We start from the raw sequence: 72,089 nt of genomic DNA on the forward strand, positions 1-72,089 counted from the left end.
ATCAGTTAATGGGAAGAGCTTTTTTTTGTCCATCTTATCCAAATCTGTCATAATCTTGCACACCTCTATCAAACCCCACATCCCTGGAACCATTCTGGTAAATCTCCTCTGAACTCACTCAAGAAGCCTCACATCTTTCCAAATACATGGCGATCAGAACTGGACTAGTTGTGACCTAACGAAGATTCAACATAACCTCACAGCTTTTAAACTCAATACCTTGATTTATGAAGCACAAAATCCCATATGCTTTGCTAATTGCTTTCTCAAATTGTTCTGTCACTTTCAAAGATCTGTGGACATGAATCCTCATGGCCCTCTGTTCCCGCATGCTCTTTAGAAATCTGCCGCTAAGTGTGGATTGCCTCTCCCCATCCTTTCTTTCGAGATGCATCATCTGATGCATCAAAGTCCATCAATCACTTGTCTGTCCATTCTTGTTCCTCTGTCTTTGTCCTGTTCAGTCAATTTGTATCATCCTCACTCTTCACCATTCTTTCAGGTTTGGTATCTGAAATTTTACTCCAGATTCCAATATCTAGCAAAGCAACAAAGCAGTGGTTCCCGTCCTTTGGGAACACTATCACATATCATCCTCCAGTCTGAAAAAAAACAACCATTTACCACAACTTACTGTTTTCTGTCCGAAAGTCAATTTCGAATCGAAGCTGACCCTGACTCTTCCTCTTCATGAGCTTCAGTTTCGTGAACCAGCCTTTTATGTGAAACTTTGTCAAATGCTTTTTGAAAATGCATGTAGACAATATCCATTCTGTTCCTTTCATCAACTTTCTCTGTTCCTTCATCCAAAAATTCAATTAGATTTGTCAAGCAAGATCTGCCTTTTACAAATCCATCCTAGCTCGTCTTAAGAACTGAAACGTCTCCAAGTGCCTGTTACTTTCTTTCCCCCTTGATTATGGTTTCCTCACTTCATGAGAGGCAAAATTGACTTTGTAGGTTACTACCCACAATACAACTTGAAATTCCATCGGCTTTAATGGATGTCAATGAACTCTCGGTGACACCATATCCTTTTCCCAGATTCTCTGACTCCAATGTACCTTCTCAGAGGATACCAACTTGTACACCAGAGCTTCTGAAATGTTCTTCTTTGCTTGAGTCCTCTTGACTAAGGTAGATAATTAACAGAATTTTCCGGCCCTGCTGCGGTATGTTTTCCGGCGGCGGAGATAGCTCGCCATTGGCCACTGGCAGGATCTTCCGGTTCTGCCAATGTCGACAGCGTTTTGCATTGTTTGCCCGTCGAAGTGGGAGGGGTGGGGGGGGGGGTGGGGGGGTGGGGGGGGGTGGGGGGGTGGGGAGGTTGGAGGGGGTTGCCTTTGGTGAATCTGAAAGGTCCCACAGGCAGGATGAGCTGGAAAATCCCACCCAGAGTCTTTGAATGAGCTCATTCTATTTTCAATGGTTCTACCTTCCCCCTTTGCCCTCACTTTTCACCCTTGCTTTTTTATCTTCCGATTCAGCGGTCATGGGCATTTGGCCTCTGATCTTCGGGCAAGCGTTCACCAAGGCGGCCTTCACGACACACGACAATGCAGAGTCGCTGAGCAGAGACTGATAGCCAAGTTCCGCACACACGAGGACAGCCTCAACCGGGATCTTGGGTTCATGTCACACTATCTGTAGCCCCCACGACTTGCCTGGGCTTGCAAAATCTCACTAACTGTCCTGGCTGGAGACAATACACATCTCTTTAACCTGTGCTTAACCCTCTCTCCACTCACATTATCTGTACCTTTGAGACTTGATTAGCTGTAAAGACTCACATTCCAACCATTATTTTGTAAATTGAGTTTGTGTCTTTATATGCCCTGTTTGTGAACAGAACTCCCACTCACCTGATGAAGGGGCAGCGCTCCGAAAGCTTGTGCCTTGTGCTACCAAATAAACCTGTTGGACTTTAACCTGGTGTTGTGAGACTTCTTACTGTATCTTCCGATTGGCCAGCAGCTGTTTGAAACCTGCATTCTGGAGGGAATATCCCTCCATTTCACCATGTTTCATTCTTCCAGCGCACCTCCTCCTGCTCTCATCCTGTGTCATCTTCCCATGCAAACACAGGAGCTGCAATATTTGCATATTCGCATTCCCCAACATCACACTCCAGGATCTCCAAGCTCATTGCTATGTGGGGAAGTTTTACATGTGCTTAGTAAACTGTGTTCGCCACTCCTGATGTGATCTCTTCTGTATTGGGAAAATTGAATGTAGATTGCATGATCATTTTGCTAAACACCTCCATTCTGTTCACAACAGTGACCCTGAACTCCCTGTCACTTGCTACTTCAGTTTTCCATCCCATTTCCACTGTAATCGCTCTGTCTTTGGCCCTCTACACTGTTATAATAGAATTCAGAATCAGCTGGAGGAGCTGTATCTCATCTTTCCACTTGACACTTTTCAGCCCTCTAACCGTAACATTGATTTTAGATCTTAACTAAGATTCACATTTTCTCTCTGGCAGTCACTGCTAACAATATGGGATGGGTGTGGCATCAGTAATTCTGGAGCTGGTGAGAGGGAGAAACTTGACATTTTGGGTGGGCGAACCTGTCAAACCAAGGCTGATGGGCAGTTTGTACCCTTGGGGTCAACCTGCTTCTTCTTTTCCCTTCTCCCAGCAGACGTTCCAGGCCACTGGAGCCTGCTCTGCTAGCTGTTTTTTTCACTCTTTCTTCTTTGCCTGGTCATTTTAGCTTCCTCGACTCTCCGTGGTAGATCTCTAAATCAGTGGAAATAAAAATTGGAAGAGATGCTAAATGGGCTGCCGATTCACTGTCACAGTATTGCATGAATGTTAAAACTGAATGGAATGTGTGCTGTTCTCTGATCCTGTGGTAGCTGTACTTTGACTCGGTGGAGGTCAGGGTGAGCTGGGTGATTTAAATTTCACCTTGGTACAAGAATAAAGTTGAAAAATGCATTTGTCACAGGGACTGTCTCCATAAAAAGTCACGCAGAATGAAGAGTTTGGGCCCGATTTTATTATTTAGAGACTGAGTGCCGGGTGCGGGCGTCAAATAGATCCGAGTACGGAGGCCGCGCTCCAGCGCGCCTGTGGTGAACCATAGATGGTTACCACTATGGGTACTGAACCATAGATGGTTAGCACTATGGGTACTTGTACATATGTTACTGTTGTTACTGTTGGGGTTAGGGTTGGGGTATTCTACCTGTTGGTATTGTTCTGTGGTACACTCCGGTTGGCTCCGCCTACCTGTAGGAGTATAAAGGTCACTGCACTGCCTGGTGACCCTTTAGTCTGGGATTGTATTGTTATGCCGTATGCTCCATTCTTGTTACGAATAAAAGCCTTTATTTCCCGGGTACGATCCAGCCTCCCGAGTGATTTAATCGCGCATCAATTTTATTAGTAACAATTTTGGTTGAAAAGAAAAACCATGGAGCAAATATTAAAACCCGATCGGCTTACCTTAGATCCGCGTGCAGCTGGAGCGTCGAACACTCTCGATCATTGGTTGAAGTGTTTCCAAGACTATATCGACGCCTCAACAGCCATTCAAAACGACGCCGATAGATTGCGGGTCCTCCACGCAAGGGTAAGCGACACTGTATATTCAACAATCCGCGATGCCCAAGACTACAAAGGGGCCATCGAACTACTTAAGAAACTGTACAACTGGACCAGGCCAAGCCTCACAGACTCGACAAGTCCATGATGGGCAGAGGTAAACGGACGCCTAATACATTGTCTGTTTGACAGCGGGAGCACGGAGAGTTTCATTCATCCTGACACCGTGAAACGGTGCGGTCTCTGAGTACAGACTGTCAGACAGACAATTTCTATGGCGTTGAGGTCCCGATCTGTTACCATTCTTGGGAGCTGCGTGGTAAACCTAACGGTGCGGGGCACAGTTTATGAGAACTTCAGGCTCCTTGTGTTACCGCACCTTTGTGCTCCGATACTCCTGGGACTAGACTTTATGGTCCACCTGAGGAGTGTGACCCTGCAGTACGATGGGCCACTCCCTCCACTTTCAGTGGGAGAACAGCAGCCTCCAAATTGCCCAGCGTGCTCCACGTGCAGTCTCTCGACACTCAGAATCACCCCGCCATCTTTATTTGAGAATCTCGTGCCAGGCTGCAAGCCCATCGCAACTAAGAGCAGGCGTTACAGCGCTGAGGATCAGATCTTTATTCGATCTGAGGTTCAGCGGCTCCTCAGGGAAGGGATCATTCAACCTTGCACTAGCCCATGGAGAGCACAAGTCATGGTGGTTAAAACTGGAGACAAGCCCCGGATGGTCATAGACTATAGTCAGACCATTCATAGATACACGCAGCTGGACGCGTACCCTCTCCCGCGCATATCTGACATGGTCAACCAGATTGCGCAGTACCGGGTGTTCTCCACCATCGACTTGAAGTCAGCTTATCACCAGCTCCCCATTCGCACAGGGGACCGAAAGTATACGGCCTTTGAGGCGGATGGTCGTCTCTACCACTTCTTAAGGGTTCCCTTTGCCATCACGAATGGGGTCTCGGTCTTCCAGCATGCAATGGACCGAATGGTGGACCAAAACGGGCTACGGGCTACCTTCCCGTACCTGGACAACGTCACTATCTGCGGCCATGACCAGCAGGACCACGATGCCAACCTCCTAAAGTTTTTACGCACTGCGTCTCGCCTGAATCTGACCTATAACAGGGAGAAGTGTGTATTCAGCAAGCGCCCCTAGCAATTCTCGGATACGTGGTGGAAAACGGGGTCCTTGGCCCTGATCCAGACGGTATGCGTCCCCTCCTTGAACTTCCCCTACCCACTAGCCTCAAAGCACTGAGAAGATGCTAAGACTTCTTTTCGTATTACGCACAGTGGGTCCCCAATTATGCGGACAAAGCCCGTCCGCTCATAAAGTCTACCTCTTTTCCCCTGGCAGCAGAGGCTCGCTTAGCCTTTGAAGGGATAAAAGCTGACATCGCGAAAGCCACGATGCACGCTGTCGATGAGTCCATCCCCTTCCAGGTGGAGAGTGATGCATCTGATTTCGCCCTGGCCGCCACACTTAACCAGGCGGGCAGGCCCGTCGCCTTTTTCTCTCGCACCCTCCAAGGCCCTGAAATTCGGCACTCCGCTGTGGAAAAAGAGGCTCAGGCCATTGTGGAGGCCGTCCGGCATTGGCGCCATTACTTGGCTGGAAAACGATTCACCCTGCTCACGGACCAGCGGTCCGTGGCGTTCATGTTCAACAACATGTTAAGGGGTAAGATCAAAAATGATAAAATCTTGAGGTGGAGAATCGAACTCTCCACCTACAACTATGATATCATATACCGTCCGGGGAAGCTCAATGAGCCCTCAGATGCCCTGTCGCGTGGAACATGTGCCAGTGTGCAGGAGGACCGGCTACAGGCCCTCCACAATGATCTCTGCCCTCCGGGGATCACTCGGCTCTTCCATTTTGTAAAGGCCCGGAATCTACCCTACTCAGTAGAGGATGTCAGGTCGATAACTCGAAGCTGCCAGGTATGTGCTGAATGCAAGCCGCACTTCTACCGGCCTGACAGGGCACACCTCATTAAAGCCACTCGCCCTTTTGAAAGACTGAGTGTTGACTTCAAGGGCCCCCTTCCTTCGACAGATCGGAATGTGTACTTCCTCAACGTGGTTGACGAGTACTCCCGATTCCCTTTTGCCATTCCCTGTTCAGACATGACCGCTGCCACGGTTATCAAAGCATTGCGGGATCTTTTCACCCTGTTTGGTTACCCCAGTTATATCCACAGTGATAGGGGTTCGTCGTTTATGAGTGACGACTTGAGGCAATACCTGCTTTCAAAAGGGATTGCCTCAAGTAGGACTACGAGTTACAACCCCAGGGGTAACGGGCAGGTCGAAAGAGAAAATGCTACAGTCTGGAAGGCTGTCTTACTGGCGTTGAGGTCTAAGGGTCTTCCAGTCTCCTGTTGGCAAGAGGTACTTTCTGATGCGCTCCATTCAATCCGGTCCCTCCTGTGTATGGCAACCAACGCTACCCCACATGAGCGGATGTTTACCTTCCCTAGGAAGTCTTCCTCTGGGACCTCACTGCCGTCTTGGTTGACGTACACAGGACCTGTGCTCCTGCGGCGGCATGTTAGGACCCGCAAGTCCGACCCTTTGGTTGAACAGGTCCATCTCCTCCACGCCAACCCTCAATATGCCTATGTAGCATATCCTGACGGGTGAGAGGACACGGTCTCTATTCGAGATCTGGCGCCTGCAGGGGACCTGGTAACCCCCGTCGCTCCCGCATCCCTGGTTAGGGAACCCTTGCCCATTATCTCCCCTCCTGACACGGCGCGGGCAATATCGGGACCACCACTTAATCCTCTTACTCCCGTGTACAGCTTGCCTGAGTCCAGGAGATTGTCGCCACCTCGGGGCATTCCTGAGTCCAGGAGATTGTCGCCACCTCGTGGTCCACCCGTCCGTGAGGAACTGGAGGAGTCACTGGACACCGCCTTGGAGAGAGGGTCATCACGGTCACCAGAACCGGTGCTACCGCCAGTGTTGAGGAGGTCGCAGAGACGGTGCGGCCCTCCGATACGACTGAACTTGTGAATATATGGACAGTTCGTACTGTTTTTTTTGCCCCACCGGCCTTTGTTTTAAAGGAGGGGTGAATGTGGTGAACCATAGATGGTTAGCACTATGGGTACTGAACCATAGATGGTTAGCACTATGCGTTCTTGTACATATGTTACTGTTGTTACTGTTGGGGTTAGGGTTGGTGTGTTCTACCTGTTGGTATTGTTCTGTGGTACACTCCGGTTGGCTCTGCCTACCTGGAGGAGTATAAAGGTCACTGCACTGCCTAGTGACCCTTTAGTCTGGGATTGTATTGTTAAGCAGTATGCTCCATTCTTGTTACTAATAAAAGCCTTTATTTCCCGGGTACGATCCAGCCTCCCGAGTGATTTAATCGCGCATCAGTGCCCATACGCATTTTTCTGATGCCGGTCCAGTGGGCGGGGCTTAGCGCCGCCGGAACGATAGGAGCTTTGAACTGCGCATGCACTGAAAAAAGAATCTGACAGAACGCGCCCGGGCGTGAAAAAAAAAGCAGAGCGAAGAGAGCCTCTCTGCCGTTCATCCTCTGGTCGGGGCGGAGGGGGGTTGTGCGGAGGGTGGGGTGGGAGGAGGGGAGGGGGTGTGACTTATCATCCCCTGGGGGGGGGGGGGGTGTGATGGATCATCCCCTGGTTTGGGGGGGGTTGGAGAGGGGGTGTGATGTCTCATTCCCTGGGGGGTGGGGGGGGGGTGGGAGGGGAGGGGGTGTGGCGTATCATCCTCTGGGTGGTGGGGGGGGTGGGGGGGAGGGGGTGTGGCGTCTCATCCTCTGGGTGGTGGGGGTGGGTGGGGGTGGTGGAGGGGGTGTGACTTATCATCCTCCGGTCAGGGGGGGTTCCGCTGCCGGTCTGCAGCCGATCCCTCCTGGCACCATCACTGGTTCACTACCAGCCACAGATTACTCTTCCCTGCAGGTGCGAGAGAGCAGGAGAGATGGCTGTGGCTGGTAGTGTACCAGTGAATGACCGGCCCACCCCCTCTCCTCATCCCACCACCCCCTCCCCCCCCCCACCAGAGTTCCCCCCTCCTCCGGCAGACACCAGCGGACCTGTGTGAAGCCCGGTCACTTCAGCCGTGGCTCGAAGTCAGTGTCCAGGAACGTGCTGCAGGCTGTCGAAGGACTGAAGGTGAGCGGGAAGGATGGAGACCACGATCGAGGTAGGTTAGGGGTGTGCCTGCCTCCCAGAGGGGTCCGATCCCGGGGTGGGGGGGGTGGGGGGGGGGGCGGGGGCTGCCTCCCAGAGGGGTCCGATCCTGGGGTGGCCTGCCGGGGTGGTTAGAGGGGGTGTCCGCGAAGGGTGGGCCTCGGCGATTCCCCTGCCGAATAAAAGTACAAGTTGGACTTTTATTTACCAGGTCGGTAAAGGCGCGGACGCGAATTGGGCCGAACGCTGGTGAAGGGGGAATTGATGGTAAAGTTGGGTGCGTGCTTCATTAAGTCGATTTAAATGCATGCAAATGCATTTAAGTCGTCGCGCCGGCCGATTTGGGCGCGCACCGGAACGGTGCCCGAATTGGCCATTGGTAAAGGCGCGATCCGCTAGGAATCGGGTGCGGATCGCGGCATAGGCCCGATGCCCAACTTTACCGCCATTTCGGGCACGAAGTTTTGGTAAAATCGGGCCCTTTGACTGGCATCTTATTTTGGGCGGCACTATGTTACAGTGGTTAGCACTGCTGTCCCACAGCGCCAGAGACCTGGGCTCAATTCCAGCCTGGGGTGACTGCCTGTGTGGAGTTTGCATGTCCTCCCCGAGTCTGCGTGAGTTTCCCCAGGATGCTCCAGTTTCCTCCCACAGCCCAAAGATGTGTGGGATGGGGGAATTGGCAAGGTGATTATGGGGATAGGTCTGGGTGGGATTGCTGTCAGTACAAGTCCAATGGGCCAAATGGTTTCCTTCTGCACTGTGGAAATTCTATGATTCAATGTTTCTTTCATTACGTCTCATTTTATCTCCTGCTAGTATCATGTCTGTCATTTAAGCACAAACTGCCCTTCATCCAAGTCCTTCTCAGGTAATGCTATTTCTTGTACATTTGTGTTTTTGTTCTCCCATTTCTCTTGTGGTCATTTTAAAATGCTGTTGATTTGTAACATCTTTGAATTTTGAGGAAGACCCAAAGATCTGGAATGTGGGATTTATCTTCAATGAACCTTAAATTGTCTGTTTGACTGGTAAAGAGAGTTGGCACTTCTCTGGGATTTTCCTCTCCCTCCTCTCTCCTTTCTAAAGCGGATAGAAATCCCAACCTCTACCAAACCCAGTATGAGACTTGAGCAGAATCCCTCCTGCAATCAAGATGGCACAGGGGAAGCAATAGACTTCAGTGTCAGCAAAAAGAACAAGTTGCCTTCAATGTTATAATGATCTGGACACCCCAGAGTGCCTTAACTAAGATTGAATGTTTGCCAACCTATAAACAGGAGAAATGTTCTAAATAGAAAGAAACCCAAGAAGGGACATAAAACTATTCCTACTGGTGAGTTCTGTCTTTGTATCACAGTTTATAGAACAACACAATGCACTGACTTTGGCTGCTTTCCCACACAACTCTGCATCATTTGTGGTGATGATGACTATATTAGCATCATTTGGGGTGACTCTATTATAGTGATTAAGACAAACAAAGTTTACACGTATGACACACCTTTCCACCTCACCGCCCCCGGAAAAAAAGTGACACGACCTCCTTTAGACTGTAGGCGACACACACATAAAGAGGGATTTTTTAAATAGTGCTTTCCCAACGTGTTCCACATATAAAAACCCACATTCCAAATTCATTCAGAGAATGAGCTCTGAATCTGACAGTTCAAAGAATGAAACTTAAAAGCCCAAATTCTAAAATTCAGTTTGGATGTCAGGATTGCCTGATGGAGAATGTGTTGAGAATCTACTTTGTGTAAACTGCCTAATGAATTCTGTGGGGGTGCTCGGGATGTGACAAAGGCAAACCTTCCACCTGTCCAACCATTTCATCCAAGCAAATTGAACATGTCTGGCAGATTCCACCCATTAAATCTTTGTATCAAAGAAAAAAGAACAGCACTTTCATTTATAGAGCCTTTTGCAAATTCAGGATGTCCCAAAGGGCTTTACAGTTAATTAAGTACTTTTGAAGTGTAGTTACTGTTGTGATGCAAAAAATACTGCAGTCAACTTGTACACAGCAATGTCCCAGAAACCACAATGTGAAAATGACCAGGTCATTCATTTTAGTGATTCTGTTCGAGGAATAGCAATTGGCCAGGGCACCCAGAGAACTTCCTTGTCCTTCATCGAAATGTGCCACAAGATCTTTTATGCCTACCTGAGAGGGCAGATGCAGCTTCAGTTTGATGTCTCATCCATATAACAGAACTTCTGATAGTGCAGCACTCTCTCAATACTGCACAGAAGTTTCAGTATGCATCATGCACTCAAATCTCTGAGTGCAGCTTGAACCCAATGTATTATAATGGGAGCGACTATTGACCCAAAGCTGACGCCAATACTTGTCAGCACTGCAGTTCCTTGGAAAGAACCCTTAAACCCCCAGCAAAAGTCATACCTTTTCTTTATAAGCAGTATGGTTTCTTTAAAAGCTGAAGAAATTATTGTTTTTTTCCCGTTTGAACTGTAAGAGCCTCGGAATTCTTAGCTGCACAATTTTGGGCCACTCCATTTAGTCAGCAGATGAGTATGAATGTTGTTGATGTGCCCTCACATGCATAGCTAATGCTTGTGACCCCGTTTTCCCAATTTTAGACAAGGTCTGCTTTCTTTGCTATGAGTGCATTCATGTGCCAGGTCACCATGTGTCTATGAAAGAAGAGAATACTGCAGTAGACTATTAATATGAACAACAATCAAAATACATATTCATAATGAACCATTATTAATTATAGTTCAATTTATTTGTTGATCATATAATTATAGCTGAAAATCAGTTCCTATTATAGACTCATTGTGGAAAAGAATGCTGCATTTCAACTGAAGGGACTAATTTGAGCATTAATTATGTGGGAATAGTGGAATTTGAATAATCTGCAATGAAATGAGCAACTGAGGTTCATTAGGATGGATCAGAACATTTTGTTATACTGCCCTCTCTGCTGCCCTTTCTGTTGGGGAGGTGCAAATAAAGTTGTTCAATAATGGCTGCCTACATTTCAGCATGTGTTCGTCTCACTCAGTGGAATGCACAACACAACATGTGCGATCTTTCGGCTCATCCCGCTGGCGAGATCTTCTTGTCTCGCTGATGGCGCACCCCAACACTTATTCTCTGGCGTGGGGTGTAAGCAATGGGGAATCCCATTGATAATGTTGGGAGCAGAAGATCTCGCCACCGGTCAATGGCATGCTGTCTCCCACCAATGAGAAAAACACTGACGGGAGACCAGAGAATCCCTGTACTTAAGTAGTAATCTAATTTCTTTTTGAAATCATTTCCAGTTCACCGCTCTCATTGGCAGTGAATCATGGACATTATCACTTGCTGCATAAAAATGTCCTTCCTCACATCCCCCTTGTATCTCTTACCCAATACCTTAAATCTACATACCCTAATCTTGTACTATCAGCTAAGAGAAACAACTTTACTTTGTCTACCTGTTATAATCTCGCACACCTTTATCAAATCTCTCTTCAATCTCCTTTGCTTTAATGTGAACAATCCCAGTTTCTCCAATCTAACCCTGTAGCTAACTTGCTAACTTCCCTTATCTATGGAACTATTCTTGTAAATCTCTGCTACACCATCCCAAGGTACTCTTTTCCATCCATCTCAAATAAATAAACATGTACTTGTTCTTATTGTTATGATCACAGCTGATGTTGCTACTGGACAAATCAGTTCCCAGGACAGAATCCAGCTTGATAGATCCTAACTTTCATTTTTTATTTAGATACGTGGATGAACAAAGTCACACAACTGCCAATGAACTTTTAACAAAACAATAAAACATTTACTAAACAAGGAAGGATTGCTCCTTCACCCCAGTTATGCCTTTACCAAATGTATCTTATACTCTAATGTTCTTAGTAAGTACACAGCTCCTGTAAACCAATTGGCAAAATGTGATCAGGCATCCCACACTCTGAAACAAAAAGATCATTGCCACCCTATACAACTTCTATGGATTTCTCATCAATTCTCCCCAGATGCTTGTCGCACTGTAACCTAATTGGTCTCACTGGGACTCTAACTTTTACATGAAGGTTTCTGATCTCTGCTCTTGAAGAATATGCCTTGGAACTTTCTCCCAAACAATGTGTTCTCTGGGATGTCTTCACCAAGGATCCACCTCCAGGATTTCAGTTTTCCTCTGTCCTGGATCATCACGTGAATTCAAGCTTCCATGCAATCTCTCAATACCCAGTCATACCAACAAAACACTATTGCTTCACAGGCTGTGTTAAGGTGTCACCAACATTTGATCATCTCGAATGTCTAGCTTCTTGCAAGCTAGTTTTAAATCAGTTTCCTACAGCTGTCTCTAATTCAGAGCCCTTTCTCTGCACCTTTCTTTAACTTCTACGAACAGGATCTTTTAAATTCCTGTTCTTTGTTCCTTTGACTTCACGGTCTTACTGAAATGTTCTTCTATCCCATTCCCAGGTTTACGGGACTTTTTGTTCTTTAACTTAGTTCTGACTTTTTGTCCCTATGCATTGTCCTGCCTCTTCTTGCAGTTTTCATGGAAAGCTTCTTGCCTCTGAGTTATCGGCTAGAATTTTACCACCCTGTTCACCATGGGAATCAGAGCGGGCAAGGGGCGGAACATGGAAAAGTCCGTTGACCACAGGCAGAATTTTATAGTTTCGGGATGAATGAGGCCATAGAGTCCCATCCATCTTGTTCCAAGCTGATTCTTCAGTGTCCCTGCTCAGTGTAGGCCTCTGGTTGCCAAGCAACAACTTAGCTTTTTTAAAACCCTGTATTTGCTTTAACACTGTAAAACCTCATTACAATGCAGTTATCTAAACTGACCCACAGACCAGCAGGGCCTTTTTTAACATGAAATTAAACTGAAGTTTTAACCATTTTTTAGCAGACAAATAAGAAACACAAATAAAGCTTAAACTTAAATTTAGCTTTTGCTATAGACTTTGATGATAGGTTTAGAGTATCTCTGCATGCTCTTGATGAAGTTCCTGGAAGCAATCTTGATCCATACTCAGTTCAGTTCTACATTTGAAAATTTCCATCATCATACTCTTCAGACAAGCCATTCATGGTATAATTGAACACTTTACAGAGCATCACATTTCCGTGTGTTTCTTCACTCATTTGTCAGTCACCGCATGTCAGTTATGTATGTAAAATATTTCATTGGTAACTTATTGGCTAGAAATGAATCAGTCTTCATGGGAAACCCTAAAAGAACATTTGCAGCTGTGTGATCTGCTAACTTACAATTTTAAATATTGTACTGATGGGCCATCAAAATCAATGCCCACCTCTGAAGCCATGCTGCTATTAGGGATGGTACTCCATTCATTGATTCAAAAATATTGGTTAGTTAACAAAGTAATCTTCCTATCATACAAGTATTTGTGGAACTTAGGCACACTTTACATGATTGCTGATGCCTCTTTCTCAACTTATGAGTAATTCTGCAATGACTTTGTTAAAGTATGTGAAACACATGCTACAGCATCCTCTACACCATTTCCATTATGTGAGAAAACATCAGACAGAACCCCTGTGGTGAAACATCAGATGCTAAAACCAATTGTTTCTTGGGATGAAAGCAGATCAAAACAGCATCACTCGTCAGTACCTTTTTCACTTCTTCAAATGCCTTCTGACACTCCACAGACAATTCCCAATCTATTCCATCTTTGTGTAGCTGATAAAGTGGAACACATTTATCAGCTAAGTTAGGGATGAACTTAGAATAATACATAGCAAATCCTTTGAATGTTCTAAGATCCTCTTTGTTCTCTGCTTTCTGTGCTTTCAAAATCCCCTCAACCCTCTCCTGCCATAGATAAATGCCTTCACCGTCTACGTGGTGAGACAGGTACGTTACACTTGACACTATGAAGCAACACTTGTGCTTCTTAACTTTGATGCCACACACTTGAAGTCACTCTGGGACTTTGTCTAACCTTACAATGGAGTTATCTAAGAAACAGCAAATTCTTTTCTTCCAATTAGTACCTAATCCATGATGCTATGAAACACTGTGGGAGCAATGGACACCCCGAATGGTAACCTTGCATATTAACACAACATTTGTGTGTATGAATGATAAGCAGTTCCTTGCTCATCTGTTAATTCTAATTGCAAATAGGCATTTGACAATATATTTTCATTTTGCGTGAGGGAAATGTGACTTAAGAATTTCTTGTATTTTTCTTCCAGAGACGTTAATGATGAAGGTAAGTTGTACATCTCTGATTTTCATTTCCAATGTGGCCACTGGAATTATGTCTTCATCCCTATTACTCTCAACTTCCATATGCTGTTTTTCTTGCTCGCTGACTGAATATAACCTTGACCTTCCTGCTCAGTTTCATTAATTTCTGTTTCCATATGTATCATATGCGCATTCAAGGATTTTGGGATTCAAGAAATAGCGTTAGATCGACTGCGACCTTGGCCTGGTGCAATTAGTGCACTCTGGCGCTTTACTGCGACCTGGGTCACCACTGTTTGCTTTACTCCTACACGCCATCTGGATGTAACCAACATTCCCACAAACATAGCACTTTGACTGAAAATGGAGGTGTGTAAATGGTGGTGGCTGCCATGGCAACAGTAGCAACTTATCACTGACCCTGAAACTTGGCTGTCATGACCTGGATCTAGCTGAAATCTGGTGGACCTCCCTTGCTGGCTCAGGAAAATAACTTCCTTGCAGTCTGCAACAATCTCTTTCTGCTATTTCTATGGTTGTGACCTCATCACAGGCCTCTTCCCATATTAAGTTATTGCCATTGCTCAGAAGCTTGGCCTAGATTTTATTATTCCTTGGATCTCCTACGAATGTGTCTAAAAGGTTGATTTCCAAATTCATGCCATTCTCACATTGATGAGAGTTTCTTTAATTTGAGAATGTAGTCTGTAACAGTCTGACTTGGCAATTCTTTAATTTAATGGAATGGAACTCTCAGTGCCATCTCAGTCTTAGACATGTCAGAATATCCATCCAGAATCTCCTTCATTTTAAAGCAGTCTGTGGTGCTGGGGTCTCATAGGCCTTATTAGTTAGACACCTCCTCAAAAGCACCTAGTCCCATCATGGTGAGGAAAACATTTACTTTATCCTCATCTCTAAACTTCATTTGTTTTCAGCCAAATGTGTAACCTGCATTCATAATTGCATCAGTCCTCTTTGTAAGGGTTGAATTCCCCCATTGTTTCCAATTATGCCTGCAGTGCTATTTGATAATTCCTACCCTGCTGACTCATTGTGTACCTGAATATGATGGGCACACAAGGAACAATTTTTCAAATTGCTCCAACCTCCTCAAAATCAATATTAGGGAGATCCAAAATGTGTCACAATGTTTCACCGTCCTTAATTTTGCAAATGAAATGTCAAATAGAATTCCATCCCAGCCTTTTTGTCTTCTTCCTGTTGTGTATTGTACTGCACAAGACTGACACATGCTTAGCTGCAGTCAGTCAGTACTGAACCATTTTATTTGCACCTCCTCAACAGAGAGGGCAGTGTAACGAAATGTTCAGATCTTGCAACATACTATATGAGGAAAATAAATTTTCAGGCTAAGGAGAAATATGGGGAATGTGACTGAGTGGATTGCGCTACAGCGAGCCAGCATGAACCTTCTGGCTTCCCAATGGCTTCCTTCCAATGACAACACAATACCCCACACCCCACAACCCCCCCACAGACATCGCTGGCCTCATCGCTGACCCCCACAACCCCCCCACACACATCGCTGGCCTCATCGCTGGCTCCCACAATCCTCCCACAGACATCGCTGGCCTTATCGCTGTCCACCCCCCCTCCCCCCAGCCCCCCTCCCACCGTCTCCCCCACACACACAGACATGTCTGCCCGCTCACCTCATGCCCCCATGGATCCGGATAATGCGGGTACCCAATACTTCCATCCCTTGAACATACTGTCCTCACTGCTGCCCTGCAGAGAACTAGCGTTGTGCTGACATGCACAACCCCAGCTTGTGATCATTCCGTCTCTTGAATGGGAGCCCTGAATATTGCACCCCCCCGGACACAGCAGCCTATGAATGGCAGCCAATCAGCACCTCGAGGGATGCATGACACTCAACTGAATGCAGTCTTCAAAATCTCTCACAAGTATTTGTTGCCAACGGGCCCTTGACTGGCCACACGCACTGCACCTGCACTCCCCTAATAAGCCAGAACTGTATATAAGCTGCAGGAATGGACACACAGCCAGTCACGCTACAAAGATGGCTGCACGCAAACCTGCACCCAGATTTTCAGAGGCTGACCAGGGGCACCTGCTAGACCCATGGAGGAGGGGTGTGATCGTCTGTTCCCCGGCCAGGGCCCTAACCAAGGGGTGCATCTGCCACGGCATTGTGGGAGGAGGTGGCAGAAGTGGTGAATGCCAAGAGCCTGACACCACGCTGCCCAGGTGGGGGGAGAGGAGGGGGTGGGGGTGGTGGGAGGGGGGGGAGGGTGGTGGGGAGGGTGAGCGAGAGTCCTTGAGGCTGTCTCCCACACTGCTACAGTGTTTCTGGGGTGGGGGGGGGGGGGTGGGGGTGGGGTGGGGTGGGGTGGGGCGGGTGTAGTGGTGAGCGGGACTCTCTGACGGAACCACACCCAGAGAGCTGTGAGGAAATAGAAGACCCCCCACCCCAACCCCCCACAGATATCACTGGTCCATGGGCCAATACCTGAAGACAGCAGGAGGAAGTCCACCGGGCATCTCCAGGGCCTGCCTGCAACATCCCCTGTGCTCTGCTAGCAGCACTTACCTCCTCACCCCAGTTCAAGGCTGCCACACCAGGTTGCGACTTTTATATACCGACACTGATTCGCACCAAAGTGACATCATGCCAAAGAGATGGGAGACGCAAACGTGGGTGGAGATTGCCATGTCGATCCTGATAATGGCATGTAAAGATATGGAAAGTCATGCAAATCAGCGGCACGCCGGTTTTCTAGGGGTTCCCCGTGGCGCCATTTTTCTCCGGTTGGGAGCTGCGAGCTCGTGGGGAACCCATGAAATGGCCGACACATGCATCTCTCAGCCTGACCCGCCAGAAAAGTTGCGGGTCGCGATGGGAGAATTGTCCCCTACATTTCAGGAAAGACTGGGATATTTTTCTTCAGAAAATTGGAGGCTGAAAGGTGACAAATAGAGGTTTTAAAAATTATGAAAGGCTTTGATAGGTAGACACAGAGGAGATTTGTAGGGGGGATGAAAATTTGGACCATAAATAAAACGCGGTAAACACAACAAGGAATTTCAGGGGAATTCCCTTTTTCAAGAGAGTACTTGGAATGGTTAGAATGAAAGGTTGAGGTGAATAGCAAAGATGCATTTAATGGAATCTAGATAAGCATATGAAGGAGAAAGGAATAGAAAGACACTTTCGGACAAATGGTCTGGTTCTGAGGCAGAGAGTTTCTAAGTCACATAAATGTCTGAGAGAAAAGGTTTCTGCTCATAGTTTCTCTGTTTACTCTTTCTTCTTATTAAATAGTGGGGTGATATATTCTAACTTCCAAACCCTGGGGCCTGTTCTAGAATCTAAGGGATTCTGCAAGTTGGCAATTGGCCTTCCAAAAATTACAGCAGCTGTGTTTCGAGAGGTCCTTGCAAATCAAAATATTGCAGACACTGGAAATTTGAAATTAAAACAGAAAATGCTGAAAATATTGAGCAGGTAAGACAGCATCAATGGAGAGTTAAACAGAGTTAATAGGCAGCCGGTGGGAGAGCTTCTGCCGCTCGCTGGCAGTGGGATCTTACAGTCCTGTCAGTCCTTTCCAGTTGAACCCACTCCTCAGCCCCAGGAAACGTGTGCTGGGGGAGTGTCATCTGTGAGACCATAAGATCCCGCTGACGTAAACACCAGCATGACTTTGGTGAACATTTTTGGTCAATAACCTTGCATCAGAACTGGAAAATGTTAAGGATGTAAAAGGTTTCAGCCAAGTACAGAGAAAGGAGAAAGGGGGAAGAGAGTAAAGGGAGCATCTTTGATTTGATGGAAGGTTGGAGAAATTAAAAGCCAAAAGGGCCAAGGCAAAAGGAGACGGTCCGAGGGCAGGTAAAGAAACAAAATAATTTTTTTTCAGATAAAGCTCGGCACAACATCGTGGGCTGAAGGGCCTGTTCTGTGCTGTACTGTTCTATGTTCTATGGGCCGAGAAGAGGTGTGAAGGGAAATAGCAGAATTATTAACCCAGAGCTGCTGTCCAAAACAAAAATGTGCAGAGGTTATGATATGTAACCTATCAATAGTATTATACTGAACCTTTCATTGATTACTGACCTAACCATCCTTTGTTTGGCTCTCGGTATATGCTGGCAGAACTGCTTAGGTATTTCCAGCATTTTCTGTTTTTTATTATTTTGCTATTCTATTTTATTATTCTAAACCTTGTTGTTAATTTTGCTGCCTTATTGATCAATGTGAAGGGGGAACCAGACAGAATAACACAAACAGGTCCAATATTGCACATTTTATGCCAAAAGTTAAGTGACCAGATAATGCATCATGAGAAGTGTCTCTACCTAGATATTGATCCATGAGTTTTGCTTTACACTTGCTGCTCAATCCCTTCATTTCTTACTGAAATTGCACAATTCCCTGCTGCATTGATCCACGGAGTGCTATTTATTCTGGTTTATGCACTGTTAGGCTGGCTCAGCCTCATTCTTGTCAATAGTTTTCTGTTATTTCCCCTTTAGGAAAGACTTGGGGGTAAATGTTGAAAGGTTGTTCTGCTTTCCCAATGTGGGCTTTTGTCCAGGTAGTGAAACAATTGAAACCTATTTAGATTTTCCTGATTTCCTGGTGCTTAATTTTCATAGATTGAAAATTCTCATCGGGTGCTACCAAAGGGCAAGATCCAATTCAGAGTGTGAGATTTCACAAAATTACCTTGTGGTTTCAAATATTCCATCACGCTGAAGCCTTGAGGAAGTAATTCTTTTAACCTAATCTAGATATCAATACTCCTTGTACAAGCTGCCTTGTACAAGTTGTAATCTACAACAATTACTCACCAAATTGGCCCCATAGTCATAGCTGGTTGTGGCTAATGTGGTATGTATCAGGCAAACCAGCCTCCCATCCATTGACTCTGTCTACACTTCCTGCTGCCTTGGAAAAGTAGCCAGCATAATCAAGGACTTCACGCACCCCGGACATTCTCTCTTCCATCTTCTTCTGTTGGGGAAAAGATACAAAAGTCTGGGGTCACGTACCAACTGACTCAAGAACAGCTTCTTCCCTGCTGCCATCAGACTCCTGAATGGACCAGCCTTAGATTAAGTTGATCTTTCTCTACACCCTAACTATAACTATGAAGCTACATTCTGCACCCTCTCCTTTCCTTCTTCCCATCTACTCTATGAACAGTATGCTTTGTCGTATAGCCTGCAAGAAACAATGCTTTTCACTGTATCCCAATACATGTGACAATAATAAATCAAATCAAGTGATCTCCAAGTGTTCTCCTTTCTTATGTAGGTCTCACTCAGCAATTGTTGCACTCTTACCTCTGAGTTAATAGGTCCAAAGTTCATATCCAGATGAAATCAGCACATAACATGCAGAGTAAAGGGTTAACTGTAATATTAGCTACTGAGCATTGCTTAAGCAGCTATGTCATAGTAATGTCACTCACATGAAAAATAGGAGAAAGAGTAGGCCATTCAGCCCTTCGAGTATGCTCTGCCATTCAGTATGATCATCTCACCGAGAGAAGATAAATGAGAAGCACCTTAGAGAGGAACTGTAGCTCCGTCCTGATGTTCTATAACCTTGTAAATAGTTAGAGATATGATATTAAAGTATTTTGAACAAATAACCATTGCCGCCAGCAAGATCTTTTTGAGAGTAAGAAAGCAAGGAGGCCTGAGACACACCCACAATTACAGATAGCCTAGGTTAGCAATGTTGAAGGTATCATCATTCACATGAGACATTAAACTAAGGCACATCTGCCTTCTTAATGTGAAAGACTCCATTGCAGTATTGGCAGAACAGCAGGGGAGTTCTCTCTGATGTTCTGGTCAATATTTATCCATCAACCAAAACCTAAACCAGATGATATGGTCAATTGGGGTCTTTCTGTGCACACATTCTAGTACAACAGTGTTACGTATGTGGAGCATAACCCCTTTAAGGGACAGGTCAGGTGACCCGGAGGGTGAAGTGACCTCCCCGGGAAATCGCCCTTACAACCACTTGAGGGCTGGAGTGTGAGGAGTACAGTTCTTCAATAAACCCTATTGTTCCTGTGGCTTGCCTTTGGCGTGGCTTCTTTGGAGCCACCTCCCCGGTAGTATTAGACTTAACAAACAGTGACTACACTTCCAAAGTACTTTGGGATTTCTGACATTGTGAAGGAATGATATAAATGTCATTTTTTCCAAGTGATCAAACTCAAAACTTCATATAGCGATACACACAAATGAAAGGTATTTTATTTCAATATCTGTGTATTAGAAACATTCCTTTCCTTTATTGTCCAGCTCACTGATCTCTCACTGTCATGCAGTACCTATGGTCAGGTAGAACATTTGCTTGTAGTCAGACCTAAGAAATAAAATTTGGAGATCCAGAGGGGACTCTACCCTTTGATTCTTGTTCCCTTTCATCAACCCCCTCCTCCCCTGACATCTGCTTGTTGCTTTCCATCCATAGTAGTACCCACCCATAGTAGAGATCAACAACTCAAACCTGGCACAACTTTGTATATGATCTAACAATCAGAGAAACCCAGCCATCCTTTGGAATTAGTTTACACAGCACCATTAAAAGTTATTTCGCAACATCCCAAGGTGCAAGCCTTTTGTAGTTATTCACTAAAAAAATGCTTAAGCCAAAACTGTTGAGAGTAAATTGAATAGCCGTTAGTTAGAAAATTGTGGAGGAATATAATGTACTATGGGGATTTTTTATATATGAAACTGACAGATCAACACCTTTTGAAGGGAAAAAGCTGGAGCATTCATTAAAATTGAAAACAGGTCTGGACCTTTGAGCCTCAGGTTACATAAAAAGCAAATAAAACAGGGACTATAAAACATTATGCCTCCTGTCCACTCAGTTTAAGGGATAGGTAGTCAGAGTTCTTTTAACGACTGATGTGTATTGTAGCACTCTCTCATGTCTGTCTCTGTCGAACTTCTCATGGGTATGTGGAAGTGTAGAATAGATCTGAATTTAATTTTTCTTGTATTCCAGCAGTATGATGGACCCAATTTTCTATTTGCTGGAGGCATCAATGTTAATGTGGGTTTAATAGTGAGTTTTTACACCTTGGAGCACAGTTTGTAATTTATATTAGCCTTCATCATCTCATTTTGCAAGGCTACATCAATATGTAGATGAACTGACAATTTCATTTCTGGTGTCCTCCGACTACAAAAGCAGAATGAATGCACTGCACAATAGGGAAACACAGGGACCAATTCCCCCTGGTTTTCTATGTATATCCTTTTAATGGAACAGGTCTGCACTTGCAATTTACTGCTTGGGAAATTCAAGCCCCCTGAAGTTCCCAACACTAAGCTGTTACGGCGTGGAAAATATATTTCCGCCTGCTGTGGTTTCGACAGGAATTTGCACGAGGGCTTCCTGGGTCAAGTCATAGTTATATCCACTGGTGTACACATGGCTGTCAATCATATGTAAAAAGGGTGTAATCATGTGTCAATTCATTGGCAGCACACTTGTCTCAGAGTCAGAAGACTGAGTTCAAATCTCACTCCAAAGACTTGTGGCAGGATTTTCCGGCTGCCCTCGCCCCAAAACTGGAAAATCCCGCCTGAGGTCAATGGACTTTTGCATGGTCCATCCCGCAGTCCACTACGATTCCCATGATGGACTGGACTAGAAAATCCCCCCCCCCCCCCCTAAAGTATACAAATCAGGCTGATACTGAAATGCAGGAGTGACACAGTGCTTAGCACTCCTGCCTCACAGCACCAGGGACCTAGGTACAATTCTGGTCCTTGGGTGATTGGCTGTATGAAGTTTGTACGTTCTTCCTGTGCCTGGGTGGGTTCCTCCTGATGCCCCGGTTTACTCCCACTTGCTAAAGATGTGCGGCTGTGGTGGATTGGCCATGATAAAAAAATTGCCCCATTGTGTCAGGCGATTAGCAGGGTAAATACGTGGGGTTATGGGGAAGGACCTGGGTAGGATTGTTTTTGGTGCAGGCTCAATGGGCTGAATAGCCTCCTTCTGTACTGTAGGGATTCTATGCCAGCTTTCAGAGGAGGCATTAATTTGATGCCCCATCCTTTTCCTCTCAGGCAGTTGTACTATTTGAATAAGAGCAGAGGAGTTCTCCATTATTTATCCCTTAGCAAACATCAGCAATACAAATTATCTGGCTGCTGCACTTCTTACATTTTAAAACTTGAAAAGTGCGTAATTGTCTAAAATGTTTTGGAACATCTTGAACCTGAGAAATTCACTTTCTTCCAAATATACTTAATGCCTCGAAGTTAAAATGCAAACTTTTAAAGCCAAGTAAGGAAAGAATAATATTGTGCTTGTTCAGATCACTTACTTGCATATTTCACCAATTTTTTTCATCTTATTTTTCAAATATTGTGACAATTACCACAATGTTGAGAAAGAGAAGACAGTAAGGCATCACAGCAAGTAAAAGAAGGAGACAAATTCAGGGGACGACTTTTACCAAAACTTTCTAAGTGCTGAACCAGCGTGGACACGGGAGAGAATCAAAACCATTTTTTGGACGAGTTCCCAGACGCAATCGTACACGCAATCATACACAGCTCCCCCTGCTTCTCCATATTGACCCCGCAAGGAGAGCGGCAATGATAGCAGTGCTCCAGTCCTCTAGCATCTCACCTATGACTAGGGAGGAATTGGAAATTACCTTCAGTGCCCCTGATATCTCCACTCTTGCCCTCCTCAACAGCCTGGGATACATCTCATCTGGGTCTGTGGATTTATCCACATTTATAGCTGCTAAACCTGCTAGTATCGCCTCGCTAGGTTAATCCTCTAATATTTCACAGTCCCCCACACAGATGTTACACCTGTGTCATCCTTTTCCATTGTGATGACTGACACAAAGTATTCATTGAGGACTGTACCCACGTCTTCTGGGTCCACACGCAGATTACCAATATGATCTCTAATTGGCCCTACTCTTTCCCTTGTTATTCTTTTGCTCTTTATATATGTGTAAAACCCCTTTGAGTTTTCCTTTATCCTACTAGCCAACATTTATTCATGCACTCTCTTAGCTTTCCGAATTTCCTTAAGTTTCCCCTGCACTACTCCTCTGGGACTCTGCTGCATTGAGCCCTCAGTATTTGCCATGAGCTTCTCTTTTTTGTCTCAATCCGGACCTATACGTCCCTTGACAATATGAGAGTTATATCCCTCTCATACCTAGAGCAGCAGCACAGCCTTTGTAAATCTGAATGTTCAGGTGACTTGTGTTGACAGAGTGCGTGATTTTTCTTGCCAAAGGTACTGGGGTGGGGGGTAAACAGTTGACCGCAATGCACATTGTCCACGTAACATGTGAGCATGCCTGTGTTTACAGACAAAACATGAGCTGCTGCTGCCCCAAACTTTAACTGCAATGTTATTAAGATGTCTTGAAAGGCAACATTTAACATTAAGCAACAGGTGGCACGGTAGCACAGTGGTTAGCACTGCTGCTTCACAGCTCCAGGGTCCCGGGTTCGATTCCCGGCTCGGGTCACTGTCTGTGTGGAGTTTGCACATTTTCCTTGTGTCTGCGTGGGTTTCCTCCGGGTGCTCCGGTTTCCTCCCACAGTCCAAAGATGTGTGGGTTAGGTTGATTGGCCAGGTTAAAAATTGCCCCTTAGAGTCCTGGGATGCGTAGGTTAGAGGGATAAGCGGGTAAATATGTGGGGGTAGGGCCTGGGTGGGATTGTGGTCAGTGCAGACTCGATGGGCCAAATGGCCTCCTTCTGCACTGTAGGGTTTCTATGACTTCTATGTGAGCAGAATGTACCCTGGCAACCAACGTGAGGTCAGCAAATTTCTTCATTTGCTACTAGCTTTGGTGTGTAGATGAGTCAACATTGATTCATTCAGCTACGTCTTACTGTAGCAACTGTACACTGTTAATCAACAAAAAAGGACTTGCAGGACTTCCTACTCAGGCATCTTCAACACTGTCCCCATAAACACAAGAAGTTGATCATATATATTTTCTTCAGTCATTTTTGGCTCTTTTTGGGAACTGGCAGCAAACAGCGGCCCTTTGAGAGCTGGGACCAGAGAATCCACAACTTGACCACTGGGCACTCCCTGTGTGGCCTGTTCTGTGTGTTGGGAGCAGCGTCAATTTGTTCCAGTGCGCTGACCTTGCATTATCGAATAAAGATAGCTTACTACATTACAGGCATGTGCAGCAGTCCCAACACCTCTGCGCCAGAACCACATTATCAACCCTATAGAATATCAATTAAGCTGGAACATATTACAAGGTTGTAATACATTCAAGGGGATTCAGCTGGGATCTTAAACTGTAAAAGCAAACCTAAAAATGGTTTGTGAATATCAAATGGCATTGTGGCTCAGATTTCCTTGCTCCAAGCTACAACACATTACAGGGAAGTAACAGATCTTGTGATTGAGAAGCTTTGAGCTGTGCTATATTTTAGAAGAAGTCAATACTATTTTGTGTAATGTGTATCATATTTGTGGGGCATGATTTACTATGTGCTATGGGGAAATGCTCTTCTTTTATGGGGAAACAAGAGATATCAGTAAAGCAAGAAAGCCTGTGCTTTGAGTATAATTACCTTTCTACCACACAATTTCCACCAAATGTTGTACCAGGTTTAATTTTATTTTGTGTTGCAGAGAATCACCCAAGCCCGTGCACATAGCATCATTTATTTTGGAAGTTTTGTACTTAATATCAGATGTGATGTTTCCAAATTCAGCTTGGCCTGTTGTCTACATATCTCTTTAGGATATGTAGAGATAGTGGGATAAGATGAAGATAGGGCTGGTGCGGACCCATTGGCCTCATACTACTTGATACTCCAGTGCATGCCTACCAAACATAGAATCCATAGAATCGCTTCAGTGAAGAAGAAGGTCATTTGGCCCATCTAGTCTGCACCAAAAGAGCATTTTGCCCAGGCCCAAACCATTTATCCCCATAACCCCACATATTTACCATGGCTAATCCAACTGGCCTGCACATATTTGGACTGTGGGAGGGAACCGGAGCACCCAGAGGAAATCCACGCAAGACACAAGGAGAATGTATAAACTCCACACTGGCAGTCACCCAAGCCCAGAAGAGAGTCTGAGTCCCTGCTGCTCTGAGACAGCAGTGCTAACCACTGTATCACCGTGCCGCCCAATGGGGTGCCCACCTGCCATCTCCTGCTGGAGAATTTTCTTCTGTTCCCGTTTTTGCTCCCTTGCAAAGATGAACAATAAAAGTTGTTTCTTAAATTGGGTTGGGAGAGAAAATTGAAGTTATCTGCCATGGACTGGATGTACCTCTCTTCCTCCCTTTCCTGCTGGAGACCAGTATATCTCATTTCACCCGGCACACCAACATTTACATTTCCGCCCATGTGTCATACAAGCTGGGAAAGTGGGAACTTCTGCTGTAGCGAATCTCTGCTCTTCCATGCCCTGGAATGGATGGTTACAAGTTCCTCGCCTTACTATACCAACCAGAAAGCCCAGCAAATGTCAGGACCCAGTCTATTTCCAGGTCATCCTCAATGGTTGTTTAGTTTCACATCTCACCACCCTGCCCACCCCCGGGAGGTTTTGTCAGCATGGTTGGTGGTGGTAATTTACAGCACTCTGCAATATATAGGCCAAAATCTGAATCTCACCAGTAGGAGGATGGGGGCGTAGCGTCTCAGCTGTGCTCTGGGAGATTTGTCACTCCCTCCTACAGACACTACTCCCATGGACCCCACCGATCGCCACCACCTCCCCCGGCCCTCCCCCCGCCCCCAGATCAGCCCTCCCCAATCACCGCTCACCCCCCTTCAGCCCCCATGCCCCAATCGCTGCCAGTCTGGTCAGCCCCAAACACCATTGATGTAGAGTTCCCCCTCCCTCCCTCCCCTCCAACGGACTTCCCACCCATCTTCCCCCTTCAAGCTTTGCCCCATCGCCCCCTCAGGCCCTGTCCCTTCTGCCATTACCTCTTTGGCACTGCCAGGGTGCCAGGCTGGTAACGCCAGGCTAGTACTGCCCAAAGGACACCGCCCAGCTCTGCCCCTGACTACCTACGGCAGATTCAATCGCTTCTGGCCCCACCAGTGAAGCCATCACATCTGGTCTCGTTGGTGGGAATGCTACAGGCTTGTTAATGACACAGTAACCATCTCATTAATATTTAATAAGCAGCATGACCTTCCCGGTCGTGAGGCTGATTTCACCAGCAGAATGGCGCCAGCAATATCGCGAGAGGCGAGAAATCGAGTGTGAACCCGGTTATTCGCCTTTTGCTCATGTTTCCCACCCTGCTAGTACCATAGAACCATCGAACCCCTACAGTGCAGAAAAAGGCCATTCGGCCCATCGAGTCTGCACCGACAACAATCCCACCCAGGCCCTACCCCCATATCCCTACATATTTACCTGCTAATCTCTCTAACCCTCATTTACCCGCTAATCCCTCTAATCTATGCATCCCGGGACACTAAAGGGCAATTTAGCTTGGCCAATCAACCTAACCTGCACATCTTTGGACTGTGGGAGGAAACCAGAGTGCCCGGAGGAAACCCACGCAGACACGGGGAGAATGTGCAAACTCCGCACAGTCTGCTCGACCAGTGCAGCGGGACAGAAAAATCCCGTCCAGTGACTTTCAACATTTCTCTCTGTTCAGTGAGGGGAGCTTGTGATTCAAATAAGATGATGTGGACTACATCCGTTTTTCCTGTTCCCAATTTAAAATGAAGAATTCTGCAAGGAAACAAATTACAAAGATTCTCTAACTGAAATGAGTGGACTTTTTTGGATGCTATATTAATACAAGTTGTTGTTGTTGAGGCCATCTGCCCTCTCAGATGGACATAAACGATTCTATAATAACGCATTAAACTAAAGTGATTCCTCCCCATTATCCTGGCTCAAGAAAAACTGAACAATGGATTAACTGGTCGTTTTCACATCGCTGCTATGGAAACTTGCATGCAGATTGGCTGCCATATTTCCTACATCACAACAGTCAGTCATCAAATGTACCTTGGTAGCTATAAGATGCGTTAAGATGTCCTGAGGACTATATAAGCACGAATGTTACATATATGCAAGACTTTCTTTTCAGAACTTGGTTGACCTTCCAATTCAAAGTAAAAAATTCTTTTTTGATTTACGTTTCCAGACAAATATAAAATGTGAACAGAAAATTCTGGAAAAACTCAGCAGGTCTGACAGCATCTGTGGAGAAAGAATAGAGCCAACGTTTCGAGCCAGGATGACCCTTTGTCAGAGCTAAAGGACAGTCTTTAGTTCTGATGAAGGGTCATCCAGGCTCGAAATATTAGCTCTATTCTCTCTCCACAGATGCTGTCAGACCTGCTGAGTTTTTCCAGCATTTTCCGCTTTTGTTTCAGATTCCAGCCTCCACCCTTAAACATAAAAAAATGTGTATTTCAAATTGCTGGGTCCAGGTTGGTTTTTAAAAATATTTTTTAAAAGGTCACCAATTTTAATGAGTAAAGTTTGTGTAAAGATTAAATAATTTCACAAACTATGTGACACCTCTTTGTATTCACTCATAGGGCCCGATTTTACCATTTTCATTCTAAGTGCTGAATCTGGGCGTAATGCAGGTCCGACTTGGAAACCTGCTTTCAGGCGCCCCCATACGCACTCAGCCATCTCCAGTCCCATTCGCGCTGTGGGTGGGGCTTAGCGCGGCCGAAACGATCAGAGCTCTGAACTGCATTCGAAAAAAAATTTGAAAAAGCGCACCCATGTCAGATTACTCCCAGGCCGCAGAAAGTGGAGAAAGCGGCCCAGGAGCGAAAATGCAAATGCATTTAAATCGACGTTGCGCCCGTTTTGGGCGCGAAGCGGATCGCCGCCATTCCCGGGTTTTGGTAAAGTGGCAATCTGCGCGGGCGCGGATCGCGTTAATGGCCTCACACCCAACTTTACCACATTTTCGTGCCTGTTTTTGGGCGTGACGCAATGGTAAAATCGGGCCCATAATGTTTCCATTCAGCTGTTTCTTGTTTGAGGGCAACCTCCATTGGGATACTGCAAGAGATTTGGACGGCTTAAGGTTCTGATGTCCTTTCAAGCAAGCCGGTGGCATCATTTTCCCTGGCAGGGCATCAGTTCCAGATAACAATTTTACTGGAGCTTTCGTATCTCTTGACATTGCTGGAACTGTCTGGTAATTGACAGATGAAATCACTGATGCGAGTTCTCGTGGGCAGACTAGTCATTTGAACAGCTGCCAATGGAATAAAGTATGTCCACTCAGTGCCTTAGTTTTACAGCTGCTTCTGGGTCTCATTTCTCACAACTCATCTGACCTGTCATGGGGAAGGTATGTCAACAGATGAGTACATTAGGGCAAGGGAATAATTGAGGAGTAAAATTGTCCTGAGGTTGGTTGGGGGCAGATTCTGGCGAAAATGGGTGGCAATTTTATTTATTTTTGAAACTGTTTCCAATAAACTATGATCTGAGGGAAGATAGGATATTTTAGTATCAAGATCACATATTCAGTTTATTAATATGTAAATGATTAATTAAGTTTTGAAAAAATATAATTTTCATTTGATTTCACGTTCGGCCTTCAATGTAGACTAAATTAGCAAAGACCTTGATTTAAAAGAAAAAATCTGCTATTCGATCATCAGCTCATTATCTTCACTGTGACATAAAGAACAAATCACTTGAACCCTCGAATACAAAGGTTCCATTGCAGCATTTACATAACACCTGGGTTTTCAAACTTTGTCTGCAGAAATTATTTTATGCAAATTTTGAACATTGAATATTGTAATATTGAATTAGAGGAACCCGGGGTGTTACCTGACAAAAATGTTAATTTGCATTTTTTTCCATTTTTCATGCAAATCTACTGGCATGCGTGTCAAAACAAAACAATGTAACTATTTCCAAAATGACATTAATAGGACCGTCAAAATCTGCTCAGATTAAACAGCCTTACATAGCAGTGCTCAATTTTTTCCTTGGCAAATATGTACCTCCTTGCAAATGGTAGGTTGAATGATTTGTTCTTTGACAGTTTTGAAATATAGACTAAATAGGTCTGAGGGAAACAGATTTGAGATCTTTTTGATAAAGATTTTTTGGTATGTAAAATGTTAGTGGCAGATTAATTGAAGTGTCTTTGGATGTCAATATGGTTCATTAAGTGTGTAGTGAAGGATTATAATTATGCTGGTGGAATATTTAATAAATTCAGACGACTGACAGATCTAAAACAGCTTCCAATACTCACACTTGAACTATCGACTATAGCTGGTGATACTGAAGTGCCTTGAGTAAAGTGTGTATGGAAATTTTATTTAGATGTAAGCTGTTGTGAATATGGAAGGTCACTGTGACATTTTATTTAAGTCTTTACAATTTCGTTTCATATGGCTCTTATGGTGTGCTCCTCATTTTTTTCTTTATTTTATCCTCCTACACACTGCCTTTCTTAAGCATTTTCTCATTTTATCCTCCCTCTCTTCCTTGGTTATGTTGAAGGTCAATCTCTGTTTCACTTCTTTAACTACAAATACTTGCTGAGCAATTTATTCTTACACCAAACAGCTTTGCCTAATGATAATTAAATTCATAATTATTCATGTTGTGCCAAAAATAATTCCACTAATTATTACTATACATCTTACTTCTCTCTGCTTCGATTTCCATTATGTCATTCTCAGGCATTTCATTTTCAAGTTCAACTTGTTACTAGGAGCTGTGGAGTTTAACTATAATATCATTTGGTTTTGGTGATGATTTAATCTGTTAAAATATGTTGGTCCAAATTTGTCGTGACTGGCCTAGGAATGGTGTCTATCATTAGTCATAGACTTGCCCTTGCCCGTTTAATATTGAAGACATTTTGTCCTGCAATGTCTTGGAAGTATAAGATGGAAATGGCATGCTATCCGCTCCAGGATTCCTGCACAGAGTCACGGTGACACCGTGGTTGCCACTGCTCTCCCCCAATGCTAGAGACCTAGGTTTGATTCCTGCTTTGGGTCACTATCTGCACATTCTCCCTGTGCCTACATGGATTTCCTCCGGGTGCTCCGGTTTTCTCCCACAGTCCAAAGGATTAGGTGCATTGGCCATGCTAAATTCTCCCTCAGTGCGCCCGAACAGATGCCGGAGTGTGGTAACTAGGGGATTTTCACAGTAACTTCATTGCAGTGTTAATGTAAGCCTACTTGTGGTACGAATAGATAAACTAAAAAGCAATGAGAGGGCAATTCACCAAAGATCCTTAGACAGCATCTTTCAAATCCACAACCATTTCCATCTAGAAGGACAAGGGCAGCAGATACATGGGAACACCATCATCTGCAAGTTCCCCTCCAAATCATTCATCATCCTGACTTGGAAATATATCGCTATTCCTTCGCAGTTGCTAGGTCAAAATCCTGGAATTCCCTCCCGAGCGGCATTGTGGGTCAACCCACAGCACATGGACTGCAGCGATTCATGAAGGCAGCTCATCATCACCTTCTCAAGGGCAACTAGCGATGGGCAATAAATGCTGGCCAACCAGCGACACCCATGTTCCACGAATACATAGAAAAAAAGTGATTGGATCTCTCCTTAACCAATCAGTTTGAACCATTGTGGAATTAACAGCACCAAGTCTAAAAATAAGTATAAATCAGACAGGTGAATCCAACATTAAATCAGATAGGGAAAGAAAACTAAACTGAGGGAAAGAAAGATTGGATTAAGAACAAAATAAATTAAAAAGTACTTTTTTGCTTAATTTGAATCTCAAACAACAATTAAAGTCTGAAAAAATAAAACTCCACAAATAATTTTCAGTGCTGGAGTGGGGAAGGTGTTGTGGTTTAGACCAACAGTAATGAATATTTGTAAGGTCATTAAAAGAGTATTTAGAATTCACTTAATTTTAAATTTGTAGTTCAAATACAGGAGTCTCAGACTGCTCAAAGCATTTAAATTGGAAGCCAGATGGCAAGGCACTATTTTCACAAAGCAAATGGCAGAGCTAAAGTTGGCCAGCAACTTTTGGATTTTCACATTTAATCATGCATCTGCCTTTCCCTGAAATTTCTTATCATTTCCTGATAAATGTGGTGAGTGCTATTAGACTGTTATTTTCACAGCATTTTCTGGGCCTTCATTTATAGTAAGAGTGAATTATTTTTATCAAATTAGTCCCTACTGGAACGACAGGGCAAATTGTGAGGTGGGAACCTGACTGCTGAATGGGTGCATTTCCAAAGGCTCTTTACCTCAGACAGGCATTATCATTCTGCCTCGGGGTTGCCTGGCCAATTCCAAAGGGCTGGGGAAGGGGAGTTGGGAGGGCAGGCAAGGGTTGCGGTGGCTGGGTTGACTGACGGATCCATTGGGTGGGATTCTCTGTCTTGTCCGAGGCAGGACTCATTGTGACGAGAACAGACAATTTTCCATTCCAGCCAAACTCCATTCGCTTTGGATCTTTGAGGGTGCAGTAACTACAGCAATGGAGAGGACACCTGCAAATCCTCTTCTCGCGTTTCTTACTCTTACCTGAGGGTTTTGGTGGGCTGTAGTGAAATGGGCTCCCCAAGAGCAGAAGGAAGGATGCAAGACTGGGCGGACAAGTGGCAGATGGACTTCAACCCAGATAAATGCGTCGTGGTCCATTTTGGGATGAAGGAGTACAATATAAAGGGAAAGACTCTTAGTACTGTAGAGGATCAGAAGGACCTTGGGGTCCGGGTCCATAGGATTCTGAAATCGGCCCCATAGGTGGAGGAAGTGGTTAAGAAGGCGTATGGTGTGCTGGCCGTTATCAATCGAGGGATTGAGTTTAGGAGTCCGGGGATAATGATGCAGCTATATAAGACCCTCGTCAGACCCCACTTGGAGTACTGTGCTCAGTTCTGGTCACCTCACTATAGGAAGGATGTGGAAAAGATTAAAAGGGTGCAGAGGAGATTTACAAGGATGTTGCCTGGATTGAGTGGCATGCCTTATGAGGATAGGCTGAGGGAGCTCGGTCTTTTCTCCTTGGAGAGACGTAGGATGAGAGGAGACCTAATAGAGGTGTATAAGATGTTGAGAGGCATAGATCGGGTGGACTCTCAGAGGCTTTTTCCAGGGTGGAAATGTCTGCTACGAGAGGACACAGGTTTAAGGTGCTGGGGGGTAGGTACAGGGGAGATGTTAGGGGTAAGTTTTTCACACAGAGGGTGGTGGGCGAGTGGAATTGGCTGCCGTCAGTGGTGGTGGAGGCGAACTCAATAGGGTCTTTTAAGAGACTCCTGGATGAGTACATGGAGCGTAATAGGATGGAGGGTTATAGGTAGGTCTAGAAGGTAGGGATGTGTTCGGCACAACTTGTGGGCTGAAGGGCCTGTTTGTGCTGTCGTTTTTCAATGTTTCTAGGTAGTTTCCTCAACCAAACTGGCATGCATTGAAGCTCCACAACAGAATTGCTATCCCTCCAATCTGGGAAACATGCGCCAAGAGGATCCAGGACATGGCATAACACTTACAGGTGCCAAGCCTTATAGTCTGACTTCCTCAACATTCACCTGCATAGTGCTTCTTAGATCGACACACCTTCCATTTCCATTTGTTCCTGTCTCCCCTGGCACCTTCTTTCATTCCTATCGGAACATTTAACACTCTCACTTACCCTCATCCCATTGTCCTCTCACACGCATGCCTCTCAGTCACCCTCCACTGATATTACCTTCCTCTCCTCTCTCTGAAGCCATTTCAAACAAAACACTTTCTCTCTTTGCAGGAAAAGGGAGAACGCAACTTAGTGAGATGCTGTGTGGTGGTGATATTGGTCTATATCCATTATAATGTAAAGGTCCTTGGAAGAACAAGAGTTAACATGGGACTGGAGAGTGACACCACCCACAGTGTGATGTATGCTGTCACATAGTAAGAAGCTCTCAGATTTTTCACTTTGCACCTAATTTTACTACCTCGCCACGCCGATCGATGGGCAGGACGAGGTCGTAAGATTGCGCCCTAGGATTTTCATTGACTTTCAGAAGGATCTTTGTTTTCAAACACTCTCTGTTGTAATTTGTGGAAGACTGAACTGTGGCAGCTGATCCAGTGTTGGATCTCCTCATCAATGTTGGCTTCTTGAGAAGCAGCCGCCAACATGTGGGAAGTACTTAACATAGTCAAGAGTCTCTCCTTCAACATAAATGGGAGTTAGAATGTTTGGCTGATCAGATATGGATTGATGTATGAGTTTTGTTTTAGCAACATTCAAGGACAGGCCATATCTCTAGTGTACAGAGTTGATGAGATGGGAAGTGGCTTTCAAATCTGGTATAGAGAGAGCAACAGACTGCAGCTATCCGCAATCTGTTGATTATATATGCCTATGGTGGTTAGTTTAACTTTGGCACAGAGGTGACTGAGTTCAAAGAGTTTTCCATCTTGTTGTTGTTGTATACACAGGCTAGGTGGCAGTTTATCTTCGATGAGGTGAATAGCCACTATCAGGAACATTGTGAATAGTATGGGGACTATCACACAGCCTTGCTTGATCCTGCTCTGGATTTTGAAGATATCTCTTTCAGATCTCCCACTTAAGACAATTGCAGTCAAATCATTCATGAAGTAGTTACAGGAGCGCAGTCCACAGAGCCTCATGATTTATTGAGTCAATTGCGTTGGTCAGGTCAATGAATATTATGATGATTGTGGTTCCTGGTGTTCTCTACATTTTTCTTGGTTTTGTCTGGCAATAAAGACCGTCACAAAGGTTACTTTGGATGGTCTAAAGCCACACCATGTGTCTGGGTGGATTTCCTCAGCCACAGGAAGGAGATGTTCAGGAGCATGCATGTAGTGGTTTCCCTGCTGCGGGCAAGAGGGCAAGTTTCAGGTGAAGAGAGGAGGGCAACAAGGCTATGTGCTGTCAGAATAAATATCAGAGAATTGGAAGCATTTCCAGAGTTAAAAATAGGAGGCAGCCATTCTCCTGGCAGGAGTAGCTATAAACAGCAGCAAGACAAGTTGATGACAATCCCTCATCCAACTGCTGGTCCCACATCGGGCATGAGTAGCTGCCGGTGGGCCAGTTATCCATTTCCTGTGTGCTCTTCAGACAGAAATGGCCACTTGTGCAGTTAGCTCTGTGGGCGAGTATTTGGTCAGATGCTCCCCGAGTCCATTTTCCTAGGTCACACTAGGAACTGGGTACCTAGGAGAAGGAAATGCCTCGATAGTTTCCACAGCATGATTTATCTCCCTTCTTAAAGATAGTTCCAATTGTCACATTCCTGAAATGGTGGGAGGGTGGATGGTGAGATGGGTGGGGGGCGGAGGAGGGGGTGGCGAGGGAGTTCTTTCTCCTCCTAATTCCAGATGAGTGCATGGAAACTTGATGTGAACAAAAGCCCACCAGCTTTGAAGACCTCCTGTGGAATACCATTGAGTGCAAACTTTACTGCTTTTCATCCATTTGATTGCTTGTTGCAGCATTCCTATCGATGGTGGTTTACTACTGGGTAATGGGGGTTCGCCTGGAGAGCTACCACTGTGGATTTGTGGTTGAGGAGTGGTTGAAAATGTTACTCCCAGCTTTTCACATGGCATGGTCACCATGAGAAGAGCAAGACACTACCCTGTGAGTGAAGGGGATTTTATCCATTTAACCCTGGTCTATGCAAGGCCCTGGTGGCTTCAAATAAGTTTCAACTGCCATAATCGTCATCAAATTGTTGGATCCCTCAGTCTTTCTCTTTCCTTCACTTGTTCTTTATCTTTCAGAGAACCGAAGGTCGCAAGTCAAGACGGCAACATTACAACAGCCCCAGGCTCCCAAAGACAAATCTGGAAGATAAAGTACAAATGCAAAGGGGCACCAAACTGTCAAAATGATAGCTGTTCATTGCTGCTGTGAATCCTGGTCTCTTTTTTGCTTTTGAAAGGGCTTGGTTGCTTTATTTTAAACAAAGTTATGATGTTAAAGGGTGGCTTACTACAAAGAGAAAGAACAAACCTGTTATTCTTTTTAAATGCGACACAAACACTCAGATTATATTTCACTCTCAATCTGCCCAAACCAAGTCAGTGCTTGATCTGAGTCAGGGTTACTGTGCCAAATGCTTTTTATTGGCTGAATGCGGGGATTCAATTATTTACAAGCTGCACTTCTAACAAAGATCAATTGTACTTGGCAAAACCTGTTGTTTATATTTCCTTTCCTAATAAAGCTCATTGGTATGTAAGCAAAGTCCTCTTAATGCACATTGACCAATGTCAGGAAGTCCTTGCATCTCCTATTACTACTCTCATGTTTTTAAATAAATTAGGACAATCCCTCGGCAGGTAATCATGTTCCATAATAGCTGAAGTTTAATTCTCCTTCAACTATTTCAATCTGGTGAATTAGTGGGAGCCTCCCTCAAACTATATCATAAGGTAAAATAGTTAACAGGCATATTATATATCACTGGCATTTAACAGGTCCAGGTCAGTTTCTTTTCAAATTAAGTTAATCTAAAGTTTATTGTTTGCTCCTTATGAAAATGTGTGGTGTTATTGGTTGTGCCCTGGTAGTAGCATGCTTGGGAATGTCCACTCTAAGAACATGGGTTTGAGTGTGGACAGACAGAGAGTCCAAAGGGGTGATTTTAGCCTGTGTTAGCCAGTGAGAACAGCAATACAGGCAGGAAATATGGCGAAAATCGGATAACGTGATTCTTGCCGGTGAGATCACATTTCCTGATTTTACATGGCACTCGCTGGTGACATCACGAGGTTCAGATCCACAAACGGCAAGAAGCTCATTTTAATGTTTTTGCATGTATTTCAATATACTTACCAAACCTCCCTATCACATTACTCCCCCCGCCCCCGCCACAGCACTGAATATTCAAACCTCACCCGTGTGGTGTCACATCGGTGAGATTACAACAGCTAGTTGAAGATGTGAATCAGCCAAGGGATTCCCCCAGGGTGCAAAGGTAAGTATAGCCCCCAGGGAAAGAGGGACATGCCCAGGCAGTGCCTACCCAGCAGTGCCAACATGTGCCAAGGGGCAGTGCCAGAGGAGAGTGCCAGAGGTGGGACCTCTGGGGAGCCCCACTGAGGAGGGGGAGGAGTTGTTTCCCATTTTGTGTGGTAGGGGTGGGGGAGAGCACCAAGGCCATTGTGGAGGGGGGACTGGCAGGCACTGGAGGGAGCGAGCAGTGAGGGGGGGACTTGCAAGCACAGTGGGGGGAAGTGGGCAATGAGGAGGGGGAAACTGGTGATACTTAGAATCATAGAATCATAGAGTCACTACAGTGCAGAAGGAGGCCATTCGGCCCATCGAGCCTGCACCGACAACAATCCCACCCAGACTTCATCCCCGCAACCCCAGGCACTTACCCTGCCAGTCCCCCTGACACTAGGGTCAATTTAGCATGGCCAATCAACTTAACCTGCACATCTTTGGACTGTGGGAAGAAACCAGAGCACCCAGAGGAAACTTACACAGACACGGGGAGAATGTGCAAACTCCACACAGACAGTCACCCAAGGCCCAAATTGAACCTGGGTCCCTGGCGCTGTGAGGCAGCCGTGCTAACTGCTGTACCACCGTGGTTTCTAGCCGTGGGTCAGGGCGTGTGCGGAGAGATGATTATACCGTGGGGGTGGTGAGGGACAGGGGGAGAGCCTTCGATACCTCAATGGCGGGGGGGGGGGGGGGGGGGATTCAATTTCAGTGCTGATTGGGGTGCCCTTTAAAGTTAGCACCCTGATCTCTGTGAAGCTTGCCTTGTCGTCTCTATCAAGGTCAGCCCGCCAGAGTGGTGGCATAAACTACCACTCCGATTTGTCAGAGTGGCTCAAGATCTAATCTGGAAACTCGACAGGGCATCTGGAGAGATACACACTCAGAGCCTGACACTCTGACAAATTATGGGGAAATTCTGCCCTTGTCTCGTTTAATTGGCTTGATGTGTTTGCACTGAAACTGTATGATATATATAAATATCAGTGTTAAGAAGGCATCTGAACACAAATGATTGACGTGCAAGCTGCTAGAATCACCAGCCTTATTTCATTATCAATGCAGAGATTCAATGAATATCAATATAAAAACAATGCCTGACTGTTAGAACATGTAATGGTCATGATTTTGCAGTCAATGGCTAAACAACGATGCTCACCATTGATCTCAAAGATCGAGCGATCTCTTGTGGTAGGAATTTTAACTCTCTTACAATTCTTGAATGGGGATACCCAGCATTGAGTAGCAGTGGTGTCACCAAGTTATCCAAGCAGCCAATCGCATTAACGAATTTTCACAGAGCGCCAACCAGTAAATGAAAAGCACTCACATTAAAATCACTTTTTAAAGAGAATGAAATAAAGTTGGTTCATGCGTATGGGATTAAGGCAGAAGCTAAAATATCATGAACAAGTTTCAAAAGGAAAATTATTTTAAACAATCTAGTTCTAAAAATGTTTTGTGGTTAATCAGAATAGCAACATTTAAACGAACTCTATAAATGTATTTTTCAGGGCCAGATCCATTGTTCAGTGATGATCATAGCTAAGATTGCTGTGAAAAATCCTGTTACACCTCACTGAACACAGCTTAACTTCCGATGGGGTTTCCAACAGTGATATGGGAGTGGATTGCCAGCTCTCACAATTGGTTGGGGGGGTTCCACAGCGCAGTCTGTGATAGAGCAGAGACTTCAGAGGTCCTGTGATAATTGGGCTTGCACTAAATCCTGAAGTTGCGGCAGAATTCAGTGGAGTAAAAATATTATCCTTCAGGATTCCATTACGGTCAAGGCAAACGTTAAATTTTATTAGGGAGTGAAGCCCTTGCTCAGTTTGTGGTGAAAGAATTGACGTGCGTGAGTCTCAAGCGCAACAGTCTGTGAAGCTCATGATGAATAGATAGCTATTGTTTCTGCTTCACCCTGTGTTTTATCCCGACTCTTCTTATCTCATTCCCAAAAATAGATGTCAATGGATTTTGACAAACTCCAAGACAAAGTGAAAGGGAATATGGCAAAATGAAAAAAGCTCAGATAAAACAACAGTGTGCGTTTATATAGTGCGGTTAGTAAAACAACCAAAGTGTTTCACGGGAGTGTTATCAAGCAACATTTAGTGCCAATCCATGTATTGCGCAAACTTTGTGATCAGCATGAAGAAATGACACTTGCTGTTCACTTCACTGATAGCTGCTCGCAAAGATTAGACTGGCTTTCGAGTCGCAGTTTTGGGTGGAATGTTATCTTCAAAGACCCGCATACAGCAGGGAGGGGAGACCAGCAGCAGGTTAGCAATCCCCAGCATTATTTGTTTTGGCAGTGAGCTGCTGTGACTCTTTGACTCAGCCACAGTATCCATATTTTGCTTCAAAGTTTCAAAGTACAGGCGTGATGATGACCTGCACTCTGTGAATGAAGGCTCTCTAATCAAAAGGAGCCTGATCAGGCATCAGCATGGCTGCAGGATATCTTGTTTGTAAAGGTTTTTTGGGGCAAGGAAATGACCGAAAGCTTGGGAAAGCTGACCTTGCGTCTTTGAAGCTTTCTTTGGAAGTTCTGCTGAAGGCAGTGAAAGCCAAATAGGATGTGCTCTTCACTCTGGATGAGAGGAAGAGGCCAATCACCCAACATAAACAGCAATAGCTGAGACATATGGACAGTGTCAGTGGCAGGGATGTGGTCGCCAGGACCTGGAATCAATGGTGGAAAAGGTTCAGGTCAGGAAGAATGATGAATGGCACCCTACTTTCAGGTGGCATATGTCATGCTCTGACTTCCCTTGCATTATCCTCTATTTGATACATCCACAAAATTCTCTCCTGGCACCTCCTCAAAACTCCACCTGAGCAGCAACATTCACAATCACCCTCACTCTATCCACACCTTGCACCCATTCCTCACAGTCACCCTTCATAAATGTTATCATTCCATCCTCAGTGCACTCTCACGTTTCTCACTCATAATCCTGCATCAACGCATTGCAAGAAAAGAGTGGGAACAATCCAGGAAAGACCATAAGACCATAAGACATAGGAGCGGAAGTAAGGCCATTCGGCCCATCGAGTCCACTCCATCATTCAATCATGGTTGATTTCAACTCCATTTACCCGCTCTCTCCCCATAGCCCTTAATTCCTCGAGAAATCAAGAATTTATCCATTTCTGTCTTGAAGACGCTTAACGTCTCGGCCTCCACAGCCCTCTGTGGCAATGAATTCCACAGACCTACCACTCTCTGGCTGAAGAAATTTCTCCTCATCTCTGTTCTAAAGTGACTCCCTTTTATTCTAAGGCTGTGCCCCCGCGTCCTAGTCTCCCCTGCTAATGGAAACAACTTCCCTACGTCCATCCTATCTAAGCCGTTCATTATCTTGTAAGTTTCTATTAGATCTCCCCTCAACCTCCTAAACTCCAATGAATACAATCCCACGATCCTCAGACGTTCATCGTATGTCAGGCCTACCATTCCCGGGATCATCCGTGTGAATCTCCGCTGGACCCGCTCCAGTGCCAGTATGTCCTTCCTGAGGTGTGGGGCCCAAAATTGCTCACAGTACTCCAAAGGAGGAGACCTCTGTCATTACCATTCTGATAGTGATGGAGGATGATGCTTTGGAGATCAGCAGTGGAGCACACATATCAATTGTCACTGATAGGGAGATGGGGTGTGGCCAACACACCTGGTGACAGCAATAGATATCACACTGCCACTTGGCATTTAACAGCCACTTGTGCTGAATTGATGTCACCACTAACTGTAGTGTGATGATATGCACAATGTGGAGCTCTCACCCTTTCCCCATGTCACCACTAACTCACATCACTGATCTACCACCCATCCTTTAAGGGTGATGGAGAAGCTGATGAGAGAGGAGAAACTTTGGAGAATTTCTACTGGTCCCAAAGATTGCTGCACTTCTCAAGTTTACATTCCCCAAAAATATCTTTTGCTGTCAGATTTTCTCACTCCTCCAACCATTCGAGCAGATGGTGGCATAGTGATAATGTCACTGGATGAATAATTCAAAGATCTGGGCTAATGCGTTAGGGAGATGGGTTCAAATCTTATCAAGGCAGCTGGTGGGCTTTGATAGTGAAGGCATAGAAAGTTCTTTTCGCTGGTAGGAAGCACAGAAAAAGGGATGACAATGTTAAAATTTGAACAAGGTCATTCACAAGTGAAATCAAGAATCACTGGTTCACAAAGGGTACCAGGAATCCCGAACTCTAGCTCAATTGTAAATTCCAAGCCTGAAACTGATGGATTTTCATGAGGTGAGGGTATCATGGAATATGGATTAAGGCTGGTCCTTGGAATTGTCCTACCATTCGACCATGATGTAATTCGGTGATAGAGTAGACTCAGGGGACAGAATGGCCTACATTTTTATTCTTTCATTGGAGGTGAGCATCGCTGAAAGGAGCAGCATTTATTGCCCATATCTAACTGTCCTTGAGAAGATGGTGGTGGTCTTCTTGAACTGCTGCAGTCCAATGTGTTTTTAGGGAGGGCGCTTCAAGATTTTGATCCAGTGGCTCCTGTTTTTGTATATATGAATAAATGAGATACCTCGATTTTATTCCTGTCTCTATGTAATTATTTTCGTGAGGATCAGAGCTGTCAGATGCACCGGGAATTTCTCTAACCAGTTACAATACACCAGTCACGAATAATGAAATCATAAATTTAATTTAGAGAGCAATTTGCAGCTAATCTTTGGGGTAATTCTACTGTGAATAATGTTGGCGATCTGGATTTATGGCGAATTCTGGAAATTTCCCATCACTTCTGTTAATAGAATGATGAAAGGCAAAAAAAAAGACAATCGACAAGTCACCCATGGTCTCTGCTGTGCTGTACCATTTTGGTTAGTGTATGTTAACAAGTGAAAATAAAAGAACATCTTCTGGCTTAGTGATGAATGATTTTATATCAGACTTTATTCTTTAATGAGCTGTACAATAAATCTGCCTTCCAAATTGTTCTTTCAAGCATACATTAGTAGAATATTTGTAGAGTTTGGATAACCTATCTGTAATAAGGATAGATTTTATCTGTCTCATTATCCTGTATCTGAGAAATTAGGTCAGCCATTATTGTACTTTGTGGGCTAAGTTTTGAGGCTAGGTTCATAGCATATAGTCCTATTCACTGGGAACATGGTTTGGAGACTCAGGCATGGAACATGCATGATTCTCTGCTTTGCCCAGATTTGCAGTGAGAGCATTCTGGGAGGAGCACTTTACAAAATTCATCAAATTCACAAAAGCAATGCTTTTGATTTGATTTGATTTATTATTGTCACGTGTATTGGAATACATTGAAAAGTATTGTTTCTTGCGCACTATACAGACAAAACATACCATTCGTAGAGTACATAGGGGAGAAAGAAAGGAGAGGGTGCAGAACATAGTGTTACAGTCATGGCAAGGATGTAGAGAAAGATCAGCTTAATATATGGTAGCTTCATTCACAAGTCCGATGGTAGCAGTGAAGAAGCTGTTCTTGAGTCGGTTGGTACGTGACCTCAGACTTTTGCATCTATCCTGTTATGTGAGTTCTCTCTTTAGTACTGCCTCGCAGAGTTTATCCTGGAGTGGAAGTTTCCAATATTCCAATTGGTTTGTTCCATTAGAATGCAATGACTTGCATTTGGAATCATGAGCTTTTGGAGTGCTGCTCCTTCATCAGGTGAGTGATTCCAAATAAACCTGTTGGACTTGAACCTGGTGTTGTGAGACTTCTTACTGTGCCCACCCCAGTCCAACAGCGGCATCTCCACATCATGGCTACTTTGATTTTGATCACCCCATTATTGGATACCTTTTCTTCATTGGCTGGAGCCTTGAGCTCCAGAATTTTATCCCCAAAATTCTCTGAATCTCTAACGAACCTGTTTCCTTTCAGACACTTTTAAAGACCTACTTCTTTGATCAAGATTTTTGGTAATCTCTCCCAATATTTGCTGATGTGTCTTGGTGTCAAATCTTGACCAGAAACTCTCAAGTGAAGCAACTTGGAATGTTTTACTATACTAAAGGTACCATAAAAATGCAAGTTATTGCTGTTGAGAGAAGGGGAAAAGGAGAGAAAATTATGTCCAAGGAGCAAACCATTGCTCAGTAATTATCACTTCATTCTGACTTTGGATGCGGCAAGTGATATTTGACGTCAAAATCCCAGAAATAATAAAGAAATTGAAATAAAAACTATACGCATGAGAAGGAACCACTCATTGGATTTTTTACAAAGAACTTTCGTGGTGTCTTCACTCCATCCATTTTAGCCTCTAGTGACCAGCAAGAAACTGACAGATTAGATCAACATACTTCAACCTACACCACCTTGTGAGAAACTGCCAGATTGGATCAACACAATTTAACCTGCACCATCCAGTGGGAAACTGATGGATAGGATCGTCACAGTTTAACTGGTGAGAAACTGGTAGACCGGGTCACCTACTATGGAAAATAAAACAGGGAAAGGTGCAAAAGGAGCAGCCAAATCGGATCTGTTGGTTTCCTGCCAAGTGGACTGGGTTAGAATGAACCCCTAACCCATGTCTGTCTTGTTATTGACAATATTAATCGAGAATCTTCTTACCTTTTACCTCATACTTGTGTGGATGGTGATGAGTCATTAAGATAAGAAAATTTTCCACTCATGTCATCTCACGAAGTAAAACTTATGCACTGTGCATCCAAGTATGAAGTTAAATCCCAAAGGAAATGAAACATTAAGTCACATACTGTGATTGCACCCACTCAACACTACCGACAATTCAATAAAATTGCTCACGTTGGTTAAGAACATTTTACAGTTCGTGATTGTTTTTTTTCCAAAGTTACTTTCATCTCACTGGAACATCAGATCCCATCTTCTCAGCCGGACCATGAGGAGAACATACCTCTCCAGAAACATAGAAAAATACACCAAAAGCCTCTGACCTCGTCCGCGTTTGGCATTCTCTCATGCCGCTGCAGTGAATGGAGTTTTGGTTGAGTACCAAATTCTCCATTGGTGCTGGCAGTGTGGCTGGAACAGACAAGATCACAGAATCCTGTCCATAATTTCCAATAAAATTAATGCATGGAATATGGCTCAAAAATCCTCAAGATCATTAATTGTGGGAAATATATTATACAGTGCTCATTCAAAATGTGCAAGCCTAGCCCTCTTCCACCTTAAACGCTGCCAGATATTAGGCTGCGAGAAATACAATTCTAGGTTTTCCATAGCAGACATGGGCCAAACCAGAAGTGGAATAGAGTGCCATTCATAGTCATCATCATTACAAGGGCCAGGTTCAGTTTTGATTTGCGCTGGCTTTGAGACTTTCAAAAATGACTCTGGTTAGAAGGTCTCCCACTAGGGAACAGGATTTAAAAGATTGGGCAGGCTCCATCATATTTGTTTGTTTGCACCAAAAACCTTGGAAATGTTTGTTAAAAGGCAGAAAGATCCAGCTTACGGGATCCTGTTATGGTTTAAGTGGGAGGCAGAAGCCTTGTTTAGAACAGAAAGATAAAGGGCCCTATTTGGACCCGTTAAGAATCTGTGGAGGAGATTACTAAACAAAGAGGGTGGGATGTTCTGGCACTTCTCACTGGCAGGATCTTCCTGTTCTGCCGAAGTTGATCCCCATCATGGGTTCCCCAGCAGCAGGATGGGTGAATCATTCAAATTGCCATTGACTTCTGCAGGGCCCGAAGATCTCACCAGTGGCCGATGACGAGCCACCCTTGCTGTGGCAACACTGGTCTCGGGGGTTGGGGCTTGGGGGTGGTAGCGGTTGTCAGGCGGTGGTGGGGGGAGGGAGAATTCCAGCTAGAAACTGCCAAATCTAAACCCCTGTACTCAGTTACTCAATGACAAAAATATTTAATGACTTCACCAGGTCATGCAAACTAAAATGAGTCAGTCACTTGATATGACCTGCCCCTCATTGAGTTAAAGTGCTTCAGTTGTTTGCAATCAATCCCCTGATGTAGTGTGATACCAGTGGCACAACTGCCTTCATGAAGAAGTGTTCTTTTACTCATATCTTTGTACATAGTTTAAATGCTAGAATACAATTCACTGTAAGAACGCTTTTGCGGTGCAAGTTGACACCTGAGTTTGACTGATACGAATATATCAACAAAAGGCAATTCTCATATTTTGCATTTTTTTAAGGGTAAAGTAACCTTTTTTTTGTTCTTTATTTGTTCTTGGGTTGTGGACATTAATGGCGAAGTCAGCATTTATCACCCATGCTTTGAGCATGTAAAGGTGAACCTTCTCATTCAAATTCTTAAAATGCTACGCCAGGATTTGAATTCATGATCTCTGGATTATTAGAAGGGGCCTTGCAATTACTAAACTAGAATCACTCACTACATTACTAGAAATATTATAATCCTTGAGCAAAAGTTGCAACTGGTGCATGTACCTCAAAATGCAGTGCTACTTGGAAGAAGTATAGCAAATCCTCATGAGGGAGGCCACATGCAGAGGTATACGAAGGCATGAACCACTTGTAAATTCAGCATGTTATTTTGCTCTTTCTTCATTTGTGATTGCTCCCTGAAAACATGGCCAATGAACTCGGGGAAGCTTTAAGTTACTCCTGCACCCATAAGTCACAACTGGTCTTTTTTCCCTCAGAAAATACAAATTAACCATTCCTTCTATTGAAAAAATGGAATAGCTGGAAACACTCACAAGGTGAGACAGGTCATTTGTGCAGAGAGAAGCCAAGTTAATTAAACGAATTATTAACCTGGCAGAGTGGGTGACCGGGAACAGTTGGTTAATGCTGCAAAAAATGATGTTGTGTCAGGAAGCTGGTACGAACCCACCAACTGCAGATCATAAGAAATAGGAGATGAAGTATGCCAGTCAGCACATCGAGCCAGCTCTGGCACTCAATTAGATCATGGCTAATCTGATTGTGGCCTTAACTCCATTGTGTTGCCTGCCCCCAGCCAATAACCTCTGACTCCCTTGTAGATCAAAAATCTGTCTCACAGAGCCTTGAATATGTTCAATGACCCTATGTCCATGGCTCTCTGTGGAAGACAATTCCAAAGACTAATGGCCCTCTGAGAAAAACATTCTTATCATCCCTGTCTTATATGGGAGACATCTTATTTTTAACGTGTGCCCCCCTAATTGTAGATTCCTCCACTCATCCCATAAATCCCCTTCAAAATATTTTATGCTTCAATAAAATCACCATACATTCTTCTAAACTCCAACGAGGATAGGCCTAATCTGCTCAACCTTTCCTCATAAGACAAGCCCTTCATCCCCGGAATCAGCCCACCAAACCTTCTCTGGACTGTTTCTTATTGAAGTATTTTCTTCCTTAAGTAAGGACACTGAAACTGGACACAGTTCTGTAGATGTGCTCTCGCCAATGCCGTACACTTGATACTCCATTCCCCTTTCAGTAAAGGCCAATATAAGCCATTTGCCTTCCGAATTAGTTATTGTACCTGCATGCTGACATTTTGTGATTCATATACAAAGACACCTAGGTCCCTTTGTTCTGGAATATTCTGCAATTTCTCCCACCACACCTCTTTAAAAAATATTCTACTTTTCTATTCTTCCTGCCAAAGTAGACAATCTCATATTTTCACATTATACTCCATCTGCCAAATTTTTGCCCACTCACATGACCTATCTATATCCCTTTGCATACACGTTGTATCCTCCTCACAACTTGCTTTCCTATCTATCCTTGAATTGTCAACAAATTTGACCACAATACAGTTGGTCCCTTCATCCAAATCATTAACACAGATCAGGGTTTCCCAAACTGGGTTCCATGGAACTCTGAGCCAATGATCTGCCAATGCAGAGAGGCTATGGGACAAGGGAACGGCCATGAAGTGAGAGAGATGGAGGTAAGAGAGTGAGTGTGTATGTATGTGTATGAGCGTGAGAGAGGGAGATGGGTTTGAGAGTGTGCGAGAGTATGAGTGTGAGTGTGTGAATGAGTGTTTGTGCAATAGTGCATGTAAGAGTGTGCATGAGAGTGTGCAAGAGTGAGTGTGAGAGTGCGTCTGAAGGAATGTTTTTGTATCAATGTGAGAGTGAGAGGGAGGTGAGTTTGAGAGTGTGTGAAAGTGTGTGAGAATGTGAGTATATGTGTACTTGTGAGAGTGTTGTGGGTGCCTGAGAGTGTGAGAGAGTGCATTTGCAAAAGTGGATGTGAGTGTGTTTGAGAGTGCGCAAAAGATTGTGCGAGAGAATGTGTGCAAGCATGGGTCCAAGAATGTGTGAGTGTGTGAGAGTGTTTGAAAGTAGGGGAGGGTGCATGAGTGAGAGAGTGCATGAGTGCAAGCATGCAAGAGAGAGGGTTTGAGAGAGAGAGAGTCTGTGAGAAAATGTGTGAGTGTGTGTGTGAGTCTGTGTGAGCATTTTAAAGTGTGAAAGAGAGTGCATGAGTGAGAGTGCACGAGTGAGAGCACGTGAGTGAGAGAATGTAAGAGAGAGAGAGGGTGTGTGAGAGAATGTGTGAGACTGTGTGAGTGTTTGAAAGTGTGGGTGAGAGTGCACCAAGTGAGAGTGTGTGAGTGAGAGCATGGAAGAGAGAGAGAGGGTGTGTGAGACTGAGAGAGTATGAGTGAGAGTGTATGTGAATAAATGTTGTGTACGATAATGAGAGAGGTGTGTGATCATTTATGTGTGTGAGAGAGAGGTGAGTGTGTGTGTGTGTGAGAGAGAGGTGAGTGTGTGTGTGTGTGTGTGTGTGAGAGAGAGGTGAGTGTGTGTGTGTGAGAGAGGTGAGTGTGCGTGTGTGTGTGTGTGTGCGTGTGTGAGAGAGGTGAGAGTGCGTGTGTGTATGTGCGTGTGCATGTGTGTGAGAGAGAGGTGAGTGTGTGTGTATATGCGTGTGCATGTGTGTGAGAGAGAGGTGAGTGTGCGTGTGTGTATGCGTGTGTGCGTGTGTGCGAGAGAGAGGTGAGAGTGTGTGTGTGTGTGATGGAAAGAGAAAGATGTGAGAGTATGTGTGTGAAAGAGAGAGAGAGGTCATAGTGAGTGTGTTTTGTGTGGGAGGGAGAGGTGAGTGCTTATGTGGTAGAGAAACGGAATTTGGGTTTTTTGAAGATGACTGAGCAACAGTGTCTCAGGAACATCAAAACCTCATTTTAGGTCACTGTTGACATTTTCAGTCTTCTGGGAGAAGATCACTTTCTTAGAGGACCAAGTGAGCACACGTTTGTCAGTGGCCATCAAAGTCACCTGAGTCCCCAATTCCAACAGACTTTTCTCCATCTTCCCTCCCATGTCCCATTGATGTTCCTCTTGTCAAAAAATGGAGAGCATGTTGCTGCACTTCTATGAGGTGCGGAACGTCCAGGCTGAGACTTTCTACTATTCTGCTTAAGGTCTGCGCCTGAGGGCCCTTGGTGAGGCCACCATACACTAGGTTGTCTGCTGTATCTGCTGCTCCATGCAGGTGGCCACATGTTGCTTGTGTTAGGTTCAAGAATTCACCAACACCTTGTGGTCTGGTACAAGCGTACGAGTTTATTAAGAATTCCTTCTCTGTCTTACATAATGTTACTGGTCTCCTTCTGTTCTCTCTTACACAGTCATTATTATACATTACTCCAGACAACGCCCATTTACATTCATTGGTTAATTAAACATATTTGCAGAGGTGGCCGACACTAATTATTTCTGATCTCTGATCATGCACTGTTCATGAGTTAGTGGTCTCTGCCAAGATTGGCTGATCACAGTGCTGTGAGTGTAAGCAGCACAGCCCAGCATGTTGTAACATTGTAATATGCCCCAACACAAGTAAAACCTGAAACCTCAGCATGATTTATCCCGTGAGAAAATGTTAGTACAAATACACTGTGGAAAGTGTTATAAAAACTAGTAAAAGATAAAATAGTTGGCTTCCCACAGTCCCCCCTTTAATTCTTCCTGACACTTTATGGATGAAGAATTAAGCAAGCAAGAGCATATATTACAAAGCATTCTCATCTATTTTTAATGGCCCCAATCCTTTTCATGGAGCAGCCTTCAATAGAAGAGAAGGCACAGCTTGGCTAACGCACATACTGAGCTTGATTATATATGTGCGTCGACAGAAGGGTCAACAGGAGTGGAGAGCGATGTGACAGGGAAAAGCTTTGTGACCTCCGAAGCCTCACTTATAGCTCACTTGCAACAATATTTAATGACCACAAAAATGAGGTACAAAATCAATAAAAACATCAAGAAAAACACAATTCCCTACACTATAGATGTTCCCAGGGAACCCAACCATCCTGAAGCCAAGCTTCATAGAGTAGATGATGGAGGTTGTTTGAGTTTCTCGACATCTATTTTGATATGCTCGGCCAAATCCGTGATAGATTCTGAGTTATCCGGTATATAGGTGCAACATTCAGAGATGATTAAAGCGCACATTCCTCCCTTGGCTGCTAAGACAAAGTCTATGCCATACAGTTCTGGAGGACTACCATGCGAATAGCTACCATTTCATCATTAATCTTAGTCAGTACTAAAAAGGTGTCTTTGGTTACCTTCTCCAGAACAGAGGCCGTATTGACATGTTCCCCAGATAATTTGGCTGCATTATACCGTGGAAACAGGATAGAGAAGAAGCGCTGAGTCTCCGTGATCGCCTTCTTTGTCCTTGCAGGAAAGAGGAGGGGGGTAAAGAAGGAGAGTGATCGATGTAAGGGATAACAAAGCCAAGGTAGCATGATCCACACCACAGTGCAGGTAATCATGTATGTGCATTGTCACCACAGATCCAATTGGTTCCATTGAGAGGGTTCAGTAATGAGAACAACTATGTGCCATTAGAGACACAAACTATGATGCTAGCACCATAGGCAGTAGAGTTCCCCAGCATGGTGCCATTATTGCCATCACACTGGAAGCATCATGGGTCTCTTGGTAAATCTTCATTATGAAGCTCATGCGAGGGTGGTTCACAGGATATATTAAAGGAAGGTTGATACCAACCTGTGTAGAAGGCAGTATAATTGCAATGAATCTCAGAGGATAATCAATTGGTACACAAGAGTGAGAGGGAACGGGTTCCATTATTGAAAAACCACCAAGACATAACTTCAGGGGTATTGAGTGGGAAGCCTCTTATTGGCTTCCCACCTTGTCCATAGAGGAGAATGTGTGAACAGATCCAACATTTAGAGGGATTAAGGTTTTTAGCATTGGTATAGGACATGTAAAGATAAGTATTAACCTGTAATTCCCTCAGGGAGTGTTGGACACCCTCGGATGGTGGACTCGCTGGATTCAAAAATAGTAAAATTAACAAGATGAGAATGGATATCGAAAAACATGATATTGACAAACACATTGGCTTAATCATTTCGGCAATCAATTTAAATTTAGACTAAGTATCTAGACTTAGGCCCTGATTTTACTGGCACGCCCGCCCCGATTTCGGGGCAGGCGAGGCTCACAGAATGGCATTTTCCGTTGATAGATGTAAGGGCATGACCTTACGAGCCCTTGGGCTGGTGTGCCAGCAAAATTCCAGCCCGAGTCTCTCTCTGGTGGAGCTCTTTTTGTGTGCAATGCATGGATCCAAGTTTTCTTGCCTTTGACTTTCTCTGCAGTGTGTGACAAGCAGAACTTGGCAAGGACACTCCCACTTAGCGTCAAGCGGTTCACATTGAGGTTTCTTGATGTACACCCACTCGCTTGGAACGATGCCGTGTCCACCTTTAGATGGTGTCTCCCAGGCAGCAGCAACCTGTTGGGAAGCAGAATCTACAGCTTTGGTTAGTGCTAGACGATGGACCCTATTTTACCATTTTGGTCCGAAGAGCTGGGCATTCTTGAAACTGGGAGTGTTTCAAATCCGATTTTTAGACCCATTCTCAGGCACCCCCACCGCACTCTGCCTGAAAAAATATCAGCGATTCTGAATCGCGCTGCACAAGTCTGTGGGCGGGGCTTAACATGCCCGAAACCCTGCAGCTCCAATCAGCGCCTCCAAATGCGCATGCGCAGAAAAAAAATGAAAGAATAACGCTCCCCTGCCACATCCCTCCTGGGCCGGACAATGCCTCCCCCAACCCCCACAGACATTGCCCCACCCCCACAACATTAATGACCCCCTTATCCCACCATGTGCTCCTCCCCCTTACCCTCAACGATCTCAGGCAGAATAGCAGTGGCCCCCTCTTCCCCTCCCATTGATCTCAGGCAGAGTGGCAGCAGACCTCCCTTCCCCCTCACTGATCTCAGGCAGAGAGATCCACCCTCGCCCCTCCACCCTATGGATATCAGCCAGGGTGATTTCCCTCACACCTCCCCAGACCCTCCCGCACAAGGCCCCCATCTCCTCTGGAATCCGATGGCTGTGTGACACCTCCCTCTCTCTCTCCTGTCCCCAATCATTGATTTCCCCCCCTCCCCAGCAGCACACCTGCAAGTGCTCACTTGCCTTCCCCTCAATGTGAACAAGCAGGCTACATGTAACTTGCTAGAATGTTCTGCCAAACTGCCTGCAGCTGATCTGCCCTAACGAGGGGCAGCTCCATTAAAAACTCAAGAATGGACAGGCAGGCATTCCTGCACTAAATGTGCGCATGACCAGCCCCCTGATTTACCAAGGGTGACCTCAGGAGGCTGCTGGATGCAGCAGAAGCGAGTCGGGACACCCTCTTCTGCCCAGGAGGACGCAGACCCAGGGGCTCTGAGGTAAATGCGGCCTGGGAGGAAGTCGCCGCCTCGGTCAGTGCCAGGGTACTGACCCCCCGAACCGCAAAGCAGTGCCAGAAAAAAGTCAATGACCTCATTCGTGCAGCAAGGGTGAGTGCTGAACCCCATCTTGCATCTCCCCCTAAATCTCCCCCAGATCCTTCCATCCCGAGCACCCTGTATGTTTCCAGCTCTTGACCCCCAAGCACCTCCTTCCTTTCCCCCAAGATTCCCACTGCACTTGCCCTCTAAGGGCCACCACCTGATAATCTGTAGGAGTCATTTCACTCATAGCTCTTTCTGTCGCCACAGGAGAAGACTCACCATAACACCCGTGAGAGGGCGAAAAAGTGGGTGGTGAGCCAGACCTCCGGGTCCTCAACCCCTCAACCCCAACACTGGAGCTCTCAAGAGAAGGGGAGATGCGGGCTGTTAGCGACAGCATGGCCGTGCTGCCGTCAAGACGTGAGCACCTTGCGGTGAACCATAGATGGTTACCACTATGGGAACTGAACCATAGATGGTTATCACAATGGGTACTTGTACATATGTTACTCTTCTTGCTGTTGGGGTAGGGTTGGGGTGTTCCACCTGTTGGTATTGATCTGTGGTACACTCCGGTTGGCTCCGCCTTCCTATAGGGGTATAAAGGTCACTGCACTTCCCAGTGACCCTTTAGTCGAGGATTGTATTGTTAAGCAGTATGCTCTATTCTTGTTGCTAATAAAAGCCTTTATTTCCCGAGTACGATCGAGTATCTCGAGTGAATTAATCGCGCATCAATTTTATTAGCAACAAATTTTTGTTTTGGAAAAAAAAACACCATGGAGCAAATGTTAAAACCAGATCGACTTACCTTAGATCCGCATGCCGCTGGAGCGTCGAACACTTTTGACCATTGGTTGAAGTGTTTTCAGGATTATATCGACGCCTCAACAGCAGTCCAAACTGACGCCGACAGATTGCGGGTCCTCCATGCAAGGGTAAGTGACACGGTGTATGCTACAATCCGTGATTCTCAAGACTACAAAGAGGCCAGAGAATTACTCTAGAAACTGTACCATAAACCGCCAAACGAGATTCATGCTCGTCACCTACTCGCCACTCGACGGCGGCAGCCCGGCGAAACAACGGGACAGTACCTGCGTGAACTTCAGCAGCTAGCCAGAGCCTGCAATTGCAAGCCAGTGTCGGCCACCCAGTATACTAATGATCTGATCAGAGATGCGTTTGTGGCGGGAATCGGCTCATCCTATATTCGCCTGCGGCTGCTAGAGCAAGGTAATTTGGACCTAGCTAAGACGGTGGAATTGGCTGATGCGATGGAAACGGCCTCCAGAAGTCTTGAAACTTATCCCACCGACCACGTGGGAACATCGTGGCAAGCACAGCCACCGACTCAACTCTACCCAGCGGCTCCTAGGAACTGCGCGATCGTGCTTTCAACCTCGGACCTGACGGCGGCGGCAGCTCCAGGAGGCCCACGGTGCTATTTCTGTGGATTGGCGAAGCACCCTCGTCAGCGATGTCCGGCCAGGATGGTATTTTGCTCCGCTTGTGGAAAGAAAGGGCACTATGCTAAAGTGTGCCGAGCGAAGCCCCCTTCGAAGCCAAGCAGTGCTGCGTGTGACTCCCCAGGATCCGTCTCCTCGTCTCCAGCTTCGTCGATGTCTTCAAACACGGGCGCTCCACGGGCGCCGCCATTTCTGAGGACGACGACGCAAGACACGTGCGACCTGCGAGTGCCGCCACTTTCAACGCCATCGACACGTGCAATCCATGGGCGCTGCCATTTTGGTCGGCACCGGCCGCAGACGACCAGCAGGGGTCCTCATCATCGATCACCTCAGAAGCCTGCAGTTGCACTTGGGATCCGACAGTGGCGTCAATCATCCTGGACCAGGCCAAGCCTCACAGACTCGACAAGTCCATGATGGACACAGAGGTAAACGGACGCCTGACACATTGTCTGTTTGACAGCGGGAGCACGGAGAGTTTCATTCATCCCAATACCGTGAAACGGTACGCTCTCCGCGTGCAAACTGTCAGGCAGACAATCTCTATGGCGTCGAGGTCCCGATCTGTTACTGTTCTTGGGAGCTGTGTGGTAACTCTAACGATGCGGGGCACAGTTTATGAGAACTTCAGGCTCCTCGTGTTACCGCACCTTTGCGCTCCGGTACTCCTGGGGCTAGACTTTATGGTCCACCTGAAGAGTGTGACCCTGCAGTACGATGGGCCACTCCCTCCACTTTCAGTGGGAAAACAGCAGCCTCCAAATTGCCCAGCGCGCTCCTCATGCAGTCTCTCGACCCTCAAAATTACCCCACCTTCTTTATTTGCAAATCTCGTGCCAGGCTGCAAACCCATCGCAACTAAGAGCAGGCGTTACAGCGCTGAGGATCGGATCTTTATTCGATCTGAGGTTCAGCGGCTCCTCAGGGAAGGGATCATTCAACCTAGCACAAGCCCATGGAGAGCACAAGTCATGGTGGTCAAGACTGGAGACAAGCCCCAGATGGTCATAGACTATAGTCAGACCATTAATAGGTACACGCAGCTGGACGCGTACCCTCTCCCGCGCATATCTGACATGGTCAACCAGATTGCGCAGTACCGGGTGTTCTCCACCATCGACTTGAAGTCAGCCTACCACCAGCTCCCCATTCGCCCAGAGGACCGAAAATACACGGCCTTTGAGGCGGATGGCCGTCTCTACCACTTCTTAAGGGTCCCTTTTGGCGTCACTAATGGGGTCTCGGTCTTCCAGCGTGAGATGGACCGAATGGTGGACCAAAACGGGCTACGGGCTACCTTCCCGTACCTGGACAACGTCACTATCTGCGGCCATGACCAGCAGGACCACGACGCCAACCTCCTGAAGTTTTTACGCATTGCGTCTCGCCTGAATCTGACCTATAACAGGGAGAGGTGTGTGTTCAGCAAGCGCCGCCTAGCAATCCTCGGATACGTGGTGGAAAACGGGGTCATCGGCCCCGATCCAGACCGTATGCGTCCCCTCCTTGAACTTCCCCTACCCACTAGCATCAAAGCACTGAGGAGATGCTTAGGCTTCTTCTCGTATTACGCACAGTGGGTTCCCAATTATGCGGACAAAGCCCGTCCGCTCATAAAGTCTACCTCTTTTCCCCTGGCAGCAGAGGCTCGCTTAGCCTTTGAAGGGATAAAAGCTGACATCGCGAAAGCCACGATGCACGCTGTCGATGAGTCCATCCCCTTCCAGGTGGAGAGTGATGCATCTGATTTCGCCCTGGCCGCCACACTTAACCAGGTGGGCAGGCCCGTCGCCTTTTTCTCTCGCACCCTCCAAGGCCCTGAAATTTGGCACTCCTCTGTGGAAAAAGAGGCTCAGGCCATTGTGGAGGCCGTACGGCATTGGCGCCATTATTTGGAGGGAAAACAGTTTACCCTGCTCACGGACCAGAGGTCCGTGGCGTTCATGTTCAACAACACGTTGAGGGGAAAAATCAAGAACGATAAAATCTTGAGGTGGAGAATCGAACTCTCCACCTACAACTATGATATCATGTATCGTCCGGGGAAGCTCAATGAGCCCTCAGATGCCCTGTCGCGTGGAACATGTGCCAGTGTGCAGGAGGACCGGCTACAGGCCCTCCACAATGATCTCTGCCCGGGGATCACTCGGCTCTTCCATTTTGTAAAGGCCCGGAATCTGCCCTACTCCATTGAGGATGTCAGGTCGATAACTCGAAGCTGCCAGGTATGTGCTGAATGCAAGCCGCACTTCTACCGGCCTGACAGGGCACACCTCATTAAGGCCACTCACCCTTTTGAACGACTGAGTATGGATTTCAAGGGCCCCCTTCCTTCGACAGATCGGAATGTGTACTTCCTCAACGTGGTTGACGAGTACTCCCGATTCCCTTTTGCCATTCCCTGTTCTGACATGTCAGCTACCACGGTCATCAAAGCCCTGCGGGATCTTTTTACCCTGTTCGGTTACCCCAGTTATATCCACAGTGGTAGGGTTTCGTCGTTTATGAGCGACGACTTGAGGCAATACCTGCTCTCTAAAGGAATTGCCTCAAGTAGGACTACGAGTTACAACCCCAGGGGTAACGGGCAGGTTGAAAGAGAAAACGCTACAGTCTGGAAGGCTGTCTTACTGGCGTTAAGGTCTAGGGGTCTTCCAGTCTCCCGTTGGCAAGAGGTACCTTCTGATGCGCTCCATTCAATCCGGTCCCTCCTGTGTACGGCAACCAATGCTACCCCACATGAGCGGATGTTTACCTTCCCTAGGAAGTCTTCCTCTGGGACCTCACTGCCGTCTTGGTTGACGTACTCAGGACCTGTGCTCCTGCGGCGGCATGTTAGGACCCGCAAGTCCGACCCTTTGGTTGAACAGGTCCATCTCCTCCACGCCAACCCTCAATATGCCTATATAGCATATCCTGACGGGCGAGAGGACACGGTCTCTATCCGAGATCTGGCGCCTGCAGAGAACCTGGAAACCCCCGTCGCTCCCATACCCCTGGTTAGGGTTCCTTTGCCCATTCTCTCCCCTCCTGACACGGTGCGGGCAGTATCGGGACCGCCACTTAATCCTCTTACTCCCGTGTACAGCTTGCCTGAGTCCAGGAGATTGTCGCCACCTCGAGGTCCACCCGTCCGTGAGGAACTGGAGGAGTCACTGGACACCACCTTGGAGAGAGGGTCACCATGGTCACCAGAACCGGCGCTACCGCCAGTGCTGCGGAGGTCGCAGAGACGGTGCGGACCTCCGATACGACTGAACTTGTGAATATATGGACAGTTCGTACTGTTTTTTTGCCCCACCGGCCTTTGTTTTTAAAGGAGGGGTGAATGTGGCGAACCATAGATGGTTACCACTATGGGAACTGAACCATAGATGGTTATCACTATGGGTACTTGTACATATGTTACTCTTCTTGCTGTTGGGGTTAGGGTTGGGGTGTTCTACCTGTTGGTATTGTTCTGTGGTACACTCCGGTTGGCTCCGCCTTCCTATAGGGGTATAAAGGTCACTGCACTTCCTAGTGACCCTTTAGTCTAGGATTGCATTGTTAAGCAGTATGCTCTATTCTTGTTGCTAATAAAAGCCTTTATTTCCCGAGTACGATCGAGCATTTCGAGTGAATTAATCGCGCATCACACCTGTCATTCCTCCACTCACTTTGAGGCAACTTCTCAGGAGCATGAATTTCGGGTGCGAGGGGCAAGGTTTAAAGGAGATACATGAGGTATGTTTATTTGCACACAGAGGGTAATATGTGCCTGGAATTCGCTGCCGGTGGAAGTCGCGGACACAGATACGATAGTGACATTTAAGGGGCATCTTTACAGCTATGTGAATGGGATGGGAATAGAGGCATATGGTCCCTGGAAGGGTAGGAGGTTACAAATCAGATGGGCAGCCTGGTCACTACAGGCTTGGAGAGCCGAAAGGCCTGTTCCTGTGATGTAATTTTCTTGGTGCTTTGTTCTGTGTTCAATGGAGAAATGTGAATCATGTGTTTGGCATCCCGGATTCCTCTCCCTCCCTTGTACTTAACCTTGTGTCCTGTGTTTCGGGCACACATACCGACACATTGGTGGGTCCAGTTAGTGGTGAGGCTTCTGGGTTACTTTCTGGTGAGCATGACACATCTGATAATATACATCGGGTGGAGGAGGGATCACCCGAGGCCTCTGGCATGCGGGGGCCTGCCGGAGGTGAGGACTCAGCTGGCCACAGGCTACATGCTGGGCCTCTGAAATCACTTCTCCCACAGCTGCTGGAGATGCAGCAACAGAGCCAGTGAATGCAGGAGGGGCTGACGGCCACACTGGACCAACTGCAAGGATGTTGGGAGGAGTCCCAAAGCTTTCAGGAGGACCAGCTATTGTCTGTCTTGCATGCTTCCCAGGCCAACACTGCAAGGTGGGCACCTGCGATGGAAAGCCTGGGGCAGCGGATCCTTACCATGAGTGACAGGCTCCAAGCGATGGCCGAGTCACAGCAGGCCACAGCAGAGTCCCAGAGGGCCGCGGCTGAGTCACAGCGGGCCACAGCTGAGGAACTGAACAGGATTCAAGAGGTTCTGCGGCCCATGGCTGAGAGGCTTGAGAGCTTGCAGGAGACCCAGCGGGACAGCGCTGAGACACAGCGGGCTACGGCAGCAGCCCTTGAGAACGTGGCCCAGTCTCAGAGGGTCATGGCTGAGGGTTGCAGAGCATGGCCCAGTCTCAGAGGGCACTTGCTGTGGCCATTGAAAGGTGGCCCCCGACTCAAGTGGCCATCGCAGAGGGCTCGAACACCATGGGTAGGACTGGCAGTGCCAGGTGACGCCGGAGCTTCTGGCGCTCACTGCAGAAGCACCGCTGTCCCAGGGGCCCACAGGAACCCCAAGGGAGGAGGAAGAGCCCGAGCCCATACTGGGACCTTCCAGCCAGGAGACTGTGGCTGTGGCTACAACTTCTGACTCCCCCCTTCCTGACACCAGGGCATCTCTGGGGCAGCGGGATGAGGAAGGTGTCGTGGAAACATCCTCGACGCCTGGAAGCCGGCCATGGCCTTCAAGGTTCAGACCCTCCAGAGGGCACCCGCCACACGCATCACAGGCCACGGGGCGAGGTAGGCAGCTGGCCCCCTCCACCTCCGATGTACATTCTGGGGAGTCACTGAGATGTTGTGGTAGGCCACATAACGCTAGGAAGTTGTAGTTGCACTGAGATGGCACGGGTGAAGGGCTGCACCAGTTAGGAAGATATTTAAGCACCTTAATATTTTCTGTTCACAAGTTTTTATGTCAGAGTGTCTAATTTAAACACCTTTATTGCAATTAAATGTTTTTCACCACCCATCTGTGACTAATTTATCTCAGATTTGTCTCGAACAGGAATTCTCTTCCATTGATGATCACTGGAGGGATGCTTCATGTTGATGTCAGTTGGGGAGGCCCCTCAATGCTGTGTCACTGAGAAAAGGAAGGCATTGGTTCCCCAGACCGCACGAGCGATTCCCTCGCGTCCCCCACCCCACTCGCCCCAGGGCCCTGTATGGGGGTTTCAGATCCCTTACCCACTGCACAGACGTGGGCCCAGGTGCCAGCGTACATACGGAGCTCAGGTAGGAGTCAGACTAGTTTGCACCAGGGCATCATCATAATGGTGCTTAGCGAGTCGTCATCAGCCTCCTCCCTGCCAAAAAACTCGCTAACACAGAGTACCCAGGCCCACCACTCTAGTATGACAACGGTGCAGGATATAGAAGGAATTTTGGGGGAAGGGGGGATGGAACCCACAGACACAAACCCCTAGCGACTTAACTGCCTGGAGATCAGGGCTTCCTTTACCGCCCTCGCATGCCTCATTTGAGCTGCCAGCCCTCCAATGCCTGGTTGGTGTTCCTCAACGTGCTCTTCTTCTTCCTCCTCCTCTTCTTCCTCCTCCTCCCGCTGGTCACCCTCCCCAGCGACGCCCGGCTGGTCAGCCTCCACGTCCTCCCCCTCCTCTAATAGGTCACTTCTCTGTTGAGCCAGGTTGTGCAAGGCACAGCAGATGACCACTATGCGGGAAGAGCTCACTGGGTTGTACTGGAGGGCCCTGTCAGAGTGGTCCAGGCGTCGGAATCGCATTTTGAGGAGCCCATTGCACCGCTCCACTATCGCGCGGGTGGCTACATGGGCCTCATTATAGCGGGTCTCCGCCTCAGTCACAGGCCTTCGCACAGGCGTCATCGGCCATGTCCGAAGTGGGTAACCCACGCGCCACCCACATAGCCTGGGCTCTTCCTCAACTGACTCCGGAATGTCTGTGCTCCTGACAATGAAGCTGCCATGTACACTCTCTGGGTGTTTGCGCAGACATGGTCTCCACACTCGTTGAACATTCAGGGAGTGGAACCCCTTTCTGTTGATGGATTTCCGCGGATTCTGTAGGGGGCCTTGAGGGCGACGTGTTTACAGTTGATGGCCCCCTGTACCTGAGGCATCCACGCAATGGCTGCAAAACCTTCAGCCCAGGCTCCCTGATGGGCCTGATCCAGGTTAAATTTAATGTACTGCCCAGCCAGGGCACACAGGGCTTCTGTGACCTGCTTGACACAGGTGTGCATGGCTGATTGGGAGATGCCACAGACATCTCCACTAGGGGTCTGGAAGGAGCCGGTCGCATAAAAGTTCAGAGTGGCCGTTCATTTTGACTGCCACCGAGAATGGGTGCCCCCCCTGCCCCCCCTCCCGCGCCCAGGTGCCAGGTCCTGCAACAGGTTGCACAGGTGTTGCACTGTCTCCTTTCAGAGGTGGAGACGTCGGCGGCACACGGTGTCCAACATCTGTTCAAATGATACTCGTGCACAGAACTGCCAGGGTCTCTGCTCTCTCCTTCTCCTGTGCCTCCCCTCTGAGTGAATGGCGGCCACCTCCTGCCTCTGGTGATTATCTCCTTCTACTCCTGCAAGTGGTAAGGCTCGGGCCTCCTGTGCCTGCAATTCTTCCTCCAACTCCTCCTCCTCAGCTCCAGCAGCAACCAGAAGAACAGCAAGATCAATTGGTTGCATCGCAAAGGCCATCTCGTCACTCTGCAGGGTGGGGGGGAGATGGAGAGGAACACATGTAGAGGTTAAGGAACACTGCTTGCCCCTAGCACATCAACAGTCACTGTCCATACCCCCCAATTCCCCCAGCCACATGCTCCCCACAATCACAGCTCCTTGTAAAGTTGAGAGGCTGCAGCAGTGCAATCTGCAAGGGCTTTGTGCACATCCTTCAGCTGGAAGTGAGCTGAGTGCACCAGGACCCAGCAGCACCGCAAGACCCGAGGTCAGTGCTGAGATCCGGGTCTGTGCTGCAAGTTGGATATCGGAGACCCTGCTGAGCAACAGCCCCCCCCCACACACTCGCAGAGCCGCCACCGACCCGAGAAAGAAAATGGCCACGACGAAAGGACGCCTGTGAACAGCAGAGAGCCATTGGACGCTATACACTTCCCTCCTCACTAACCCTCACTGATGGAGAGCGCGAATCAGACTTTTATGGAGCGTGTCTGTTTCATGTCGATTTGGAATTGGCGAATGTGGTGGTAAAGGGGGAAGTGCTGGTAATGTTGGGCGTGCAGCCCATTAATTCAATTTAAATGCATTCAAATGCATGGATCGCGCTACTCGCCTCATGTCTGACTTTATCAATTCTTTGCGCCTGAAAATGGGCACAACCTGATGGTAAAATCAGGCCCAAAATGTCATGATGGAATCGCTCATCATGTGACAGTCAGCCCTAAGGAGGTCAATGGTTCCTGGCAAGGACATTGGTCTACCAGTAATAACCTCAAAAGGGCTCAGCCCAATGGTTTTATTTGGGGCTGTTCAAGTACTGCACAATACTATGGGAAGTGCCGGGGCCATTTCAGACCCTCCTGATGGTATTTGGAAAGGCGATTGTTCAATGTGCGGTTTGTCCTCTCCACTTGTCCTGATGATTCTGGGTGATAAGGAAAATAGAAGCTCCAGGTAATGTTCAGCAAGCAACAAACCTCCTGACGCACAATCCCTGAGAAATGTAACAGGCAGACCCCACCAAGGTATATAATCTTTACAGAGGACCTTCGCTGTGTGTGTGGCTGTGGCGCAACGAGTAGGAGTAGCCTTCACCCATCAAGAGAATTTATCCACTATGACCAAAACATCTGCATAGCCTTGGCACAGCGGCAGTGAAATATTGTCCATTTGTAGGGGCTGAAATGGTCCCGGAGGTGTGAGTGCCTTTAATTGTGGTACCTGCACTTTGGTTCCAGTATTATTCCTTTGACAGGTTAAGCAACGATCCACTCCAGCTTGGGCATACTTTTTTAAACCACATCCCCACCAGCTGTGCTGAAATCGTGCTGTTGCCAGTTCGGACCCCTGGTGTCCACAGGAGTGAATTTGTTGTGCCAAGTAGGGCATCAGAGTAGCAGGGGCCACTGCTCTTCCTGTCTCACTGTATCACCACATGTCATCTCAATATAACTTTGCCCTGTTCTCCATCCATGCCCATTTTTCCTGCCGAGCACAGTTGCGTTGGATTTGGGACAATATCTGGAGATCTTGAGGAGAGTGATCTTTTGAAAGCTCTCGAATCTTTACATTCCCAAATTGTATTCCAGCAGCTGCTTTGGCCGCCTCGTGAGCTAAGATGTTTCCTTTGGCTCCTTGGTGTTATCTCGAATGTGTGCCTTATATTTCAACATGGCCATTTCATAGAAACATAGAAAAACTACAGCACAAACAGGCCCATCAGCCCACAAGTTGTGCCGAACACATCCCTACCTTCTAGACCTACCTATAACCCTCCATCCTATTAAGCTCCATGTACTCATCCAGGAGTCTCTTAAAAGACCCTATTGAGTTCGCCCCCACCACCCCTGACGGCAGCTGATTCCACTCGCCCACCACCCTCTGTGTGAAAAACTTACCCCTAACATCTCCCCTGTACCTACCCCCCAGCACCTTAAACCTGTGTCCTCTCATAGCAGACATTTCCACCCTGGGCAACTTTCTTTAGGCAACTGCTTGGCTTCCAATGGATCCTTCTTGTCCTTGGTGTCCCTGCTGCTGTGAGAAAACCACGCTGTTGCCACAATTCCCTAAAATCATGGGCTACCCCAAAAACATAGTGTGAATCCGTGTATATATGGGAAGTTCAATCCTGTGTTATTTTACAAGCTTTCGCTAGGGTTTGCAATTCGGCCTCTTGCAGGAACATCCCTGATGGGATAGCAACAACCAAGTGGAGATTGGTCACAGCCCAGCCTGCTTTCCGGACTCCATTCTCAACAAATGACAATCCATCCGTATAGAGAATGATATCTGGGTTCTCCAAGGCTTCTTTCGTAGCTCTGCTGATTTCCCTCATCTCTTGTACCAAGTCCACACAGTCATGGGAAATCTCCCCCTCTTCCATCTCAGGAGGCAAGGTAGCCAGATTGACCGGGCTTCCTCTCATGATCTCAATGTTAGGCACTTCCAATACCGTTGTCCATCTTGTCCACCTTGGTGAGGTGACCTGAGAGACCCAGTTCATAGATAATAAAGTACGAACTGCATGAGGGCATTTGATCATAAGCTACTGATCCAAGACTACACTTACTGTTGCCATGACAGCCATGCATGTGGCCTGCACTGCCCTCAGGCATGCTCCCCATCCTCGTGCCACATTATCCAGTTTTCCTAAGCAATATCCTACTGGTCTCAATCTACCATCATGGTCTTGGGTGAGTACACTGGTCATATATCCTCCTTTCTCATGTACAAGCAAGGTAAAGGGTCTTCTGTTATTGGGGATTGCTAATGCTGGAGCGGTACACAAGGCCTCCTTCAGTTGCTGAAAGGCCTGTTCTTGTCCCTCATTCAGTTCTATTCCTTCCTTCGAGTCCCATTTTCCCTTAAGGATGTCCGTCAATGGTTGTGCCAATTGTGTGTACAAATCTATCCAGCATCGATTGTTGTTGCAGAGACCCAAAAACGCTCTTAATTCCCAGACTGTGGTGGGCTGTTTGTTGGTCCGTAAAGCAACGGTATGATCCTGAGTGACCCGCCTCTTGCCCTGGGATATCTTCTGGCCCAAATAAACAACTTCCTCCTGAGCAATTTGGGCTTTATCAATGCTGGCTTTATGGCCCTTCTGGTGCAAGTAATCTAACAAAGACCTCACATCGTGCTGGTCTTCAGTCTCGGAGGCTGCCAAAATATAATCTACGAATGGGATGATAGACGAATTAGTCTGCGGCATCTCTCAAAGGTAGTTTTGCAATGCCATGTGGTAAACTGCGGGGCAGCTGTGGAATCCCTGAGGGAGCCTTGTTCATGTGCACTGCTGCTGGTCTATTGTAAAAGCAAAACCAAGGCTGAACATCAGGTGCTAGGGAAACAGACCAAAAACTATTTGCCATGTCGATTACTGAAAACCACTTGTGCTCTGGTGTTAAAGATGGTCGAAGGATCGGCTACAAAGGAGGTTAGCTGATCCACATGTTGATTAGCATTTCTAAAATCCACCGTCAACCTCCAGGTTCCATTCGCTTTCCTTACCAGCCAAACAGGACTGTTGGATATGAGTCTGAATCAATATTTCTCTCTCCACTAACTGGTTCACAATGGGCAGGATCCCATCTCTGGATGTTTGGCTGATGGGATACTGCCGAGTGTAGGTTGGAGAGGTCCCAGTAAAGGTTACTGGGTCCATTTGTAAGACTCCTCAATCATTCTTGTCCTTAGCCCAAACTGGGTGTTCCTTCAATTCGTCTTTCTCCATGAGCCTGATATTCCAGGTGACTTTTTCCTTAGAGAAGCACAAAGCCAAATCCACCTGGATGAGCATATCCATTCCCAGGAGCGCCTGTGTGACTGGTCCCACCCATACAGGCATCTCGATTCTGCCTGGTCCCAGCTGTAATATCAGGGGAACGGTCTCACACACATGCATCTGTTTCCCAGTTGCCCCCCTGGCTCACATTTTGTTATGTGGAGATGCCGGCGTTGGACTGGGGTAAACACAGTAAGAAGTTTAACAACACCAGGTTAAAGTCCAACCTGGGAAAAATGACAGAATTTCACATATTTTCTCTTCCTGCTTCACAATTGTTTATTTGGTAGCAAAAGCCACAAGCTTTCGGAGCCTTAAGCTCCTTCTTCAGGTGAGTGGGAATTCTGTTCTGTTTGTGAACAGAATTCCCACTCACCTGAAGAAGGAGCTTAAGGCTCCGAAAGCTAGTGGCTTTTGCTACCAAATAAACCTGTTGGACTTTAACCTGGCGTCGTTAAACTTTTTACCACATTTTATTGCCAGACGAGGGAACCCGTGGTAACTGACCCCTGAGTATACATGTCAACTCTGCTGTGGTGCCGAATAAACAATCCACTGATTCTTCACCTACCCTCGCATTTACATAAAGGCCGCAGCACATTGTTGTAAAAGGGCCAACAGCGATAAAGCGAGGATAGGGTTTACTCGTTTTTTGCTCCTTGCATGGCTGCTTCTTACAGTTGGGCAGTGAGCTGTTTAAACTGCTCTACTAATCCATCTGGTTCATCTTTAGCATTCCTCTCGGGATTCCTGTCTGCCTTCCCTTGCCTCGTCCCCATGATCGACATGTCTGCCCAATGACCTTCCTTTCCACAATTATGACACCGACTTGGGCGTCTCTCATTGGTTGAATACACTGTCACTTGCACAGCTCTAACATTCACAGTCATATCCCATTCTAGTCACTAAGGTATGTAACTGAGTATTGGTGGTGCCTTCCTCTTCCCAATCGGGTTTGTTAACTTTCGGCATCTTGGATAATTTCGATTTCAGGCCAGCTACAAACGCCAATTTTAATGGCATCAACGTGCTTTGATCTATGTTTTCCGCGGTGACTTCCCGAATGCCCGAGTGCTCGAACCATGTTGTCCTAAACCTTTCTTCATAATCGAGTATTTCTTCATTCATTTTCTGCCGATACAATGCTATTTTACTCCAGTCTGTCTTGCTTGGCAGGTATCCTATACACTACAATCTAATCTGATTCTATTTTTCCTCAAGGTTTTGCCTATCCTGATCTAATCCTTGCTCAACATCAGCCAGTTATGTCCCAATTTTCCTGTCTGGAATCATAAAGCATAATATCTCCACAATGTCCAACGGACGAAACCCATAAGTTCCTTTCAGGCGTTTAAAACCATCCCACGTTTTTGCTCTACATTTTTTAAGGTGAGAGATTTCTTTAGTCCATTTATCGATCTTTTCTGGGTCCTTGGGTACGTGGACTGCCACGTTACCATATTTGTTCTGGGTATGCGTGACCCCATCTTCCCCTGTTGTTCTTTGGGACTTGATCTTTACTCTCTTATATTTCAGGGGGAAAAGGTTCTTGGGTGTTACTTCCTCTTCCTCATTCTCCAAGTCCTCTGAGGAAGAAGACTCATCTCCCTCTTAGACTTCCCTCAGCTGTCTTGCTCTGAGGAAGAAGACTCAACTCCCTCTTAGACTTCCCTCAGCTGTCTTGCCCACACTTGTTCTATCCATTCCAGAATAGGATCCATTCTGGGGATAGGCATTGACAGAGACTTACTGTGCTTCAGGATCACATTCTCATCTGCAAGTTTTCGACATTTGTGTTTCTCCTCCTTCAGGGAAGCACAGACTGCAACCAATTAATTTTGAAGTCCCTTTACTTTTCAGTCCAATTCTGCACAACCGATAGTTTTGTTTCGCTGTCTGAGTTGACTCATCATGGTGTGGGACCAACAAATATGGTCCTTGCCGGGCAATCCCATAGCTCCTCCCCATGCCCACTTAATATCATCCAGGGTCCATTGCCTCCTTGGAGGCTCTTGGCGGTTCAATTTTGATAAACATTTTCTGTAAATTAAACTGCTGTTCTACAAAGTCTTTCAGTTGTCGCATCATTTCTTGCTCTGTTACATTCAGAGGGGCACTGTCACTCTTCTCTGTAGTAGGTAAATGACTTTTACTACTTTTTCCTGCCATCCTCAACTCCGAGTACTAGTGGGGTCTCGAGCCAGTTGGGGTCATAAAATGACCATGAGCTAACCTTTAACCAATGGAGTGCACTCAATGGGGGCCTTGAGCTGAGATGTCAAGACCAGGTGTCAGACAAATTCAGAATCATGCAAACGGCTGACCTAGAGTCGCATAATGGAGAAGAACCTTTGTTAAGAGGGGTTCTTACCTCTTGGCACCAATGGATCCAATCGTGCCCCTCAAGTCGAACTCCAATCAGTGTTTCTGCCAACTATGCCAGAATTGTTAGATTCAAGAATTTGCCGACGCCTTGTGGTTTGGTACATGTGTACAAGTTTATTAGGAGTCCCTTCTCTGTCTTGCATGATGTTACCAGTCTCCTTCTGTTCTCTCTTACACAGTCGTTATTATACATTACCCCAGAGAACGCCCATTTACATTCATTGGTTAATTAAAGACATTTGCAGAGGTATTCGACACTAATTGTTTCTGACCTCTGATCATGCACTGTCCATGAGTTAGTGGTCTCTGCCAAAGTTAGCTGATAATGTGGAGATGCCGGCGTTGGACTGGGGTAAACACAGTAAGAGTTTTAACAACACCAGGTTAAAGTCCAACAGGTTTATTTGGTAGCAAATGCCATTAGCTTACGGAGCGCTGCTCCTTCGTCAGATGGAGTGGAAATCTGCTCTCAAACAGAAATTTGTGAGCAGATATTCACTCCATCTGACGAAGGAGCAGCGCTCCGAAAGCTAATGGCATTTGCTACCAAATAAACCTGTTGGACTTTAACCTGATGTTGTTAAAACTCTTACAAAGTTAGCTGATCACAGTGTTGTGAGTGGAAGCAGCACATCCCAGCATGTTGTAACATTGTAACATGCCCCAGCACAAGTAAAATCTGAAACTTCTGCATGATTTATCTCTTGAGAAAATGTTAGTGCAATTACATTGTGAAAAATGTTATAAAAATTATAAAAGATAAAATGGTTGGCTTCCCACAGTTCCCCCTTTAATTCTTCCTGACACTTTATGGATGAAGAATTAAGCAAGCAAGAGCATATATTACTCAGCATTCTCATGTGTTTTTAATGGCCCCAATCCTTTGTGACAATCATGCTCGACAGACTTCTCCAAGCTCTCTCCAATAATGCATGGTGCTTTGGGAAAAATGACAGAATTTCACATATTTTCTCTTCCTGCTCCACAATTGTCCTCTTAGTGGATGACCCTCAGCTTCTGCATCCAGCTGATCAACGCTAGGAGGGACCAAGAACATAAGAACATAAGAACTAGGAGCATGAGTAGGCTATCTGGCCCCTTGAGCCTACTCTGCCATTCAATAACATCATGGCTGATCTTTTCGTGGACTCAGCTCCACTTACCCACCCGTTCACTGATCGCCCTTAATTTCTTTACTGTTCAAAAATTTATCTATCCTTGCTATAAAAACATTCAATGAGGTAGCCTCAACTGCTTCACTGGGCAGGGAATTCCACAGATTTACAACCCTTTTGTGTGAAGAAGTTCCTCCTCAACTCAGTCCTAAATCTGCTTCCCCTTATTTTGAGGCCATGCCCCCTCGTTCTAGTTTCACCCGCCAGTGGAAACAACTTCCCTGCTTCTATCTTATCTATTCCCTTCATAATCTTATATGCTTCTATAAGATCTGCCCTCATTCTTCTGAATTCCAATGAGTATAGCCCCAGTCTACTCAGTCTCTCCTCATAAGCCAACCCTCTCAACTCCGGAATCAACCTAGTGAATCTCCTCTGCAGCCCCTCCAGTGCCAGTATATCCTTTCTCAAAACTGTACACAATACTCCATGTGTGGCCTCACCAGCACCTTATACCGCTGCAACATAACCTCACCGTTTTTAAACTCCATCCCTCTCACAATGAAGGACAAAATTCTATTTGCCTTCTTAATTACCTGCTGCACCTGCAAACCAACTCCTTGTGATTCATGCACAAGCACACCCAGGTCCCTCTGCACAGCAGCATGCTGCAATTTTTTACCATTTAAATAATGGTCCATTTTGCTGTTATTTCTACCAAAATGGATGACCTCACATTTACCAACATTGTACTCCATCTGCTAGACCCTCACCCACTCACTTAGACTATCTATATCCCTTTGCAGACTTTCAGCGTCCTCTGCACACTTTGCTCTGCCACTCATCTCAGTGTCATCTGCAAATTTTGACACATTACACTTGGTCTCCAACTCTAAATCATCTATGTAATTTGAAAACAATTGCGGTCCCAACACTGATCCCTGAGGCACACAACTAGTCACTGATCGCCCATTTACCCCCATTCTTCCTTTCTGTTAGTTAACCAATCCTCTATCCATGCGAATACATTACCTGTAACATCATGCATCTTTATCTTATGCAGCAGCCTTTGGTGCAGCATCTTGTCAAATGCTTTCTGGAAATCCAGATACACCACAACCACAGGTTCCCCTTGTCCACTGCGCATAGAATGTTCTCAAAGAATTCCACCAAATTAGTCAAACATGACCTGCCCTTCATGAACCCATGCTGCATCTTACCAATGGGGCAATTTATAATCCAGATGTCTCGCTATTCCTTCCTTCAAGATAGATTCAAGCATTTTCCCTACTACAGGAGTTAAGCTAACCCAGCCTTTAGTTACCCGCCTTTTGTCTACCTCCTTTTTTAAACAGTGGCGTCACATTTGCTGTTTTCCAATCTGCGGGAACCACCCCAGAGTCCAGCGAATTTTGGTAAATTACCACTAGTGCATTTGCTATTTCCCCTGCCATTTCTTTTAGCACCCTGGGATGCATTCCATCAGGGCCAGGAGACTTGTCTACCTTTAGCCCCATTAGCCTGCCCAATACCACCTCTTTCGTGATAATGGTAGTTTCTAGGTCCTCACCTGCCATAGCCTTCCTGTCATTAATTTTTGGCATGTTATTTGTGTCTTCCACTGTGAAGACCGACACAAAATACCTGTTCAATGCCTCAGCCATTTTTTCATTTCCAGTTGTTACATCTCCCGTCTCATCCTCTAAAAGACTAATGTTTACCTTAGCCACTCTTTTTTGTTTTAGATATTTATAGAAACTTTTGCTATCTGTTTTTATATTCTGAGCTAGTTTACTCTCATAATCCATCTTACTTTTCTTTATAGCTTTTTTTGTGGCTTTCTGTTGACCTTTAAAGATTTCCCAATCCTCTAGTTTCCCACTAATCTTTGCCACTTTGGATGCATTTTCTTTCAATTTGATACCCTCCTTTATTTCCTTAGACATCCATGGCTGATTATCTCTTTTTCTACAGTCCTTCCTTATCGTTGGCCAGTAAAGAGCCTCTGACGGGGTCGCCAATGTTGTCCCAATCTCCAATATCTGTTCCTATGTCTTGTGATGTGTACCTCAGCATGTGAAAACCCTACTCCTTATCTTGCCAGCCCGACCGAGGTGTGTGTATCGGAGCTGGATGGAGGCAAGCAAATGATGGTACTTCCTCAGAGTGAGCGTTCTCATCTGAGGGATCTTCATTCTCCTCTGGCACGGGCTCCTGAGAAATGCCTGAAGGAAATGAAATAGATGAATTAGAGCTTGAGAAGGTTCAAAGTCATCACTTTCAGTTCAACGTTTTTCATTGCCTGTTGACACAGCAGAATTCTCCCAAAGCAAACTGAAGTGCCATAGCGATGTGAATAATGGAGTGATCCACATCAGTCTCTCAGAGCCCTCCACACTGCAATCTTCCCACATTCAGTTACTTCTTTGCAGAGTTGGGAGTTTTGCACCAGTAATGAAGTGTCGGGTCTAAACACGCCAGTTTGCCGGCTTCAGAATACTCGGGCATCCTTTTGCAAGGGCACCCTGATCTCACAGTGCACTGGGAGGCCCCTCCCTCCCCCCATGGACATCAGGACCCACCCCATCATCACCGGTGGCATGTTACCCCAACCACCTCCCTGACATGGGTTTGCTGGCATTGGGGTCCTCATGATGGGTCCCCCTGTCTGACCCCTGACTTGCCCCTCACCATCATGACTCCCAACATGATTCACTCCTGCATGGTCCCCCCCGCATAGCCCCACTGTCATAGTCCCCACTCAGGTCATACCCCCTTGGCACTGCCCTTGGTACACTGGAGGTGCCTGACTGGCACTGCCAGGGTGTCTGGTAGCCACTGCTGGGGGATCCCCGGCGGCCACTGCCGGGGTGTCTGGTTGGCCCTGCCAGTGTGCCAGGTGGGCCCCGCCAGCTGTGTACTGTCCGATGGCACTACTTGGCCATGCCCCTGATTGCCTGGGGGCTTCAATAGCCTTGGAGCCCCTGGCATGACCATCGCCCCAGGTTTCCATGATTCTCGCCGTTACCACACCGTGCCCGATGGCTGAAGAATTCCTTGCACTGGGATTTGAATGGGCTATGCATATTTAAATGCTACTTTAAATGTGCTAAGGATCCAGTTCTCACATTAGAAAGGGTCCGGGAGACTCACAAACTGTTTGGCACCGGGCACGAAACCAATTTTTAGGCTCGCACGTTATTCTCCGGGATCAGTGCAATCTGCACCAGGCATGACAAGGTGGAAAATCGCCCCCCATGTTAACAAAATGGGTTGGCTGTGTGGCTGTGTTATATTTATCCCTTTCACTGGATAGATGGCAGATCCCTATTTCACCATCATCAATACCCATGCATGCTAAGACCTTCCTAATCTCCAATGCGTACTCCTCTGCAGCAGTGGAGGCCCCAAGATTGACTTTAAAGCAGTTTGTGGGCTGGATTTTCCGGCCTCGCTTGCCCCAAAACCGGAAAATCCCACCCGAGGTCGAAGGACCTTTCCATGGTTTGCCCCCTGCCGCTACGATTCCCATGGAGCGGGACAAGAAAATTTACTTCTGTCTGTCTTCGAAGGATGAACAAACTGCTGAAGAGGTCTGGTTACTGGATTCACAGTAAGAGTTTTAACAACACCAGGTTAAAGTCCAACGTTATCAGACTGATGCGCGATTAAATCACTTGGGAGGCTAGATCGTACCCGGGAAATAAAGGCTTTTATTACTAACAGGAATGGAGTACACTATATACAATACAATCCCAGACTAAAGGGTCACCAGGCAGTGCAGTGACCTTTATACTCCTCCAGGTAGGGGGAGCCAGCTGGAGTGTACCACAGAACAATATCAACAGGTAGAACAGCCCAACCCTAACCCCAACAGTGACAACAGTAACATATCTACAAGTACCCATAGTGCTGACCATCTATGGTTCAGTACTCATAGTGGTAACCAACTATGGTTCACCACACAGACATTGTCTCTATCTTTAAGACCTGGTTGGTTGGAGAGATTTGCATTCTAATCAGTATTCTGTAACTTGATTTTGTGTCTCTGTGCCCTGTTTGAGAGCAGATTTCCACTTCATCTGACGAAGGAGCAGCGCTCCGAAAGCTAATGGTATTTGCTACCAAATAAACCTGTTGGACTTTAACCTGGTGTTGTTAAAACTCTTACTGTGTTTACTCCAGTCCAACGCCGGCATCTCCACATCATGACTACTGGATTCAAGCAGGTGGTCCCCTCATGGTTTTGCAGGCTTGGTGACTGGTTGCAGACAATCAGAAGACAAAGCTCCGCTTAATTCTATTTATCCATGAAAAAAATAGTGGTTGTACAGGGACAGTGCTCACCACTAGTGGCACATGAGGAAAGCCAATGGATGATAGTGCTGAGTCCCAGGATAACAGAACATTTTTGTCTCCCCACTGGAGCCCTCTAATGCCTGCAGATATGAAAGGACATGATGTGGAGATGCCGGCGTTGGACTGGGGTAAACACAGTAAGAAGTTTAACAACACCAGGTTAAAGTCCAACAGGTTTATTTGGTAGCAAAAGCCACACAAGCTTTCGGAGCTCTAAGCCCCTTCTTCAGGTGAGTGGGAATTCTGTTCACAAACAGAGCATATAAAGACACAAACTCAATTTACATGAATAATGGTTGGAATGCGAATACTTACAACTAATCAAGTCTTTAAGAAACAAAACAATGTGAGTGGAGAGAGCAACAAGACAGGCTAAAAAGATGTGTATTGTCTCCAGACAAGACAGCCAGTGAAACTCTGCAGGTCCACGCAACTGTGGGAGTTACAAATAGTGTGACATGAACCCAATATCCCGGTTGACAGCCGATTAGCACACAGCAAACTCCCACAAACATCCCAATGATCAGATCGTCTGTGTGAATGATGCTGGGCGAGGAACAAATATTACCGAAGTTTCCGGGAACACTGCTCTGTACAGGTGTGATAGTGGGAGACTGCATTCACACTTTCTCCTGGGAAGAAGGAGAAAATGAAACAGCTTCTTTGTGTTTTTGCCTAGAAACCTGAGACATTCCTTTTATCACAGATAAAAATGAGAGGCGGCAATGAAGCAGAACTTAGGGATAATTGGACTAGCAATCTCACCATGTCATTACTGATTCATTTGCAGGTGGAAAAATGGACAAATAGCCAAGTTCCGCACACACGAGGACGGCCTCAACCGGGATATTGGGTTCATGTCACACTATTTGTAACCCCCACAGTTGCGTGGACCTGCAGAGTTTCACTGGCTGTCTTGTCTGGAGACAATACACATCTTTTTAGCCTGTCTTGATGCTCTCTCCACTCACGTTGTTTTGTTTCTTAAAGACTTGATTAGTTGTAAGTATTCGCATTCCAACCATTATTCATGTAAATTGAGTCTGTGTCTTTATAAGCTCTGTTTGTGAACAGAATTCCCACTCACCTGAAGAAGGGGCTTAGAGCTCCGAAAGCTTGTGTGGCTTTTGCTACCAAATAAACCTGTTGGACTTTAACCTGGTGTTGTTAAACTTCTTACGATATGAAAGGATGCAGGATCAGGCTATTCTGGAAGCAGCTGATAAAGTTCAATCTGCAGCAAGTCGGTTTTAGCATAA

Source organism: Mustelus asterias, chromosome 10 (genome assembly GCF_964213995.1).
Source record: "Mustelus asterias chromosome 10, sMusAst1.hap1.1, whole genome shotgun sequence".
NCBI lineage: Eukaryota > Metazoa > Chordata > Chondrichthyes > Carcharhiniformes > Triakidae > Mustelus > Mustelus asterias.